The following is a 72,089-nucleotide window of genomic DNA, read 5'->3' on the forward strand; positions in this document are numbered from 1 at the left end:
TACCAGAATAAAAAAAATTAATGGACTGAAAAATCAATTTTACTGATATTAACTTACATTACCTTTGTTAAATCTGAGCATTATTTAAAAAAAATGTATATTGTTGTTATGTTAAATTTATATTAGATCAATACATGTCTTAAATATTTCACAACTTTATTTTTGCAATTAAGCATTTCTCTAATTTTAGTTTGAAACTCTCTTCTTGGATAGTTACTCCAAGCTTACATGACATGACCATGTGAGCTCTATTGTTAAAAAAATCTACTCAAGCCTCCATTCTCTTTGATACCGTTGCTTTTTCACTTCATAGAAAACTAGACTACTCCTTATTAAATCCCTAATAATTCCTTTATTCTCTTACTGTAGCAATTTTTTCACTTTCCTTAGACTCTCAGTCTTCTCATCGTCTTCGAATTGCTTATTATTATTACTGCATCAGATTATGATCTTAAACCAAGAGATCATATTTTTTTTATTAATGTCTTCAGTGACCTTAACATTCTAAACAATTATATACTTCCCCTGATCTGTTTTATACTAAGCATATAATAGCTGATATCTGTATACTACAAACTGTATACTTGCCATATTACATCAAGGAATTGTACATTATGTCTAAGATTTTAGGGAGGTGAAACTTATGAGAAAAAATATGTAAAAAACAAAAAATGAAAGATGATATATATTATGCAGGATGGGCGACCAAGACCCGAGGGGTTAAATGCCTGGGTAGACTCATACCCCATCCATAAAAGGTCCGGGACTTGGTCGGCTCACGTGTCCTGCATAAATCTCTTGGACTTGTTCCCAAACCCCAAGATTTTGGAACATTTTATCTCGGCTTGTGATTAGATGATGTCTGCTCCTTCAAAGATTTCAAATCTAGACCTAGCATACCTATCACCTATATGAAGGATGATAGTAAACTAAGGAGCTGAAAGTGATGACTGTACCTGCTCTGTACATTTACTCCAATCTAAAGTTTATTAAGGAAAGCCATATTATTGAGCTTTGAAACAAAAGTTAGTCATCCTTTTATGTTCTATGAAAAAACCTGTAAATAGCTCAGAAAACAGTGCAATTAGGACATATAGCATGCTCCCCAATAAGAAAAAATCAATACTAATTATTTTGTGACGTTTGTACAACAAACTTGTGAAAACAATAAAAGTATTATATTATATTATATTGTACTATATATATTTAAAATTAAATCAGATAAATGTTCTCAATATCTATCAATTTTTCCCCTCAATCCTTATCCAAAAGCACCATAAACCTCTAGCATTACACTTCGGCATTGCATGGCTAAGACCATGGAATTTGCTTCCTCGGGAAGTTCATTCTGCATCCTTGCTAGCTTGTTTCAGGCCTGTGGGATCTTCCCTTCCTTTTTTCTCTTTCTGCTTTCTCTTGTAATGTGGTTTCATCATTCAATTATAAATAATTAGTATTTTAAAGAATATAATATTGTCATTATTATTTTTTATATTTTATTATTATTGCAGTTATTATTATTTTACTATGTTTACAAAACTAAACTTATTTCTAATGTACATGTAAGGGGGTCTAAGGGGGCCGCGGTAGCCGAGTGGTTAAGGCGTCAGACTCTCGGCTAGTAGATCCCATGGTCGTGGGTTCGATCCCCACCGTCGCCTCTGGACTTTTTCTGACGCCTAAGGGGACCGGTGGCTGCAATTGAAAGAAATTGACACGACACTCATCAATGGAAGGGGCGAGATCGGATCTCAGCGACCCTGAATTTGTTCCCAACCCCCTTCAAAAATGAGTTTCTTCAACGGAAGAACACCGGTACAACGGGGGCTCAAGTTCACATTTGTGTTAACTGTTTCAGCTGCAGTACTAAAAAAAAGAAGCCCTGTTTGTATCTTCAAAATAATTAAATAAGTAGTAAAATGTTATAATTTAATTCCAGTATATGTGTTTCACCTTTTACTTAAGTTTCCCCTGTATGTTTAGTTAATATCCTTATTATTATTATTACCGTTTACTGATTTACATAAGCTCAATTTGGAACACATATGTACATACCAGCATAAACTAGTATGCAGAATCGAACCTACCTGTATGTATGTAGGTTCGATATTACACATCATGATGTAAATCAGTAATAATAATATTTTATGGAATTAATCCAATTTACAAAAAATGTTTAACTATAGAAATATACAATATAAAAGCAAAAATGAGGAAATTTTGCATCGTGATCCTGAAACCACGTGCGTGAAGTATAGACATTGGTGTTTCACAATGGAGGGGGTTAGGATACCCTCCATCGAGAAGGGTTGTACCCTTACCATTTTATGAGGATTTGGAATGAAATGACCACCAGCAATGAGTTGATTTTTCTTCATCTACATCAATTTGCTGTTTGTCTTCCCTTGTTCTTCGAGTGAAAGAACCAGTTTCCCTCAGTGATGAAGTCATTGAAAGATGCAATCTTCTGTAACATCTCAATGGGGAAAACGAGCTTGGTATTCTCCCCTTGCAGCAGTAGCATTACTGTAAATGAGATGCATATCAGCAAGATGTTCTTTAGGAAACAAGGACATAATTTAAATCACCAACCTGTGGAAGTAGTCAACTTATGACATAAAGCAAACTGATTGAATTGAACAATAAAGAACTGACACGAAACTCAAGAGCAACACAGATTTCTTGAAAAAATTAACCGTACCCCCCTTCATCGACACCAGTTTTTTTAACAAAATGCAAAATTTTTGGGCCTTCCAGAAGGGCAATACAAAAAGTGGGTATACCACTGGAAGCTAACTGAATGGAGAACTTTTGAGGCATTTTGCCAAGCTCCAGGAGTTTGTAGTTATTAACAGTTACCAATTCAACATTTTCGAAAAATTCCAGATTTCAACATATTTATTTTTTCTGAATTTTTTGTGCAGAATTTTTTCATCAATTCTGCAATGTAAATACAGCAAATTTTACATTCTTTCAGTTGTCAAAAACCAGATTTTTCTACAGTCAGTGGTAAAAAAAAAAAAAAAAAAAAACCTGAAATTACTTCTTTTCCATTGAGATTTAGACAAGGGTTTATAGGAATTGTTTGTTGCAAATGGTGAGTAGAAACACCTGAAATTTTTGACACTTATCGCCAGTTACCCTGTATATTATTTGTAGATACACAATATATCTTTTCTTCTTTTAGAAAACATTGTTTTATTATTTTTTTCACTAGCTTTGTCTGTACGACATACAGCCAGCGATATACTATTCTAAATTGTCTTAAGCTTAAGACAAGGTAAAAAAATAGGCGAAATCGAATTTATAGAAATGTTGAATGATGGAGTGAGTGCGGTGTTCAATCCTTTTTAAAAAAAAGGAATCGAATTTGGTGCTTGGTACGTAGAGTCAAAGTTCGCCGCTAGAGTTCATGACCGAATCTCATTTTGGCTTAATGATCTTTTGAAACCGATAAGTACAGTTAATTAAACTCTAATTATAATGTGTAAAAATGAAGGTTTTATTGATTGAGACGTTAATTATGAAAAACAGGTAGGATTTTGAAAAAAGCCGGATGTCTAAGGAGGTGGGATCGAAGTGAAAGTGTATCAGTTGATTTATCGTCAGGTGTTCATCTGATCAGCTGCTATGACGTCATAAATCGGAGTTTTATAAAGGTTCCCAGTCGAGTACTTGGAAATGGAAGTTTGTGATACGGGCGTTGTTAAAGGCGATACGGGCCTGTGACTTGGTACGTAGAGGGGGATCCGTTCCGTCGGTCGGTCCGCCAGAAACTCGTCTTCGTGTCTCGCCAGGGGGTTTTGCACAGATCGGAACAGGCACGGGCGCCCTGTTATGTAGGACAGGGCACTCTTTACTTTTTATTTTTTCGTTTCCACCCCCCTTTTTTTCTTTATTCTGTCCGTTTTAAATTTTCTTTTCTTCTTTGAAACGAAAGGGTTTCACGAGAATGCCCGCCCCGGCCCTTTGAGTTGCAGCACGAAGCCCTGGTATTTTTCATATTTTCCACCTCCGGAACTTTTAATTTCGAAAAATGAAGAAGCTTTTCTCGAAAATCGAGACCAAGATCGACAACACTTCAAAAGAGACGAACAGCTTCGTCGGCAAAGTCTTTCTAGTCGGGAGGACGAATGTTACCGTAGAGGAAGTTTTGGCTGAAGGTAAGCCTTATCCACCCTCTCTATATATTTTTTCAATGAAATTTGTGAGATTTCTTTTAAGGTGATCTACCTTCAGTTTGGTCGTTACTGACCTGGTTTGCCTAGCTTATTTTTTCAATAGTACACTTCATCCAATCAGAAACGACCAAACTACAAATAATATCCAGTTTCATCACCCTCTGACACAAAAAACTTCAGTATTGTATTAATAAATTGATAAGTTGTCATTTCAACTATACACATTTCCTTCGTTCTTGGAACTTGGTACTTAGGTAACGACAACAGATCAAGTTTCAACTCGTCTTCACAGGCTAAGACTGTGAAGTGACATGTGGTATATGGTCATTCCTACCGCACTATAGCATTTACGGGACAGAATTGTATACGATTTAGCATGTATTGGAGTTGTTCAAGATGATGGGGACTCTGTCTCCTTAAATGCACCGACTCCTTCGATGAGGTGACTGCTGTCCTGGTTTCATAGTTACTCTGAACTGGAGCGACTTGGAAAAACTTTTGTTCTGGTCTGGAGCGTAACGGAAAGTGGGACAAAGGGCTAAAACCGGGACGTCCCAACTTCTAACCACCACTATCTGACAAAAATTTGATAAAAAAAAGATGGAAGCTGAAAGTGTCGGTCAGCTGGATCGGGAGAGAAGTGCCTACATATCAAGAACAAGATTCATAGGTGGCTATTGGAGGATCTGAATTGTTGTGCTGTTCCTTGGCAACACTAAGACAATCAAGGATGTTTATCTATAAAACATCTTTAAAAGCTTCAAATTAGAAATTTTATATTTATTTAATTTAACAACAATGTTAGCGAAAGACCAAAATGTACACAGGCCAAAACATAAAGGATACTCAGACCAACATGATCAGAAACGCCAAAAGTACAAACATTATCCAGTTTCATCAACTTCTTACATTAAAAACTTTAGTATTTTATAAATCATGATTAAGTTTATTTATTATAAGTTGTCATTTCAACTATAATCATTTCTTTGTTCTTGGAACTTGGTACTTAGGTAACAAGAACAAATCAAGGTTTACCATGTTTCAGTCTAAGACTGTGAGGTGGTATGTGGTCACAGACTCCTTCGTTGGCGTGACTGTTGTCCTGGTTGTACAGATACTCTGAACTGGAACGTCTTGGAAAAACGTTTGTTCTGGTCTGGAGCGTAACAAAAAGTGGGACAAGGGGCTAAAATGGGGAAGTCCCAACTTCTGGACCTAACCTCCACCATCCGACACAAAAAAAAGTATTACAAAAATTGATAAAAAGGAAATAGAAGCGTCAGTGAGCTGTATCGGGAGAGAAGTGCCTATGCATCAAGAACAAGATTTATAGGTAGCTATTGTAGGATCTCAATCGTCTTTATCAAGGGGTGCCATTCCTTGACAACATATAGCAAGTCTAATTTTCATAATGGAACTTAAGGCAGCAAGGGTATGTAGACCAAAATGACTGGAACCACAAACTTATAAATCTTGTTTGAACATTTGCAAAAGATACTAAAGTACAAACTGTAGAAATCAACCTAGCTAAAGCAAGCAAAGGGCAATCAAAAATGTTTATTCATAAAATGTCTTTAAAAACTTCAAATAATCAATTTTGTGTTTATTTTATTTAACAATACTCTGCTGATGTTAGCGAAAGACCAAAATACAGACAAATCAAAGCTGCAAGGAAATTCAGACCAACTTGATCGGAAATGATCAAACTTCAAATAAATTCCAGTTTCATCACTGTTTAATGGGAGAGCAGGGGTGACGGATTGTCAAACCCAAAGTTTTCACCCATGGTTAGTTAAACAAAAAAAGAAAAAAAAGAAGGAAAATAAGAAACAAAATTAATAACAAAACAGAAAACTTCGCATTTCTATTTACAATAAAAACAAAGAAATAACACTTTTGACTCACAATGATACCTTAGACAAAAATTAATGTTCTCAGTTTTACAAAACGAAAATAAAAAATAATTAAATAAAACGTCCTTGTTAGGTAATTTACAATACAAAAGGAAAGCCCTTAGCAAAGTAAACAGAATTTTTGTAAGGCCTTACTTGACAAAAAAGTGAAATTAGATCGTTTGGCTTGATCAGCAGAGGCGGCTGGGCACTGGAGGCTTAAACAGCGTGTCAGAAGCAATGGGCGATGACGACTAACTAAAAAAAAAACAAAGTTGTCCTAGCCGGCGATAGAGATAAGCTCGAATCCTCGTTTGTCAGTCGCTGGCCAAAACAAAGTCAATAGGACCGATCCCCCACGACTCAACTCTCACCGAACAACACCTTCTGACACTAAAAACTGCAGTATTTTATTACTAAATTGATACGTAAGTTGTCATTTCAACTATACTCATGTCCTTTGTTTTTGGAAGTTGGTACTTAGGTAACGAGAACAGATCAAGGTTCACCTCGTCTTCACGAACTAAGACTGTGAGGTGGCATGGGGTATGTGGTCATTCTTGCCGCATTGTAGCATTTACAGGGTGGAATTGTATGCGATTTGGCATGTATTGGAGTGGTTAGAGGTGTTGGGGACTCTGACTACCTTAAATACACCGACTCCTTCATTGAGGTGACTGCTGTCCTGGTTGTATAGATACTCTGAATTGGAACGTCTTGGAAAAACATTTGTTCTTGTCTCAAGGATAACAGACAGTGGGACCAGGGGCTAAAACCGGGACGTCCCAACTTCTAACCATCACTATCTGCAATAAAAAATGTTATCAAAAGGAGATGGAAGCGTCGGTGGGCTGTTTCGGGAGAGAAGTGTCTATGTATCAAGAACAAGATTGATAGGTGTTTATTGTAGGATCTGAATCATCCTTTTTAAGGGGTATCATTCCTTGGCAACATATAGCAATTTTAAGAAGAAGAAGAAGAAGAAGAAGAAAAATAACTTTATTCTGGGACTGGTGTCCCCTTAGAATAATTTACATGAGACAAAATATAATAACCTTCTATGAAGTCACATAATTTAAAAAAAAAAAGGAAAAAAAAGATAGATAGAAATCGTGGCACAATGTATGCCAGTAAGGCGGGCCAGAAGAGAAAATTACGAGGTATATTAAACAAAGACAAAAATAATAAATGTTATCGTGAGGTCTCTGCTTGGAGGGAGAGGAGGTGATTATAAAGATGGGATTTAAATGAGGAGAAGGAGGCAGCGTGACGAATAGATAGGGGAAGGGAGTTCCAGAGTTTAGGGGCTCGGATCAGAAAGGATCTTTCGAAGGTATGGGTTGTATGTTGCGGAAGGATAAGGTCGATTGGGGATGAGCGGGTTTTACGGGTGTGATGTGAGGAGNACATTGGCTTATGTCGTCCACCCAACTCACCATCTTCCTATCCTGTATCCCCTGAAGAATTAAACTCCCACTTTGTCTCGCCCAACTCTTCTTCATCAAGGCCTGTCCCCATAACCGCTCCCTCTGGACCCTCATTCAGTCCGTCTAACTTCTATTTCTCCTATCTAACCCCAGCCGAAGTCCTTGAGGCCATAACCAAATCCCACTCCAAGGCCATTGGAGTTGATGGAATCCCTATCCATTTTCTTAAACTCTGCCTCCCTATATTACTACCTGTTCTACTTCACATCTATAACTACTCACTCCAAAACTCCATTTTTCCGACAGCCTGGCAAAAAGCCCTTGTCCACCCTGTAAATAAAACCCCCAACCCATCCTCCCCTACAGACTACCGTCCCATTTCCATCCTCTCAAACCTGTCCAAGCCCCTAGAAAGATTAGTCCAAGCACAAGCCCATGTTTTCAATTTTACACTTTCATAATGGAACTTAAGGCAGAATGTTTGCAGAACATACAAAGGGGTAAAATGCAGAAATCAATCTGGCTAAAACACAAAGGACAATGAAGGACAATTGTCCATAAAATGTCTTTAAAAGTTTCAAATAAGCAATTTTGGCTTTATCTTACTTAACAACACACTGCTGATGTGAAACAACCTAACTACAAACACTATTCAGTTTCACTAGGTTCCACCACTAAAAACTTAAGTATTTCATGATTAAGTTTATATAAGTTGTATTTTCAACTAAACTTATTTCCTTTGTTCTTGGAACTTAAGCACTTACAAATAACAAATCGAGGTTCACCTATTATTGCCTTGTTTTCACAGACTAAGACTGTGGCATAAGCCGTGTATGTGGTCGTCCTGCCACACTTACATTTACTTAGGGGATTTACGTGATTTGGCATTTATTTGAGGTGATTCAATATGATGGGGACTCCCTCAATAAGGTTAATGCTGACTGAGTCATCTCGTCATGATCATATCGGGGAGAGATACTCTGAACTACGTCTTGGAAAAATGGCGGTTATATGGGTTCCAGGACACAGGTCTTGTTGAGTAGTGGAAAGTAGGACACGGGGCTAAAATTGGAAGTCCCAACCTCTGGACCTAACCACCACTATTCGGCACTTAGACACTAAAAATGAAAATATATCAAAAGAAACTGGAAGCTTTATTGGGCTGGATGAGCAAGAAGCGCCTACATATCAAGAACAAGATTGATATGTGGCTATTGGAGGATCTAAATCATCCTCACTAGATTAAGAATAGGTCATGAGAGGCTGACACACAGACACTACTGACACTACACTATGGCCAAAGCCTATGTTTATGTACGGTCTTTAAATGCTTTGTTCTAATTTTTAGAAGAAACAGGGTTTTATTGTATAGTAATAGATGTACAATTTTGTGCCCCTTTAGTGGAATTTGGGGTGATGGTGTAGTGTGAGAGGGCCATTGGAGGAATATTGAGTGATTAGTATGTGAATCGGAAAAATACAATTTATGGAGAAACATATTCATTTTTGCTTCAGGTTGTTTTCAGCATTTTTTCTAGAGAATATCTGAACAACTCAAGATTTGTATTTTGGTCGTTTTCTATCATTTTGCTATTTTAGAGTTGAACTATCACTGAAGTTGGCAAGAAGCTGAAATGCTAGTGGTAGGCCAAAACCTAGGATTGGCAGACCAGAACTGTTGTTTCAAAACTGTTGAAATGTTCAAAAGAAAACTCACCTATCAGCATAAATGGCTAGTAATAAAAATGTGCGTCAAGTTGGTTATTCAAAGAAAATTATAACTGATTTACACAAGCTCATTTCTGCGCACGTATGTACTTACAGACACATACATACTTCTCTAATTCTACTTTTGTGTATTTTACAAAAATTACTGGCAGGCCCCGAGAATTGGGTTTTGAAAATACAGGGTCACACCTCAGTCCTATCCGTCCAAATTTAGGCTCCAAGGGTTGTCAGCTACTAGCAACTATTAACAACCCACCACTTATATAGCGAAATGAATCTGACAGGCCAAAAGAGCAAGTATGGGCAGACCAAAAAGACAAATCTACAAACCTTGATTTGTTTGGATACTTACAGAAGATATAAAAAAACAAAAACAAGGTTTCCTTAAATTCTCTTTAAAAGCCCCAAACAAACGGATTAATTACTTCAAGTTTTATCTAATTACTTAACACTAAAATGCAATCTGATGGGCCAAAACAACAAGGAAAGGCCAAATTGCTCCGAAACATCCTACCTACACTTATCTAATGACATTTAGGTCAATTGGTAATCATGAAAATATGATACACTTAGTCAAAAAAGGTGCTTGACAAAATTGGCCAGTCAGTTAAAAAATATTTATAGAACAAATATAGATCAAGAAAAATATATATATATATACAAAACAATTCAAAACTTTAGCCTTAAAGCCTGTTAAGCTGCCACAACCTCTATCCCCCCTCAAATCTAAAACATTTATTGTGGATTGACCCTATTTTATGTCCAAATCTTCTTGGTTCTTATCTGTAAACAGTTGGATTGTTTGCAGGTCGTTGAAATTATTTGAACGTTTGCTGAATGTGACCAAATTTTGAATCCCCGAACAAAGCCTAAAAGAGAAAAGTAAAATCTGTCAAGGTTTTTTTTAGACTTCTCAATGTAGCCTTAAGACCTATTATCTATTATGGATTTGACCCTAATTTAAATTTATGTCAATTCCTTTAGTAATTCTAGCGTTTTCCTAGCTGTCAGTGTCAGCATTTATCACAGTTTGTTCTTTTTTTTAGATCGTATATTTTTTTTTTCTGTAACTGTTTGCATTTTCTTCAAATAAATGCTTTATTATTCAAATTGTTTGCTTAATCTGTAATTTTCATTAGTAAATTCAGAAAAACTGACCAAAATATGATAAAAGTGGATCAAAGTATATTTATCCTCCACAAATTGTGTATAAAATGTGCAGTTCAATCATTAATGATTACTATTAAATAACAATTGCCTACGGTTAGTGTATTTACTGTTGTATCTAGTCGGCCAATAATGTAAATTACAAATTACTGTTGCAAATTTTTAAAAGATATCTCCACTGTTGTAGCTTAAATGGATTGAACCTATTTTATTTTTCTAGGTACAAGGGATTGTTTAGGGATGGTTAGGGGATTAAAAAGTGAACAGATATTTTTTCAGACACTTAAGCACTGAAGGCATTCAAATCCTCAGTTTTTAACTCAAACCTGCTAAAATAAAATCAGATAAGCAGGCACGAGAGGGTTGAAGGCAAAAAAGGACAAGCTGACAAAATAGTAAAAGCAAATGTAGTCCTCACAACCTTTGGACCAGAACTGCAAATCAGCACACCTATGCTAAAAACAGAATTGGACAAATGAGGAAAGAAAGAAATGGATGAATTTAGCAGGTGAAAAGCAAAGAAATTCCTTGACATCTCAATCAAGGAAAAAAAAATTCTCTAAGCAGGCAAAAATTAAGGAAAATAATAAGCTTTTGTAACCGGCCTACTTATTTAATTTACTACCCATAAAAGAAAGAAGAAAAAAATAAAAACAAACAGGCAGAGCGGGCATTGGTAGCCGCAACGGTTTAGGTGATGACACTCATCACTTTAAGGTAAATGTCCAGGTTTCGAATCCAACGGTCCAATTTAAACCTGACATACTTACAAATGGACTTGTTTTTAAAAACACCGGCACCCCGAGGGTTCCTCTGCTGGAAGAAAAAAAAAAAAACCCTACTGACTGTGTCATGGAACAGCAAAGACATTGGAACATGTGCAAAGCATGGAAATGGCAACCCTAACACCTAGGAAAATCAGCAAAGAACTGCGGAAAGTGCTCAACTGCCTTTAATCTGCATTTCCTTCAGTATGGAAAAAAAAGGTCAGTTCCACAGTTGATCTTTTAGGTCGCAGTGTAAGAAAGAAAGACTGTTGTCACCTATGACCTTAGGAAAAAAATTCCACACTGAGCTAAGATTTCAAAGTTCAACTTGCTCATGGTAGAATCTAGGATCTCCTGCCTACAAAATAGACTATTCTTTTACCGTTTGGAATGTTAACTTTTTGCCTGTTTGGACCATTATTAGATAATTTTTGGCATAGTGGTCAGTACCAAGCATTGCGCCTTATTTAATATCCCGATTCGGTCCTTAAATCTTAAATGCCTGGTGCAAAAATCCAGCATACTTTACTGAAATTTAAGCCAGTCCTGTAAGGTGATTCTTTGCCATTGGAGGCTTTTGCATAACTAGTCTGTCAAGATTAGGCTAAACTTATTATTTTCTCCAGGCATTGATTTTTTTCCAATTTGTAGAATTTATCGTGGACTCACGTTTCAGGGTTTCGCAAAGTATTTGTTTTTGCATTTATAACTTTAATAAATCTTTGTGCAGCATACATGAAGTACCATGAGTTTATTTTGTGTGTGCATATTTGTAGAAGTGCTTGAGATAATCCTGTACATTTTATCATGTTTGTTACCAAGAAAGACGTTTGTGTAAATTTTTTAAATCAAGTCCTGCACATTTTAACCATTAAACCTAAAACTGCAGAAAATGGGTAATTTTGATTAAAAAAGGTTGCAAACATGGATTGCTTGATGTCCCCCAAAAAAATTATTTAAACCGAAGTCATTGGCTCTCCAAAAAACTTGACAAGAAGGGCAAAAATCTCAGAATCAACTAGAGCCAAAAAGAAAACTGAACGAGACAAAAAAAAAAAAAATGTAAAACAGAAACAAATTAAAATAGATCTTTTCAACATTCTTAGGCATATAACAAAACATTTTTATTAAAAGAAGAAAAGAAAGTTTGAAATAAAAAAAGCTCACCACTGTTTACAAATGGAACCAAAAGAGATTTTTTGAATCAGACAAATTTTCACAAGTTGATGGAAGTTCTAAACTGCAGGTCCGTCTTTCTCCAAGCCTGGTCAATAACACCTCTGATTGTCAGGAGGGGGCCTCAAGTTGATGATGCCCAGGCGGCTGCTAAAATGCGACAAATTCTAAAGCTACAAGTTAAGCTTCTACTCTCTATCTGAATGAGGTAGACTAAATTTCAAAAGGGTTTTTGAGCTGAAAATTAATGATAGATGGACCTTGATGATGTTCATGTTTTTCTTATTTTTCTCAAGGGCTTCTGTCAGATATTTCAAATGCATATAAACCTAAATGTATCCTAACATCTAATACTCTTGAGATCCTGCGTTTCAGATTTTCTAAGGTGCTGTGTGATAAACCAATTTAAATATTAAATATACATATAAATTGCTATTCCTTGGTGGTTCTTATTTAACAAATGAAATCACAATGTGTTAACTTATTAACAATCTGCTCTTATTTAAATAGTTATTCAGATATCGTGAGATGCGGTCGGGTGTGATGTAGTTTTCAGAAAACATTTTCTTTATCGTGCCAACGTTTCGATCTTTTGTTGAGATCATCTTCAGGGCTCAAAGTGTTTGTCTTCTGTGTAATTGTGCCATCCTTGCGTGTCGTGTTATTTAAATAATTGTCAATTTTGGTAATAATGATAAACTGTGAAATTTTTTTTTGAAAGTCTGCAATTCGATGAACCCGAAGTTTAATCCTCTTCGTTAACCATCTTTAGTGATTGGTCTGAATTATATTTCATCATTATTATCCTTTTATAAGGTTATTTTTGTAATTAACAACCCCTTGGATGGCTTTAGATTGTAAATTATGTATCTGTATCATAACTATTTAATTGCTATCATTTGTACCAACTGACATTTTCAGATTTTATTTGATAAATCTAGCTTGAATTCTGGGATAATATAATAATTTTTGTTCAAGTTTTACAAAGGTTTTTCCAATATTTATTATTTTTATGAGTGAAAAAAAGATATCAGCTTCGGTTCAAAATGACATTATACCGTGCCAAATTGATTTTCAACTTGTAACGCGTTTCAAACAGATTCCACGAAGCGTGTTTGCCTATAAAACATCAACTAGCCTCTGTAATTCCAAGTAATGTGGACAGTAGAAATTCCGAAACCAAGTGGCTTTTTTCCCCCTAGCACTAGATAAGATTTGCCCAATTATCCGTTATCTTTCTGCCTGAAACATAAATATCGGTGTGTGTGAAACCGAAAAATATAATCACTTATATTGTACGTCCAACTATTTTAACTGTTTATTTTTACAGGCTATAAATATTTTCAACTTCTCTGTGTACAACGTTGATAAATCATTGATTCATACATTGTCTGGCCATTAAAAATAGAATTTGTTATTGAAATATTTTCATGCTTTGTATTTCTTATCTGGGGAAAAAAATCCAATATAAAAGAACTGTTTTTCTTTTCCAATAATAACTTGGACCTTTCAAATCATCCTAGTCTCTCAAAGCCGGTGAGTCAAAATACAGTAAAAAAGAAAAAAAAATCAAAATGAGCCTGATAAATACCAGCAATACGGATATCGGGTCTCAAGTAGTCTCCATCCCAAATAAGCTCCCAATCCATCATTCGTAAGTACCTCAGGCTCAAACAACTCCGCTTACTAATCCATGGTTGACACTCAAATTTACCTTTCCTTCCCACCCCCTGGCTCACAAGTTATAATTCTACAAATCAGGACTTAAACGCACCTGCTGAAAATAGGCTTGAGTCCCAGGCTATTGTGTTTAGACCCTTAATCCATTTGTTACTTCCTTTCCTTCCATTTAAAATTAATTCTTTTGTCCCACCATCAAGAACCTTGGAATTGTCCTAGATGACCCATATTTCCCAGATTTCCAGCTGCTGCTTTTCAACCCTCCACTTTCTCCTTTTTAGTTTCCTCCCTTATTCTCCTCCCTTTTTTTATGGGCTTGAAGGTGAGCTTAAACATAAAGGAGGTCTCACATGACTGTACACTGACTTGACTATACCATTTCTTCCGCAGACACTACTTCAGCTCCTTCATCTAGGAGATGCATGATTGCCTCACCTTTACATCCTCTGTACATGCTCATCATACTTGCTCTAGCCCTTCTGACCTCTCCACACAGAATTACTGCATTCAGTATTTTTTCTCGTCCATTCTCAAAAATTCCCTTCCTCACTCTATCTCCCAAGTTCCAACCCATTCCAACCTTAAGTCCCATATGACTTATCTTTTCTTGGTACTGATAATTCTTAATTGACCCTTTTGAATTAAATTTCTACTGTAGAGCTGTTTATAGTTTGTATTTTTATAAATAGGATTTTTTTTATAGCTGAAGGCTTGAATCATTGTTTATGTGTTGCTTTCATAATCAAGTGGGGGTACAGCGATGACCGAGTGGTTGGTCCGACTCGTATTTACCACCTAGTGGTTCTGGGTTTGAATCCTGGCAGAAATCTTGGCTTTTGACTTAATAATGCTATGAAATATTGTGAAGTGATTTGATCCCTCATCAGCCCCAACGGGTAGTTGGACGTTAAGCCCCCTTTATTAGAGTAACGATGTTTTCTTATATTTCGACCTCAACAGTTTAACTTATGATTTTGCCTTCTTGAAGGTTGGATAATAGGTCATCTCAAAAAAAAAAATCCTGACTAGTCAGGTTCAAAATATTAAAACGTTTGTTCGGAGTTTGAAAGACACACTGGCTCTTTTTTAAAATAAACTTATAAAATATTAATGATAGACAACCACTGTTTTAACCATTGCGTTAACTCACCTGAGGAAGGATTAAAATAAATCCGAAACGTTGTGGATAAAAACTGGTAGTGGTTTTTTTGAGATGACCTATTATCCTACCTTCAAGAAGGAAAAATCATAAGTTAAGCCCCCTGTTTAACATCTATGACTTACTCCTTGATCCATTATTCAAGGGGCCTTTGAGACCCAGATTAAAGTTTATTGACTTTGTATTTAGCTGGTTGCCAAAATTTATTTTATCAGGTTGTTGTATGTAATTATAATCTCTAGATATTGGTCATTCTAGGTTGATCATTTTTACTGATTTATTTGTCAGACATATTTATTAGTATCGTCATCACACCCATTTTGACTTAATACAGTTTACAGACTTTAAAAAGTTCAAAATTGCCAAAATAACATGCAGATTAACTGGTGAAGATGATGAAATGCCGAATACATCTGACAAACCAAATCAGTAAAGATAAATCAAACCTGGAGTGTTCGGAAATTACCTAATTAACAGTTCATCACCTTACAGTAAAAAAAATCTCACAAAATATTTATTTCCAAGTTCTTTTTTATACTTAAAGCCACATAATTTATTTAATTTTAATAAACTTATTTTATGTTAATTTCCAGGTGGATTTGCTGTCGTATTTTTGGTAAAGAACAATAGTGGTAAAAGGTTTGCTCTCAAACGGATGTATGTTAATAACGATCATGATTTGAATGTGTGTAAACGAGAAATACAAATAGCAGTAAGTTGGTCTTTCTAATTTTAAAAAATATTCCTGCTTCATTTGAGCATATCATTGTTTAATTTACAGAGCAATTTGAATGGTCATAAAAATATAATAGGTTATATAGATTCAAGCATAACACCTACGGGGAATGGTGTCTATGAAGTATTATTGTTAATGCCTTACTGTAAAACACAAGTTTTACAACTTATGAATGCCAGGTATGCATATTTTCTTTATTTTTGTTATCATGACTGATAAATGTTTTTTCAGGCTTCAATCAGGTTTTACCGAACAAGAAGTTTTATCAATATTCTGTGATGTTTGCGAAGCAGTTTCTAGACTGCACCACTGTCAGACGCCCATAATTCATAGGGATTTGAAGGTTTTACATTTTTTCTGGCTTGGTTTAAACAAAAAAAATTAATTTTCGCTTTATTTTAATTTATCAGGTTGAAAATATATTAGTAGGAGAAAATGGTCAGTATGTGTTATGTGATTTTGGCTCTGCGACTGGTAAGGTTCTGTCGGCGAACACTCATGGTGCTTCAAATGTCATAGAAGAAATAGAAAAATACACTACGCTCTCTTATCGTGCCCCTGAAATGGTCGATGTCTATTCAGGCAAACCGATTACTGTAAAATCAGATATTTGGGTATGTTCGTTTGTGTTTTTAAGCATAACTGTTAACGCCCTAGCTGTCTACTATTACTATATTTTATTTTTTATTTTTTTATTTACAGGCTTTAGGATGTCTTTTATACAAATTATGCTTTTTCTCTCTTCCATTTGGCGAAAGCACTTTGGCAATTCAAAGTGCGCAATATACTATACCCGAAAATTCTAAATATTCTAATGGAATGAACTGTCTAATTAGTGAGTTTTTACTTATAATAATTAAATAAAGGACCTTGATTTAATTTGATGTTTCTTTTTTTAGAATATATGTTAGAACCGGATGCAGAAAAAAGGCCTGATATTTTTCAAGTTTCTAGCGTAGCTTTCTCTTTAGCCGGCAGAGAATGCCCAGTTCAAAATTTATACGTTAGCATCATTTGCAAATCCCTACCTATTAAAAAAAAAAGTTAATAAAATTTTCATTATCTAATTTTTTTTTTCAGAATTCACCAGCTGTTACTTTAGAAGAATTGTCAAATATTCAAGAAAACGACAATAAAAAGAAAAAGTCTGTAACCCCGAGCAAAATCCATACAACGCCTATCGTAGAACCGACTAGTATTACACCTAGACAGCGCCCGAAACCATCATCACAAAAACAACCCGTATCTTTATTTCCTCCATCAGGTAATTTTTTTCAAGCTTTCCTTAAGAAAAAAATTATTGATTTTCTTTTTTGTTAGGCTTTCCTGACCCGTTTAGAGAGGATTCAGGGAACGAACAAGACAGTAGGTCATTAAGCAGTGTTTCACCAAAACATAGAAGGAATGTTAGCGATACTTCTGCATTTAACAAGTAGGTATTTAAGGATAAATTCATGACTGATTACTGATGTAAAATTTTTTTGTTTTTATAATTGGCCATTTGGCTACTATAGCTCACATCTTTTCCATCTCATGTTTTGACAGTAGATTGTGCGCTCCTTCAGGAGGGCTGTGTAAACTTTTTCCCAATGAAATTGTGGGACGTTATCTCATAATTAGCCTCGCCACATGTGGTGAAGGCTTAAGCAACACATTTAAAACATATTTACTATATATACATATCTAGGGTGGTCAATATTCCACTGAGGTACCACACTCATTTACGCCAATAAATACACTAATACAAATCAAAACTATTCATACAGTAGCCACCTGATGCAAATCCAATGTCCAATTTTCCATAAGATTGTATTACCACCATCCACATCTGCCTAATGTCACACAACGCTACGCGATGCAACCAAGTTCCCCACTGTCCAGATTTTCGTCGAGTAGCATTCGAGTACAGTCGAAGACAAAAGAAGCAGACACTCATATTTTGATTTCAAACTATTTGTATTATTGCCATTATATTAATTATAATATATTTATTTTAATATAAACCGAATTAAGACTTGGGGACTGTGGGGGCCAAGTAGTTGGTGTAAGGGACTCTCGGCTCGTAGACTTCGCGGTCGTGGGTTCAATTCCTGCCATCACCTCTGGCCCTTTTTATGCATAATATATTTTCTGGCATTGGCTAATATGCATAGTACACATAAAGCCATTTAAAAAAATTGATGATTTTATTTAAAAAAATTTTAATAGTTTGGCAGAAAATTGATCACAACACAAGAATACCATTTATTGATGGAATGAATTTAATTAACAATTTATTACATGGTTTGCTCATAAAATTTAACTAACAATTTCTTTCGTGTTTTTTTTTCTCATAAAATCTTAACGATTTATTTCATGGTTTTGCTCATAATATTTAAGTAACAATTTATTACACAGTTTTGTTCATAAAATTTAACTAACAATTTATTACATCGCTTTGTTCATAGAATTTAACTATCAATTTATTACATTGCTCATAAAATTACACCAATTTCGCTGAGTATTGCCAGAAATGGACACTAATATTTTTTGTACTAATTTTAATCCATGTATATATAATTTTGTTATATTAATGACAAAATGCTTATTTTAATGTAAACCAAATTAAACGGGATCAAAAATTCATGAGTTTTTGTAAAAATTATTTAATTATGATGGTTCGGCAGGAAATTTATCAAAACACTGGAATAAATTTATTTAAAATAATTAAATTTAACTAACGATGTATTATATGGTTTGCTCATAAAATTTAACTAACAATTTATTACATGGTTTTGCTCATAAAATTTAACTAACCATTTATTTCATGGTTTTGTTCATAAAATTTAACTAACAATTTATTACACGGTTTTGCCCATAAAATTTAACTAACAATTTATTTCATGTTTTTTCCATAAAATTTAACTAACAATTTATTACACGGTTTTGCTCATAAAATTTAACTACAATTTTTTATTACATTGTCTTGTTCATAAAATTTAACTAACAATTTATTACACGGTTTTGCTCATAAAATTTAACTAACAATTTATTTCATGGTTTTGCTCATAAAATTTAACTAACAATTTATTACATAGTTTTGCTCATAAAATTTAACTAACAATTTATTTCATGTATTTTTTCCCATAAAATTTAACTAACAATTTATTACACGGTTTGCTCATAAAATTTAACTAACAATTTCTTTCATGGTTTTGCTCATAATATTTAAGTAACAATTTATTACACAGTTTTGCTCATAAAATTTAACTAACAATTTATTATATCGCTTTGTTCATAGAAGTTAACTATCAATTTATTGCATGGTTTTGCTCATAAAATTACACCAATTTCGTCGAGTATCGCCAGGACCGGACCATATTTTTGTATTAATTTTATTCCATGTATATGTCATTTTATTAATTACAACGCTTATTTTAATGTAAACCAAATTAAAAGGGATAAAAAATTCATGGGTTTTTATAAAAATTATTTAATTACGATGGCTCGGCAGGAAATTTATCAAAAAACCGGAATAATTTTATTTAAAACGAATAAATTTAACTACCAATTTATTATATGGTTGTGCTCATAAAATTTAACTAACAATTTATTATATGGGTTTGCTCAAATTAATGCATTAAGAACAAAACAGGCATTGTGATTGTGATACACACCGTGTGACTGTACGTGGCATGGCGTTCACTTGATAAACAGAAGTGCACAACAAAACGAGACAAGGCATCAGGTCATGTTGTGTTGCGTCAGGTGTGTTCCCCACTTTATTCCACCACAAACCCTTATACTCAAAAACTCTGGCTCTAAGGAGGGGTAGGTCAGTGGACGTAATGCTTAAAGTGTTGACATGGCGCTCATCATCGTAAGGTAAAGGTCTTGGGTTTGAATTCAATGGCCCTGCATTCAAGCCTGACATACTTACAAATGGTCTTTTTTTAATTTTTTTATACTTTTTTAACACCGATATCGAACCCCAAGGGTTTATACATTTTCTGCTGGTACAAACCTTGTTAAAAAAAAACAAAAACTTAATGTAAATGATGAAATGAGAAATGTATATATTTTTTAATGCGGTGTTCATTTTTAGGGCGTTTACTACTGAAACAACTCAATTCCTAGCACCATATGAGGCTTCAAAACCTAAGTTTGATGATCAAGATTCTCATTCTGATGGTCAACATTTATCAACTACGACATCACAAGTAAATATAAAAAATCTTATAATACAAAATTCACAGATATGTAATTTTATTTTTATCTATATTTTAGAACGATTTGGGCAATAATAGTGAGGATGTTAGATGCCAGTCAGCAACAGCTCGGACGCCGCACTGGAATCCGTTTTACGAAGCGGATCAGTTTCCAAAAGCTACTGAAGACCAGCTTTTCGGTGCTGAATTTGATAAAATTCAAAGGGGCTCACAATCAAGTAAGCCATCTTTGAATATAGAATCATTTAAATGGCTGTAATTCTGTTTTGTTTTAGGTATCACAAATGTCAAAAGCCGAGAGAGTTTAGTCATGGCCTTTAGCGATTTAACAACTGCTGAAGACGATCCTTTCAGCGCAGCTCCTTTTTCACTTCCAGGTATTAAAAATCTTTTGGTTTCCTTTAAGGTTTTTCTAAAATGAAGTAAATTTTTCTAGCTTCGCGGCAAAGCTTGAAAAACAAATCGTCAAAGGCTGCACCAGTTACGACTACAGGTAATGTTGAATGATTACTAAGGCCTAATAAAGCTTAAAAATACACATTACATTTAGGTAAAAAATTAAATATAATTTGAAATATATGTGCATTATAGCTATTATGATAAAATTAGATGTTAACAAACTTATTCTTGAATCAAATGAACAATATTTTCATATTAGATGTGCTTTCATAAAAAATATAAAACTGAAAATTTTTTTCTGTCTTTTAGTAAAGTCCGCATTAAATTGTTAAAATTGATAACTTTATAGTTTGAAGTCAAAATTGGTAGAAAAGGACCAAGAAAAATTTATTCCTTTTGAAAATTAATTTATCGACTTAATATTTGATATTGATTGAATATTGTGACGTATTTTGGACAGACTAATTTTAAAATATGACTCCTTAAATGTGATTTATTAACACTCACACCGTTGTCAGTAAAAAAATAATGTGGACAGCCAATGCGGGTTTTTTTTATACCTAATAAAATAATTTTTAACTGAAAAACTACAATAATACGGTTTTTTTAAATTTATTTTATAAAGTTTATTTATTTAGCATTAATTTAAAATTTATTTAAATAATTAATTAAATTCACTAGTTTTCGTGTTCCACTTTACCAATCAAATTTGGTCTTGACCAAATTTAAATAAATAATTAATTTTAAAAAAATTAAAAATGATAAAAAATTTCGTCTATGCTAAACTTTTATTTACATGTTATAAAAAAAAGTTTGTACATAGGAAAAATTTTTATTGACATTATTTTATTTTACATTATTATATAACTATTACGTTATTAATCTCCCCTACACAACTTATATGCCACTGCTTTTTTGGTTGCTACTGAATGTTTACCACTCATGAATTGCTTGCATTTATCACATCAGGCACATTAATATTTATTGTCGTCAGAGCGAAGAAAGCATCGGTTGTCAAGAAAAATGATTTATTTTTTCTTCCTGCCCTCAAAACTGTTTGAAAATATCATCCACCCAAGTAAATACAGTTAGGGGTTAAGGGTTAAAAAAAATCATTTTTAGCTGTTATTATAACTTCACTTTATTGTTCTTAATCTAATAAGCCAAAAGTTGAGTTAGCATCCAATTTGCTCACTTTCACACAGAAACTGAATTTAAACTGAGGTAAATGGAAAAAATGGGAGAGTAGACAAGGGCTTAGTAAGTATTAGTAGATTACAAATAGTAGAGCTAATCCTTTTCCCTACTTAAGTAAGGAAAGAACAATTGTACTAAAATAATAATAATAAAAATAAAATAAAATAAAGAACTGGAAAAATATAGGACGTGGACCACTTTTGGTGGGTCTAAATAGACCTAGGCATCTTTTTCACTACAAAATGAGCAATTGCAATTACATCATTGTTCAAAATTTTTAAAGAAAATGACTTTACTGTCCATAAGAAATCATTGGAGGGTAGTTAAAAAAATAATAATAATAAAAAATTAACAGCACTAGGAAAAAAAATACTTACGATGCCGGTGCGAGTGTTAATAAAAACGTTTATTCAACTTTTCAATAAAATTATTTGCAATTTAAACAAATAATAATCTGATTAATAGGAAATTTTGTAAAATGTTAAAAAAATACAGTTCATTTAATTTTTTGAAAAGTAAAATTGGTCGGTATGAATTATTATTGGGTCGTAACATGTACTGTTTTGAGGATCTTCCAGTTATTTTAAAAATTAAGACCTAATTAATTCAACCGTGAAAAAAAAGAAAAAAAAATTGTGTACCACAATTTCTTCTAATTGGTATGTACATTTTTTTTATAGTTTTAATGATGACTTCTGATTTTCTGTCTCTGTTATCTTTGTGATCTTGAAAATGTGCAAAACCTATAATGTGTGCTTCTCATTAGTCGTCATTTAGCCGGCGTTATAGACGAGACAGACTCAATCATTTTTATTTTGTTGATCATGTTTTTAAATGTATGTCAATGTAAGTTTAAAAGGCCATACCTGGATTTGTTGTAAAAAAAAGTTGTTACCATTTGAAAAGTGTGATAAAAGGATTTTGAGCTTAACGCTGTTTAAAAAAAAAAAAAAAAAAGAAAGCTCGTTTATCAAATATGATCGTAGAGTAGAACTGGACGAATGAAATATCCAGGAAAAAACAAATGTGATTTCCTTTTTATTATATTTTGCTTTAATAAGTTAATGTGTCTTCTTGAACCTAACAAATACACAAAAGAAACAAAATAAAGCCCCTTGTAGAAACTATATAATATAATAAAATTGTCTGATAGATTTAAAAATGATATTAGGATCTGTATTGCTCACGCGAATTAATAAGTAATTAGTTTTTTTTTATCTTAAAGGCCAGACAGAAAGCAATCTTTGACTGTGACCGATTTAATCGCTTTTTTGGTAGCAAAAACAAAATACAATGTTGGGTGCATGAATTTTTAATAAAGAGAGAAAATTTAAGGGAAAACATTTAATTATTTTAATTTTTAATTACTTTAATATTTTTGTTTGATCAGTAAATTTAACCACGAATAAAGTTAAACTGTAATGCAAAGAACCAAAGGCAGCAAGCTGATCGAACAGGCAATCTTTTGTACAACCAGATCACTTGTCGTCATGACAAAATCATGCTGGAAGTGGTAGATCTGTCTTATAGAGGCCCACCTTAAAAAAAAGTCAGATACCACTTCCCACTGCAACAGATTGCGTTCTATCTGGCCAGGCTTTAAGAGCAATATTTGATTATTTATTTATTTTTTCAATTTGAAAAAATATTAGGTTCTTAAATAAACTTGGGAGGAAAAAAAAATTAAATTGCTTTATAAAATAGTGTCTCTCTTGAGCTCAATTCTAGTCAGATTTTCTTTTTATAATTCTGCCCGGATGAAAACATGCCATTGTCTATTTTACGCTTTAAAACAGATTAAATCAGATTTATCCTGCCATCGTGGTCATTTGCTTGTATAATAATTAATGTGTAAATTTTCTAACATTTTCCTTACTGGATGATCTCAGTTTGTCAGTAACTATATTATAACAAAACCCTTTTTTCTCTTTTAATCATCTTATGTTATATTATTATTCTTATTTTATATAAGTTGGGCATTATTGAAAATATTAAAGACATTAATTGACTTATCAACAAATGATATACAATTTATAAATAAAATTTAAAGGGACAAGTCATAAATCATAAAAACCCTTCTTTTTTGTTGTCCTTTTTTATTACATTATGGATTTTATTTTTACTAAGTCAATTTTAGAAATTATACGATTGATACGTTGACTATGGAATACTCGTGTGAGATGACTTTCTTCCTCGTAATTCAGGCTCAGAATATGGCACATGACATTCCGTAGTCAATGCTTTAAAGGCGATAATTTCTGTTACGATGTTTCGACATTTACAGAAAAGTACACGATTATGGATGCTGAAACAACTTAACATAAAGTATTTAATCTACTTTTTAAAATTGGCTTAGTCAAAAGTAAAACAACAATAAAAAATACGAGGATTTATTAATCTGGCAGATCATTTTATTTTTTAATGTTGAATTCTAATTATTTACAGTGTTACCAGAGTTTTTGTCAAATTTTATGAATGATGAACAATTTTTGTGATGGGTTTTTGTTTTGTTCCTCTTCTAATCCATATTGTTTTGTTTGGTGTATTATTTTTTCTTGATTTAAAAAAAAAATCTCTGCTTGTTGAAATCCCCTTCGTCAGTTTGTTTATTAATTTTTGTTCAAAAGGAGTTGATAATGGAATTGTTTGTGTTAGTAATAAAACATCATCAATTATTAATATTGTAATGTTTTTTATTTTAATTTTGTGTGTCAATTGGTACTGTTGTGTTGTCTTGCCCGTTTTTCAGAACGTCTTGTCCGTTTTTCAGAACAAATTCATCAAAGTTGAGAAGCAGCATGATAATGACATGTTTTTAACTTTTTTTTAATACAAAACTATTTTAATAAAATCTTAATATCGATTTAATTCAAAACTTGCAGAAATTCCAAAATTTGAAGGATTTCATCACAGTAATCCTTGGCTTTAGATGGTTTTCTACCTAACTGATGATGTTCACGGACTGTTGCGCATTGAAGTACAAATCCGTTTGGAGCTACAATTTACAGGCGTTTTTGCCTTGTTTCAAATTTACACAAAAATTGTTTAGTTTTTGACCCTGAAAAATTTTTTTTCTCGCATAAAATCAGTCACATTTCCAACTGTGATAGAGCATGTTGTCTAGTCATTAACAAATAAAAACAAGTTTAAAAAAATGCATTTTGTTAAATCAAAATATATTTTTAAGAAATGACAACAGAAATAACTGTGATTTGTGTTTAAATTGGGCCCTTGAGAAACACTGAAAAATTACTGAAATTTATTTGTATGCGATTTGTTTGTTTTGAGAAGTTAAGTAAATTTCAAGTATGTATTTTTTTATGAATATATAAAGCAAGTTATTGAGACAATATAAATATAATTTAATTATATTTAAAAAAATCATAGGTTTTGCATTTTGTGTCATGAATAACCAACTATATTGGGAAGTATTGCTCTCTTAAATTGTAGAATTTAACTTTTTTTAAGCAGTCAATGGTTGATTTCTAGATTGTAAACATTCCAATTCAAATATCAGTCCTTATGTAAGCACTCAGCCAATATCTTGATTTATCTTTTTATTTGTCATTTGTTTGTTAATAATTGCTTGCATTGTTAAAATTTTGTTTGATTAAACCTTTTGAGAAGCTCACATAAGTTGTAATATATATTGGCCAGTTTGGTATTCTTATATTGATGTGTTTGTCTTCCCACGAGAAACAGTTGTTAATATGAGATAATTTGGACAAAATTTAAGTGAGCATCATTTTTTATATCAGGATTGTGATATTGTTTATAAAAAATATTTTTAAAAAATTATTCATATATGGCTGTAAACGTTTACTAATAAAGGCTGGTGTTTGAAAATATATTTTGAATTATTCAATATTTCCCATCCTTTGTGAGTTTATGTTTGTTTCAATTATTATTTGTTCAGGTTGATTTTTTGTTTTTGTTAAACGAAACTTTATGTTCGCATATAAATTTTGATTTTATTAATTTCTTTGATTATTTTTTGTTAACGTTTACTACAGGGTTTGATGTCAACAAAAAGGAATGGAAGTATTTTGTTCAAAACGACGAAGGAAACGAAAAGAACCCAATCGAGGATGAAACGTACGTTAATGCTCCTCCTCTTTTTGTCAGAATTCCTGTCCAAGATAGGTCAAAATACGAGAAACTTACTTTTAACCAGGAGGACGCATCTTCAGATGAAGATATCGGTAAATATCCCTTTCCAATTAAAACGAATTAAAATTGAGCACATTTTGCACTACTAAAATATACTGCTTTCTGTAATAATGTGGTAAAGGTGATTTAGAATATTTAAAACAAAAATATTAAATACTCCTGATTAATATTTTAAACAATTAATGCACGGGGGTGGTTAAACATTGGCTGTGGTAACTCTGTAGTAAATGTGTCAGCGTAATACGATCTCTAGCTTGATCTGATTTTGTTCATCAGATGCTCTTTACAATCTGCAGACATTTCTCTGGGAGCAATGGTGTTGTACATTTGTAAATTATGATATAAACAACAAAAAAACGGGCAAATGTAAAAATTGTTAATGTGAAAATGATTAATTTGAAATTAAAAAGGAATAATTTGTTGCAAACATAGTTAATTTGAAATTAAAAAAGGGTTAATTTGTTATAAAAATGCTTAATTGAAATAATTAATTTCAATTTGTTTGTTTGATACGAAAATGGTTAATTGGAAATTGAAGCAAAAAAAAGGTTAATTTGAAATTAAAAAAGGAATAATTTGTTGCAAACATGGTTAATTTGAATTTAAAAAGGAATAATTTGTGGGAAAAATGGTTAATTTGATGTGAAAATGGTTAATTTGTTATGTTATATATTAAAGAGGGTTCATTTGTTGCAAAAATACTTAATTTGAAATTTAAAAGTGTTTGATATGGAAATATGAAAATGCTTAATTGAAATAAATAATTTCAATTTGTTTGTTTGATACGAAAATGGTTAATTGGAAACTGAAGCAAAAAAGGTTAATTTGAAATTAAAAAAGAAATAATTTGCGGCAAAAATAGTTAATTTGAATTTAAAAAGGAATAATTTGTGGGAAAAATGGTTAATTTGATGTGAAAATGGTTAATTTGTTATGTTATATATTAAAGACGGTTCATTTGTTGCAAAAATACTTAATTTGAAATTAAAAAGTGTTTGTTTGATACGAAAATGGTTAATTAGAAACTAAAATGTATTAATTCGAAGTAAAAAAAAACAAAAAAAAAAAAAACGGTTCATTTGAAATTTAAAAAGGAATAATTTGTTGCAAAAAGGTTTAATTTGAAATTAAAAAGTAATAATTTGCGGCAAAAATGGTTAATTTGATTTTAAAAAGGAATAATTTGTGGCAAAAATGGTTAATTTGATGTGAAAATGGTTAATTTGTCATGCTATATATTAAAGACGGTTCATTTGTTGCGCAAACTTAATTTGAAATTAAAAAGTGTTTGTTTGATACGAAAATGGTTAATTGGAAACTAAAATTTATTTGAAGTAAAAAAACTCGGTTAATTTTAAATTTAAAAAGGAATAATTTGTTGCAAAAATGGTTAATTCGAAATTAAAAAGGTTCATTTGTTGCGAAAACGCTTAATTTGAAATTAAAAGTTTGATACAAAATTGGTTCATTTGAAACTAAAATGTGCTAATTTGAAGTAAAAAAAATTAATTTGAAATTAAAAAGGGTTAATTTGATGCAGAAAATGGTTAACTTTGCTGGAAAAAAAGCTATATTTCATGATTTGCAAACTGATACTTGCTGCTGCTGTTTCAAATTCATCTAGGGCGGATTAAATACTCAAGTGCCATATGATGATCCTATATTATAGATTGTTCCACTGGGTTTGTCCAGATTGCTCTATTGTCTTTTTTTTAGGGACAAATTGTAAAGAATGGGTGTTCCTACCTCAACCCAACTGTTACTTGAAACTCCTCCAGGAGGCTACAACCCTTATCTATGACATATCATTTCAGGTCATTTTAACCAGTCTCACTGGCTTTAATGGGACCACTAATGAACTCATGTCCCTTCCCCCTTATTTATGGAATCGCGTCGAAGCTTTTTTAAGCATTAGCCTTAGTGAGAATAACTCCATCGTTGATCTTCGTAAGGCACACTTGTCATCCCCAGTCCCTCTTGCAGCCCAGTTGTTGGCTTCCGATTCATTCATGGAGAATATCTTATGCACCGGCATAAGTTTAATACGGTGATAATTTTTCCATGTGATGGTATCACCTTTTTTATAGAAAGAAGAAGAACAGCTTAGCTCCAATCAAAACAAAATATACAATACTAATACAATAAAAAAATTCTTTCTTTGCAGATCTCATCACAATGTTTCAATGTTTTGTGAGATTTTGTGATGAACCTGTAGTTTGGTCGTATTAACTCATTACTAGTGATTGTGCAAAGATGGAACAGATTTGACAGTTGAAAATATCGATAAAAAGACCAAAATAATTGGATACGACCAACCTACAGATTTACTATTTATTGGCTAAATTTTAGTAGTAATTTTATTATGCAAATTAGAAATACAATAAATCAAAATATATATAAAAAATGGATATGGTAAAACAAAATAGTCACTTTTTTTAAAAATACTGTTTATATTATATATTATTATATTTATATTTATTTAACACATTGACTGTGAAGCTTCATATGCAAAGCATGTCACCTCACATGTTTATATATTCTCAGAGTACTTATACATGTGAATGCTCTACAGTCAAAATGTTAAGAAGTTTTCTAATTTCCTACTGCATGAATTTATAAAGACTTAATAAACAGGTTGTTTCTGTTTAATAATTGTACTAATTGGAATTTTTATTTTATTTAGGGTTTACGAGGAGAAAGAAACCGAGTAAGCACCGTAAGAAACATACTAGCAATTCTGATGATTCAATTGGTTCCGCCACCGATTTGCAAACGAGAGAGATTGAAGAAGCAGTCGATATGCTTGAAGAGACGGAAACGATCAACGAAAGTATTTTAACATGCGGTTCATCGGCGTATCACGCTGAAACTGAAAGCATGGCCAGGGACGATGTCATACAAAAACCCAGACTGAAACCCGTAGAGGAACAAGATTGCTTTGTAGGCCACAGTTATGGTGATAAACCATTGTTGGCTGATGATGAATTAGACACATCTGATTCACCGATTCACGACATCGTTGAAGATGTCTTCGCAATGGCTCCTTTTCAGAAAATTGAAAAAAAGAAAAGCAAAGAAGAGAAGACTGATACGTCAATCCCTCAAGATATTTTTGGCTCAATTCCTTTTAATACGAATCCTTTTGTAACGGATAAAAACGAATTTACTGATTCCGAATTTGAGGGTAAGGATTTTTTAATATTCGAAGAACCATTGCCCAACTACCAGGTCATATCAAGTCCCAGTAAGGACGATCTCGCCGACAATTTTATGACAAAAGAAAAGAGTAAAAAAATCGGCAAACTACCAATTATAGATGAAAACAAGCTCAAAGCTCGGACGAACAAACATACTAGTTTGAAAAAGTCGAAAAATAAAATGAGCAGCGGTCTGTGCAACATGAGCTTCGAAGACTACGTCGATGATCAGGAGATTTCGCAAACTTTCGTCCCTTACGAAGTCGTCAGAGGGACTCCAGACCATTCTGAACATTACGGAAGCCTGAAAAGGAGCAATCCGTTTTCTTGAATTTTTCTCGGTAAACATTGTTATGTTTTACCACGTCAGAGTAGTCATTAATATATTATTATTATTTTTTTTTTAAAGTAGGTTGTTTGCTTGTTATTTTTGTTGTTACGGTTATCAATCTTAAACTGTTAGCTTCATATTTTATTATTTTTTATAAATTGTATTATCAAGTTCCTATGCGTTGCATATTTAAACTACCAATTTTCTAAGAATGGAAATATGTAATCTCATTTTAATATGTTATTTATTGTGCATTTGTGATGTCATATAGTTTTCCATGTTTAATTATTATTTCTTGAACATCTCAGTTGATTAATTTTGAAAACGATTCACCCTCAAGCTGCAGATCTTACGAATTTTCTTTGATCATTTTTTAAAAATATGCAAATAGTGGTAGAACTTGACATAATTGCTTTACAGTAATTTTTTGTTTGTTTTATGTTAATCCAATTACATATCTGACGTTTGAGGGTTAATAACTTTTGTGCTTTTTTGTAGTATGTTCATGTGTTATTATTAAGTACCTTCAAGATGTGATATATTTTTCAGACAAATTTTAAAATAAGTAAATTTAATTTGATACATCACTCGAGTTTGAATATCGTATTATTTTAGTTTTTAATATTTTTTGAACAGTTTGAAATTAGAGCGACATACTGAGAAATGCGAATCGTTAATATTTTCTAAAAAAATAAATTAGATATTTATTTCAACGTTTTGCAAGTTAATGCTTATATTTTTAAATCGTTAAGTTGTATTTATAGTTTGGAATTTTTTAAATATTTACAATGCGCCTTAAAGGAAACTTTCCATGTTATTTTTAACTTACGTGCTTCCAAGAGTAGTTATATTATAGCATGTTGTATTTTTACATTATCAATGAAGCTACTGTGATGTGTAAACGTATGTAAGATAAGTTTTTTCTTTTTAAGTTTAATTAAAGTAGGTTAAAAAAAAAATTAATAGAATAGGCTTAAAGAGAAAATATTTTAAAAAATAATTCGGCTCTGATGCATGTACACTATTTTTCAATATAAGAGGAAATTATAAGAAAACTGCTTTTAAAAAAAAAAAAGTGCTAGGTTAATACAAAGTACTGTTTTTATTATGTAATAAAATTATTTAAGAACCAAATTAGCGCTATTAGAAAGTTGAGAAAGGCCAAATAAAGAAACAAAACATGTGTATATTTTTAGAAGCCACTTTGAGCCTAGGTTTCTTTATCAAAATAATTATATATATATTGTATGATAGGTGCCTTTTATTATTAAACATAAAATAAATTTTATGAAAATGTTAGACCCATGTACTGGCAACATAGCTGTCAATATAACATAAAAAATATATATATTGTATAGTAGATAGCGGATATTTTAAATGAAATTTTATTAATCTTATTCCTTGATTTACTGAGACTGTTACCTTTAAAATAATAATTTATTTTTGTATAATACCAAAGTAATATTCAGTGTTCAAGCACATTCCTTTATTTGTACGTAATTTATTTGATTTTTTGTTTTAAAGATGGAACACTTGTTTTGTATTAATTGATTGTATTTTATAATTTATTATACTTTTCTTGTTTAATAAACAAAAAACAAAAAAAGGTGCAGCTGTTGTAATTTTCTAAATAAATATTTATTAATTTTTTAAAACAATTTATACAAATGATCTTTATTATTGAGAGTTAATTTTAATAATTTATAACCTTTTAATTGCGGTAGCCAAGTGGTTAGCGTGATAGACTTTTGGTCTAGGGTTCGATTCCCACTGTCACGACTGGCCCTTTTTTCACGCACCCATTCCCCCACAAAAAAATATGTGTATGTATATATATTACACATCTTCTTGGCTAATATGCTGAATTAATAAAAAAACGGGGGTATGCTCAAGATAACCTGCCTGGGGTAAAAATATAAGACAGTCAGGAAAGATGCGTGAAATAAATCGCAAAAAAAGTCCTCCAAACAACTTTGTTGTCTTTATGAATTTTATATTAGAAAGGTGGAGAAATAATTAATTCATTAATTACTTAGAAACTTATGATGATTCGGAAAAAATATTAAAATCAACATAAAAATAAAATAAAATAAAAAAGACAAAGATTCCAGAATTTAATCTTTGTAATTTTCCAATGTATGAAATGTTTGGAAAGAAGTCTGAAGGGGCTAGGTCAGGATTGTTAGGTTGATGTGATATAAGCTCAAGTTTATCCATTGAAAAAATTTACTTAAGTTGCATAATTTCAAACATATGAAATGTTTTTACCTTAAAGTAACCCATGCTTGTAAAACGGTAGTCTGAAGGGGCTAGGTCAGGATTGTTAGGTTGATGTGAGAGCTGAGTTTTATCCATTGAAAAAACATCGACTTGCCTTTTATGTTTGCCAGTATATGAAAATTTTTTCCTTAAAGTAATCTATTTTGAAATGAAGTCTGAAGGGGCTAGGTCAGGATTGTTAGGTTGATGTGATATAAGCTCAAGTTTATCCATTGAAAAAATTTACTTAAGTTGCATAATTTCAAACATATGAAATGTCTTCCCTTAAAGTAACCCATGTTTGTAAAACAGTAGTCTGAAGGGGCTAGGTCAGGATTATTAGGTTGATGTGAGAGCTGAGTTTTATCCATTGAAAAAACATCGACTTGGCTTTTATGTTTGCCAGTATATGAAATTTTTTTCCTTAAAGTAATCCGTTTTGAAATGAAGTCTGAAGGGGCTAGGTCAGGATTATTAAGTGGATGTTATAGAATTCACTGAAAAACACTAACTCTTTTTTTTTTCGATTGTAGGAAATGTTTCTTCCATAAATAAGCAAGCTATTCCTTGGCAAGAGGTATTTGTCTGAAGGTGAAAGGTCTGGACTGTTATTGAACTTGAAGGAATGTAATAGAAGCTCAGTTGTTTTATAAAAATCTCCAATTGTTTTAAACCTGTCTTTTAGTTGAGAATTTTGTTCCGTTCTGACAATTTTTGAAAAGAAGGGCTAGAACATATTTAAAAAAAAACAAAAAAAACCTTTGATGTAATAATAATAAAAATTGAATATGATATTTTTACTGCATGGTGAATATTTAATTAACTTCACCAGTATTCCTCAGTACATTAAGTTTTATACTAAATCATGGTAACTTTTACATAGGATTTAATTTTTTTACAAAAATTTTCTACCAAACTTCTGTTTATAAAGTATAGATGGATAAAAAGGTTGATGAGGGGATATATTTATAAAAATTTATAGTGAATATATTAAAAATATAATTAAAAAAGTATAAAATTAAGAATATGTAATATAATGGTGATCAATGTAAGTATATTTTTTTAAGAGAGATGTTTTTTTAAATGTATTACTTGAATACATGTTTTTCCATTGTCTTTACTTTTTATTAAATATATTTAAATATGATTAGAAATCAATCTTTTTCACTAGAAATAATAAAAATTAAAGGCTTGTGTTCAAGATTGGTCTTTTTCTTGGGATTTTTATACATCTGATGTTCAGAACTGTTAAAAAAATTAGTATAACAAAACAAACCCACGATCCATAGATGGACATCGTTAAGACTATATTTGTCTGTATCCGCCAAGCACCTCTTCTGTATTTATCTTCTAAAGTTGGTGGATCGGGTTGTAGATAGTCTAGAAAGTCGTACAGCGCTTCACACGGTATCCTGTCGTGTATGGCCTTAGCAAGGGCCCCGCTCGCCTGGTAAAAGAAAAATTTAAGCTTGCATTTTGATTTCGTCAGACTTGACACTTACAGACAATTCTTTCACAAGCGATTTTTTATACTGGTCGCATGTTTTTAAGTAGCCGTCCGTTACGATTACTCCCTCGGAAAACAAAAGCACGGACGAAAGGACGCATAGGATTATGGCGAATATGAGTATTGGCCTCGACCAAAGTTGAGTGTTCACTGCATCAACTCTAAAAATACAAATTGAATTTTGAAAAACATTTTTTTTTTGAACAGAAAACACACACGCAATTCTACGAGGTGATGGACTTGAATGCTTCTTATGTTGGTATGTCTGTCATATATTTCAACATTTTACCACCCCATCTTTAGTGGTTAGTCTGTGTTATTTTGCCTACTGTACACTTTTTAAGCTCACATTTTAAATCATTGAATTTATTTGATTTTGAAGTACAATTTAACAATGTAATTTCAACAAAACAAAGAATATTTAGTAATAATACATAAATTGACTATAAGAAACATGCATGATAGACCAATGAGGATGGCAAAAAGCTAAAATCCATCTGGCAGACAAACTGCAAAAAAATCTTTCATATTATTATTAAAAATATATCACAATTGAATAGAACAATAAAAAATAAAACTGCCAGATATGCTTTTGTTCCATAAAACTCACCCATTTTTAGTAATAAGTGTCACTTTGACTTTTGTCGTCGTGCAGAATGATCTGTAACCATGGTACAAGGCGTAAAACGCTGTCCAAATGATTATCGGCACCGGTGAAAGAACGGCAAAATAGCAAATCCGCACATCACCCCCTTTAATGAAAGAATCACCCCATTTAGAGTACAGTATGCAACCGCAATTACGAGACAAATCCAGCTCGTTGTACTGGCACGTGTTCAAAGCTTTGTCCCAATACAGCCATGCTGTCATCGATGCCACAAAAACGACAAGAGTCCCGAAACATGCCGATACGTATAACAAGCATAGGTGTTTGTCGGCTTTCATTATTCTATTAAAAACAATTTTGACTTGGTTGCCTCATAGGCAAAATGTATATCACCTGCGATAGCGGGGTTTATCTTAAAACAAATATCTCGAGATAAGGTTCAATTCATTACTAATACACCTACGCAAAGATAATAATTTCAATTGCACATTCTTTTACATTCTATTTTTGTCTTGCGCAGTATCTCTTCACAGCGATTTAGTTTTACTTGGGTAAAATATGTAAAAAAGACAAACAATCAAATTGTAGAATAAAATTCCATTTATTCTCTATTTCATAACAAAATTCGTATATACAGAAAAACTGATCATCTATAACAGGCTTTTATTTTACAAAATTTGTCATCTTAATAAATTATTTCTATATGACTAAACAATGAAATCACACAGCAGGGATAATCAAATTTAATGAGTGCGTTTTCTCAAGTCTGAAACAAAAAATGATTTGTTACAAATTACACATATATTTATTTTTCTTTGGTGTAAAATTTTAAACATATAGTTGATAATTAATCCAGGCAAGTTTTACATTTTACTTCTCATTTTCTCTTAAGAGGTTAAATATATTTATATTCTTTATAATTAAATAATATATTCCAGTCCAGTCAGGAAAAACATTAATTTTGCAAACAATTAGACATAAATGCTCAAATAAATGGGAAAATCCTTCACCAAGTACTTATTGTTTTAATCAAAAGTCCCAGGTTGTTAAAATCGTTATTATTTATTTATGTATTTGTAGATATATATGTATAAAGCCCATTTGTTGAGGGCACGAACTTAGCCCTGCAGTCAATTGCGAAAGCAAAGGCAAAATAATAAAAAAAATGTCCCAAGATTTAGTGGGATTTTTCAAACAAATACAGTACAATTTTGATAATTCACAGCAGCGAGGGAAAGGGTCGATTATGGATTATAGAAATTAAGAATAATCATATCATCATGAAAGAATAAAGGGTAGATAAAGGTGAATTTCAGAATAAACAAATATTTAGGTATTAAAGGCCCTGTCAGACACTGAGGAAAACAACAAAATCACCTTTGTTTAAGAACCAAGGCAAATAGGGCTGAGGGGCGAGGATAAATCGGCCGAGAAAAAAAGTTTTGGGGAAGAACTTCAAGAGGGCAAATTTCTAGGGGTACCTACCAGACGCCATGATCCCAAAAATTCAGATTTCATAAGAAATTTTAAATCAAAAGAACCGATAGAGCAGAATGGGAGAAATGCCGAATATATTTGGAATACAGATGACTCTAAGACTGAGTAAGGTCTGGTATCATCGTCAACTCCATCGGTAGTAAAGGCCAGATTGGGGATTGCATCAAGGCCATGTTAGACTTGGGGAAAATAAACAAATCAACCTTGTTTGGGTGCCAGAGCAATAGGTCAACAAATTGGCCAAGGAAAGTTCAGTTAGTAAGTCAAGCTTAAGCTTCAGGAAAGCAGACGAGGTACTGGGCTTGACTGTTGAAGCCATGATCCCAAAATTAAGATTTGATAATTTTTAATCAAAAGACAAGATAGAGCAGACTGGGATAAATAGATTCCAGTTTATGTTGAATAAATTTGGTATACAAATGACTAAGACCATATATAAGTCAAGAGCTACTATCTAGAGAAATATACCAAGGACTAGAATTTGTATAAGTCTTTGCCAATATACTATCTTTCAGGTGAAGTCTGTGGCTTTTAAACACAGTTCCAGGGAGATCAAAACGCTGGAATTATCAACAAAAGAATAGCCAATGACTAATTTATCTTTGGATAGGTTGCTCATTTCAGTATCAATCAAGACCGAAAATTTCATTGCGGATTGCCGGTCCATGCCACTGTTTTTGAGCAAGCATTTGACACGCTATTTCCATCGATGCTTGTTTTTCACCCTCTTGAATGCCTTCAATTTTGCTTTTCTGCATACCTTGAAGACAAAAATCCTCAGGGGAGTATAAAAGAAAATATGAAATACTAAACAAGAAAATCCAAACACATAAACCTATCCATTATGTCACAAAATTCCATAATAAACTTGACTACATTCGTTGGAACAACACAAATATAGAATTAATTTAGAAGACTAATTTTTTTTCTTCAAAAACTCATTTACTTGTTAAGGCCAGCTGGTTAAAAAACAAATAGGATGCGAATTATCAAGATTGTTCTGGTATTATAAATTAAATATATTAGCATTAAATTATTTCCAAGATGCATTCCAAATAATCAAAAGTCTAGTAATTGTTTATATTGACAATTAAAATCCAATACGAAGCAATAATGTTCTGCGGGAGAAATTGCAATTCAACTTTTAGGTTGAAATATTTTTTCTAAATATCCAATCTATGAGTTGAAACAATTCACCATAATTTAAAAAAAAGATCTAGGATTTATTATTACATTTTATCAGTAGCAAATGTCAAAGATCATAAAAATAAAATAATAAAATTGAACTAATTGTGTATTTTTTTATCATTTATTGGAATATGTGAAATGTTGCATAATTAACTCTTGTAAGAAGCACTTGTTTATATAAAATAGATCTTTTTAGTGTATAGTTTTTTCTCAATAAATTTAATTATTTACTTGTAGTAAGGGTATAAGGTGATAGACGTCAGCTTGATCGTCTCTGACAATCTTGGTCTGCTTAATCTCTCTCATTTTTTTTCTCAGGTGTGTGTATGGTATTTCGATATCTTTAGACCAATAAAATTCATAAATTAACATACAATCAAATGCTGGGTGATGACAAAAATGCCATCAAAAGAAGGAAATAATCTGCCATCATCGATGAAGGAATTTTTAAACAAAAATCCTCAGACGTGTAAAAATGAAAATATGTAATACCAAACGAGAAAACCCAAACACATAAAACACTTATGTCATAAAATTCCATAATAAACTTGACTAATTACATTCTACAAAGATAGAAGAATATAAAGAAATAAAAATAAATAAAATAAAATGAATAACAAAATCTTACACAAACTAATGCAGCAACCTCAGTTAATTCTCCTACCAATAAAACAACAAGAACTTCTAAATCTAATTGCTTGAAAATATAATTTAACAAAATTTAAGTTAACAAACAATGAAAACTTAAAAAAAAAATTAAACATTAAACGTCACTTCGTATGATAGAAGGCAAGGCACAGATAAAAAACAGTGATATTAGGCAGACCAGGATTATCGCAGTTGATCAAGATTTATTTTACATTAAAAATATAAAATTGAGTTAAATCAGATTTATTAAAAATTTGCAAATGTATATTATAAAGTTAGGTTGTGAAATAATATAGAGCTTTATTATTTTATAACTGCCGCTGGGTCACCAACTTGCAGATCAACTATCAACTTTAATATTATTTTTCTACAAAATGTAAATAAGATGTGAAAATTTCATTTGTCCCAAGTTGAAATTTTAATTGACTCATGCATCTCAAATCGTACTGTTGACACATTAAATCCATCATAATTCATATTTAAAAATTAAATAATTTTACATTACCAACATTTCCTTAGATGGATATTGTAAAAAAAATAAATGATAATGGAATTAGGGGCGGAAATGTAAAACTTACAAGACAAACCAAGTTCCTCAAGCAGGAGTGTACGAGCTTACCATCATGCTCTGAAATCTATCCCTTGAAGTCACAAGGCACCAGAGTGTGGCCAGACTGAGACCAATGGCTCCTCCGATCCCACATTTTTTTAATCCACCTTTATAAAAATAAAAAATAAATAGATTTATATATAATAATATTTAAATTTGTGTTATTTACTTGTTGATTTGTATAGAAGACCAGTAGCGGTTCCGGCAGCTAAAGTATTAAGTTCATCATCAGTCCCCCTAGCATAAGATAAAATAACACCAAAGCCGCTGTACATAACGGCCAAAACACCGAGAGTATTTGCCTTTGCTGCTCCACCTTTCATTACGTGATTTAAAACTCTTACAAAAAAAAAATTAATTAATAAAAAAATAAAAATAAGAAGGGACATTTGTATTGAATATTTCTTACTGTGTCCGTCTAAGTTTTCCAGTTTGTCCAGCTAGGGTTGTTTGTTTGAGGCCGTTGACGAAACCGCCAGTGCCGCCGAAGGCAGCTCCGAGCATACAACACGCTCCGATCTGACCGAAGGCCAATTCAAATCTCCCTCTTTGCTTTGAAGCACCTTCTGGTAGGATAAATTCTGGTTTCGTATCGAAGTGTGTGTCTACGTTTAGATATGGTGATCTTGGTAACAAATTTCCCCTGGGCTGAACTGAAAATAAAAATCGAATATTAATTATGGTGTTGTAAAATAGTCTTTATGATAGTTCATTTTTCAACATGTTCCACAAAATGTATTAAGTTTTTAAGCATACATTGTTAAGTATTCACTTTTAAAATATTTAATACAAATAAAATAAAACTGTTTAATGATAACTTTTGAACAATTTAACCAACTTACTAAAGACAAATGGCAAACGCTAGTGAACAATTTAGGAACTGTGGTTAAAAAACAGCAAAAAACACCCCCTAACCAACGAAACATCCATTATCACCACAGATGCTTTTCACGAAATAACATAGTTTGTTCAGTCACACCTGGAGCCAGAGTGAGCAGGATTTAAAGAGTTTATCCCAGACTGACAAAAAACGCATAAGTGGTTCTTACACTTTGCCTTATCTTGATGAACTATTAACATTCCAATTTATGAATTATAAAGGGCTAGCAGAAACCATAAAAATATGACTGCACAAATATCCAATACTCCTGAGTAAATAGAAATGTATTTAAAAAAATGTGATTGAGCATAGGTTAAAATTTTTGAGTTGAGACTGAAACCGAACCAATAGCTCAGGAGCCTAACTTTTTTGAACAAGGTGGACAAGTACAAAGTGTGAATTCAGATTGGCAAAAAAAATAGGTTGATTCTTATAAACTATCAAAATATGACTGAAGGAATATCAAGTACTCCTGAGTAAATAAAAATGTATTTAAGTAAATATGAGTGTGCTTAGGTTAAAAATTACATGTGTTGGAACTGAAATGACACAGATTAGCTCCGGACCCCAACCTTATCGAGCAACACACAGAATATTGAGTCTGACCCCTGATTGGTGAAAAACAGGTGTAGGTGATTCCTACAGCTAGACGTTTTGTCCCAATAAATTATAAAGGTCTGTCTGAGTAAGAAAACATCAAAATATTATAGGAGGGATATCGAGTACTCCTGAATAAATAAGAATAATGACAAGGTTTAAATGCGCTGGTGCTGAAGTGAACTACTCCAATAGTTCAAGAGCGCAAATTGTTTGAGCAAGATGGACAAGATTGAAGTGTGACCTCATGGTGGGGTGTTGCGGGCCTCAGCTTTAATACTCTGTTTAGCAGGTGATTCTTCCATACTGCCATCATCTAATCAACAGTTAATATTTTAATTTATAATTTATGAACTATCAAAATATTATTGGAGGAATATTGAGTACTCCTGAGTAAATAGGGGTGTAATTAAGAGAATGTGAGCGTACTTAGTTAAAACTACATGTTCCGGATCCTATCTTCAACGAGCAAGGCAGGGAATATAGAAGTCTGATGCCTGATTGGCAAAACAGGTGTAGGTGTTTCTTACACTCAGACGTTTGGTCTTAATAAATTATAAAGGTATGTCTGAGTAAGAAACCGTTGAAATATGAATCATATTTATATAATAGAGACAATAAGAATCACCTTCGCCTGATTTTTTATTTTATTTAATTTATTTTTCTTTTGCCAGTCTAAGGTCACACTTCAATCGAGTCCATCTTGCTGAAGCGATTTGCACTCCTGAACTACTGACTAGTTCATTTCAACACTAGTGCATGTACTTCTAACCTTACACTTCCACTATTCTTATTTACTCAGAAGTACTCAATATCCCACCAGTCATTTTTTTTTTTAAATATGATAGGAAGAATATTGAGTAATCCTGATTAAATAAGAATAGTGAAAGTGCGAGGTCCAATTTACGCATGCTGGCACTGAAATGAACTAGTCAATAGCTCAGGAGCACAAATTATTTGAACAAGATGGGCAAGATTGAAACGCTAACCAACAGGCGAAGGTGATTCTTAGATATCAGTAAATCGTTACGTCTTAACCAAATGTTAACATTTAAATTTATAAATATTAAACTATTGAAACATTAGTCGAGGAATATTGAGTATTCCTGGGTAAAGAGGATTAAGAAAATGTGAGGGCCCTTAAGTTAAAACTACATGTGTTGCAATTAATTGTAGGTGATTCTTACACCTAGACATTTTGTCTTAATAAGTTATAAAGGTCTGTCTAAGTAAGAAACCATTGAAATATTATTAATATTTGTGTAATAGAAACAATAAAAAATCACCTTCGCCTGATTTTTTTTTTTTTTTGCCAGCCTAGGGTCACACTTCAATTGAGTCCAACTTGCTGAAGCAATTGGTGTTCCTGAGCTAGTGACTAGTTCATTTCAACACTAGCGCATGTACTTCTAACTCTACACTTCCACTATTCTTATTTACTCAGGAGTACTCAATATTCCACCAGTCATTTTTTTTTTCAATGTAACAGGAGGAATATTGAGTAAATAAGAATAGTGAAAGTGTGAGGGTAAATATACTTGTGCTGGTGCTGAAATGAACTAGTCAATGGCTCAGGAGGACAAATTGTTTGAGCAAGGTGGACAAGATTGAACGTAACCCCAGACATTCGAAGATGATTCTTACATATCAATACATTGTTATGTCTTAATCAAATGTTAACATTTTAATGTATAAATTATAAACTAACTATAATTGGATAAATAGGGATGTATTTAAGAAAAGGTGAATGTGCTTAGGTTAAAACTACATGTGTTACAATTAATTATAGGTGATTCTTACAACTAGACGTTTTGTCTTAATAAGTTATAAAGGTCTGTCTAAGTAAGAAACCATTGAAATATTACTAATATTTGTATAATAGAAACAATAAAAATCACCTTCGCCTGATTTTTTATTTGCTAGCCTAGGGTCACACTTCAATCGAGTCCATCTTGCTGAAGCAATTTGTGTTCCTAAACTATTGACTAGTTCATTTCAACACTAGCACATATACTTCTAACTTTACTCTTCCACTATTCTTATTAACTCAGTACTCAATATTCCACCGTTCATTTTTTTTTTTCAATGTGACAGGAGGAATATTGAATAAATAAGAATAGTGAAAGTGTGAGGTAAATATACTTGTGCTGGTGCTGAAATGAACTAGTCAACAGCTCAAGAGCACAAATTGTTTGAGCAAGATTGAAACGTAACCCCAGACATTTGAAGGTGATTCTTACATATCAATACACTGTTATGTCTTAATCAAATATTAACATTTTAATGTATCAATTATAAAGTAACTATAACTGGATAAATAGGGATGTATTTAAGAGAATGTGAGTGTGCTTAGGTTAAAATCTACATGGTTGGAGTCAATAGCTGAAATGCATCCCAATTGACTAAACTAGTGATACTGATGATCGGAGGCTATCAAGTTAGTTTCATCATCTTTCAGACCTCAGTATATTTTTACAAATGTATGAAAAATCTAGATTCCTTTGTAAATTGTTTGTTTAAAGGTCGAAACAGTTAAAAGAAGGAAGAAAATCGTTAGTTGTGTTCCTTGAGTGTATTGGCAGGTTACTCATGCTGGTTAATTGAAAAATCAGTTCAATTGATTGATTAGTCGAAAAATCACATTCTTAGATCATGTAAATAAATAATTGTGTAATGTATTAAGTTTTGTGTATCTCATGCAAAAGCTATCCATAGGTTAATTTTATGTTAAAACGTTACCGAAGGATCTCAGGGGCGAATCCGAGTCGGCGTATGTAGGTGGGTTGGTGTCCATGGCTTTATTAATTTAATCTGTAAGTTTACTAACTAATTTATGAAATTAGCCAAAAGAAAGGACTTAATCTCGAACTTAACGACTTGCTTTGTTTCAAGGCCGATGTAGAAGGGAGTAAGAGTGTTATAAGCGAAGATCGATACCCCTCGGTTGTCACGTGCTCTTGCGCCTGCTAAGTGCTGCTGTCAACAGCAAACAAATCCAATGAAATTTCCCCAAAATCAAAGATAAAATTATTTACCATTTATTCGAGAAATTTAATTAAACATTTAAAAACAGTTTGAATGAATTGAAATTCAATTTAAACTTGATTTTATCATTAGCGTTTCGATTAATATTTTGACTGGGTGAGTACCGCCTCTTTAAAATTTAAATACCTTTCCTGTCCTTTAATTTATGTATATTTTAATGAACTACATTTCGATCTGACTCCGTACTTTCTAGACATAGTAGATAAGGAAGGGATAAAAGATGTGGCCACAATACCTTCTGCACCTCGACTTGAGTAGATCTATTGTGCTCCTCTGTTTAAAATTTTTTTTAATAGCTCAATGACCAATTTCAGGTTGTTAATCAACCTCCATAGTGGCTTCTTAGTGTAAGATCTTGGTTACGGTTTTTCCTCGGTTGGTACTACCAAAAGGGTAGTCACTGGGCAGTCAGCAGTAATTGAGTAACTGGTCAGTTGGTCACGAGTCAGTTACTGTTTTAGAGTTTGGAGTTAGTCACAGTGCCCATGATGAGTTAGAAGTTGGATTTTGATTGCGACACTTGTCAGTTGCATGAATGGAGACAATTGAACTAGACTTTGTCAGATTTTTATGAAATTAGCGAGCTTTGGAAGGGGGGTGCCTGGCTTAGATCTCTCTTTTATGGATTTTAAGCAGTTAGGGCATAGATATAAAAGAGGTAGTCATAAGCCCTTCTGCACCTCGACCTGAATAGGTCTATTGTGCTCCTCTGTTTTTTATACTCACTACTCAGCGTCAGGTTGCTAATTAATCTCCATAGCCTTGCCAGCTGCTCCTTAGTGTAGGATCTTGCTTGCGTCTTTTTCTATCCTAGTGGCAAGAATCTGCCCTACATATATTCTCTCAAAAACATAGATATGTTGCTACGTGTATCCGGTGCATGTGCCTTCTTAGGCGGCAGTGTCTTGTCAGGAGTCCAACTAGAATGGTTCCGTTCTGGTTACCTTCCTTTGTAAGTCTTGCGGATGACCCTTCTATGATCTCTTCGCGTGCCTCATACCTGGGATGTGGGTCAACCAGGTTTTGGACTCGTTAAGGATCCATTTTCGGATGTGTCCTTTTATTGGCAAGAGGCTAGGCCAATCATATTGGCTCCAACATGTCCACTTCCTCAATGCCTCTATGTCCTGAATGCCTAGGGACCCATTCCAGGGTCAGGTCTTGGCATCAATGACTTCTGCCAGGACTTCCATACAATTCCATATGCTTTTTGCCTTTACCTCGCATGAGGCTAAGGCCTTAAGTGCCGCCTGACTGTTGAATGTTCCTCCATCCACAGCTAATCTGATTGAGATGAGCTCTTAAAGATTCTACTACCAGCCATCCTCACACAGTCATGCTAATAAATTAACTCTATATAACAAATATTATTTATGGAAAAATACATCTATACCATGTCTTCAAGTCTGTTTAGTCTTGTAAATTGATTTTATTTTTTGTGGGATTTTAAGTGTTTTATTAGTTTGATTGTAGGCGTCCTTTTTTTAGGTTAAAGCCTATTCAAATGGTTAAAAGAAATATGGTTAAATGGTGGAATTTCCTCTTGAGGTCTGCTGGGTAATGTAGTTGTAATTTGGTCGTCTCCTATCATTTTTGACTGCCTATGACTGACAGACTTTGCTATGATCAAACGAAAGGTGATATGCAAGACAAATGCACCAAAACAAGAACTCAAGATCTATGAAAGATTTCCTCTTGAGGTCTACTGGGTGACGACCTATAGCTGTCCAAAACCAAATCAATAATAGGCAGACCAAAATGATGGTAAACGACAAAACTGCATAAAACTGGATCTAATCAGCAGGCTTATCTCCTTGAAACAGCAATCAGATGTACAAACATCCAAACATAATGTGTCAACAGTGGAAAATACCACTGAACTTTCGATGTAAGTCTGAAAAGCTCATTAAAATACCGAACAAGCAATAAATCAAAGCTAGAAGATTTGTAAGACTTAAATAAAGGCTGAAGTGCCGAAAGGAATCCTCTAAAATGCACAAATCAAACATTCTGTAAAAAGATTGGCGAGGTTAACAGCTTGAAAACACCACTGGATACACGATGTAAAATGCGGGAAAGTCAATTAAAGGACTAATAAATATAGATACAAAATAATTAAAGAAAAAGGATTTTATCTACTGACATATAACCATATATATATTATTTACTTAATCTAATTTTGTTTCTTCTTTTCGGGCGGTTTTTTCTTTTACTCAGATACATGGGTTTTTACTTGTCTTATTTAAGAGATCCATTTCGGGGGCTGTGTTTCCGGATCAGAAACGAGGAACTCAATGGTGATGAGGGGAGGTGGTTCCCCCGGAAATCGAGCTCTTAAAGAAAACAAGGAAAAATCACCTGGGTCTGGTTAGTTCCAACACATCCTAAATGAAGTCAAAGAAAAAGGATGTTTAGAAACCTATCCAAGGTCCCAAGCAAGTCAGATATAAGAAGTCATCACGTAACTGATCTCGACATAAAGCCATAAAATGGATGTCATCACATCATCAAGAATGGACTTAATTTTCAATTTTTTTCAGGGACTCTATGATCCAGATTACTCCTTCATCATACAGATCATCCGTTGATTTAAATATGTAATAATCGACAACGATAAATACATCAGACAAACTGGAAAAGGCATATCCAGAAAATCACCAAGAACACTCAATAATATCGGTTTGGGTCGATTTGCCCTGCCTTTCTTATTTCTGTTAGAAGAAAGGCCAAAATGTATGTAAAAAATGTCACCAGATATACTGGTATTTTATGTTTTTTGTAGTTTCCGAATGATAATTACCTCTACGATCTTATTTATTGAATATAGTTAAGAGGGAGATTTTCTCTTGGGGTCTGCTGGATGATGAACCTGTAGTTTGATCGTTTCTGATCATTTTAACCTGCCTTTTTTGTTTCTGTCAGAGGAAAGACCAAAATGAATGTAAAAAATGACCAAATCACAGAGTAATCCCATCTTTGTTTCTCTAATGCAAGATATTCTTGTGCTGTTTACATATTAGATTACGCCTATCTGATAGCCTAGTCACATTTATCAGGCTCATTAGTGTCCCAGAGAAGCTGGGGTTGAGTTCAATAGACCGAATTCAGTTTCGAGTTTTAAAAATCGCGAGGTCAGTGTATCTTTTAAAAATAACTTCTTGGGATTCAGAAACGTAATAATAAAACCGGTAAAAATAATAACAAATTGTATTTAAATTGATCGATTGAAGCTTATTCATATATATTTTAGGTTCAGGCATACTAATATGTATTATTATTCCCATTGGAATAATAGTGAATAATTTAAATATATAGTTTTATAGTAATGCATGACTTGCTTCTGTGCTTGACCTTGTTTTATGGTTGCATGGCTTATGGTCCGAAAAACGCGCTTACAGAAGCTCGATAGGCTTTACTTTTAGACAACAAGTCCTTTGGCCATTCTGTGCTGTGAGCTGGGAGTAGTGCCGGCTGAACTTCAGAGGTAGTAGGTTAACTTCAGCTATACGGGGGTTTCTTGCCAAACCGAGACATCCGCTTTTTTCGGTGTGATCCTTAGATGCCAGTACGGCAGAACAGAGAGACTTCCGGACGTGACCCCTGGGAATAAGCTATGACGAAACCTTAGGCAGGGATGAAACTGGGGACGATAATCGAGATGGGCAACTTTGCGTCCTCACGGCTATAGTCGTCAGTGAAGATCACGCCGTGTTATCCAAGTCGTCTACTCCGCCTTTGCCGAGTTAAGTTCTTGGAACTTAGATCAGGATATGCCGATTTTTGCCTTGTGTGTCTAACTTAACGCGAGTTGAGCCTTCTCAGTCCACGAATTCCAGTTTTTACTTTACAATAAATTAACCATCAGGCATCGAGAATCACCTATTCGAGGTGTTGGCAGTCCGGGTCATACACGGTCTTGTTCGTCCAGCCGCCGAGGTTGGGCACCGGGTAATGTCGAAGGTCAATTCAGCACTCAACGCAAACAGTTCTTAAATGCATTCACACTCTCACTCACTCTTAAATACATTCTTACATATTTGCATACCATTTCGTAAAGGCATTAGCACGTCAGAATGTCACATCCTCAAACCTAAGGAACATAACAACCAACTGGGTTTTCAGGACTCAAAGGAATTTTGGGTAATGAAAAAGCATACAAACTGGTCAGAGAAGTATCTGCCCAAAACCCATCTGGATAAAACGATCAAACATAGGATCCACTATCTCATAATTTTAACACAAAAGAAGTAAAAAAAGACACGAACTTCAGAGTTACAAAATACAGACAACACATGGTTAACGAACCGTCATAAGATCAGAAAGCCGAGCGGCCCTAAAAGAATTAGCATGACAAAATGTCACATCCAAAACAATACCTTGACAATATCTTTACTGCAATGGCACAAAGAAATTTTGGGTAATGAACACGCAAACAAACTGACCAAACAAGAATAATAAATCAAACATGTGTGGTGATTAGTGACCGTTAATCGATAATTATTCAGAAATCGTGAGATGCGGTCTGGTGTGATGTAGGTTTCAGAAAAACATTTTCTTTATCGTGCNAGCCCTGAAGATGATCTCAATAAAGATCGAAACGTTGGCACGATAAAGAAAATGTTTTTCTGAAACCTACATCACACCAGACCGCATCTTACGATTTCTGAATAATAAATCAAACATATGATCCTTCATCTCAGAATTGGTCAACACAAAGAAAAAATTATGTTCGAACTTAAAAGGTGCCAGAAACACGGTTAATGAACCCACGCCTAAACCTGTATAGGTACAGCTAAACAAAAAAGAGTGAAAGGTCACTGGTTTATGAAAAAACACCTTCGCAATGACCAACGAGACCCTATGGATTTTATACAATGAGAACGGAACTGCCCATGTTAATCTCAAAAGCCGAGTACTGAATAGGAATAACCTACAGTAGCAAGATGACCCAGGAAATTATGACAGTAAATGACCTTGTACTTCTTAAAAAAACCATTGTGTCAATTGATCTGAACCAAGAACAAGAAAAATGACACTAAATTACAAGGCTGCAGTGCTTAGAGCACCAAGCCCCAAGTTCCTAGTGTCATCATCAGCATTACTAGAATGATAGAAACCAACAAATTGAACAAACATATTAAGTATTGTTTTATTTTTAGCAAGCAAAAGTAACCGTTATTGGAAAAAACACACAAGGCATATTTCATTCCGTACAGAATTAGTTAGAATCGTGTATAAACAAAAATTATATAATATCGATAATGTTTTGCAAGAGATAAAACCTGTCTATTTTTTTCTAAAATATACTTGACGTCATGAACTGGTTTAAAATGGAGGAAGTGAAGGACTTCGCGCTAATTGGCCCAATATGAAATATATTCGATGCGAAATATTTCCTTATATCCGATTTAATTTGTATATCGGTTTATATGCAAGACCCAGGTTAAATATAACCCTCAAAAAATAACTGTGAGCCTTCAATTATCCGGTTGATTCCAAAAGTAACCAGCCTAACTCTCCACAGCCGGAGTTACTTTCACTTGCCCGGGCTTCACACTCATCCTTTTCACAAAAATAATGGTTTTAACACGGCCAATTAACATGTATTACAGTTTAACAGACGGGAAAATGCTATACTAAAAAAAAGATAAACTGATGACATGTATTTGGAACAGTGTGCCTTGCCTAAATTCAGTTGATCAACAAACTTCTTAACATCTAATTATGATAACCTGATCTTTAGTGATTCAGTTCTGTGATGCTAATTTCAAATTAAAATTAACTCAGTATTGATGAAAAAATGTTAAAATGTCATTCGGAAAACATTAAATATCAAACCTGGACCACCTCTTTTCATAAAATGGTCAATTAAATTTTAAGCCTTAAATATTGTCCAGATATTAAATTAATAATGATTAAAAATATAAAAAAATGTAAAATTACTTAATTAATCCCTTTTTCTCAATTAACAAAATATCACTCATCCGTTAGGATTTTTAAAATTTATTTATGTAATTAAAATAATAAATCTATTTCCGATATCTTCCACCTTTTGCACTGTCATAAAATATAATCCAAGAAAAAACTGGACATTCCAATTTTGTTGTTTATTTCAAACTATATGTATTTTTATCTTTATATTAATTACAACACATTATTTTAATGCGAACCAAATTAAATAGGGTCAGAAATTCATGAGCTTTTTTGTAATTAAATAAAAAATAAATCCTGAAAATGGACTGCTAATTTTTTTCATTACTAATTAGTTACGATGATTATTAATTAATAAGCGTAGTAAAACTAGATTAAAAAAGCTAGTTAAATTTTAATGCATTGCTAAATGATTTTTCACTGTTTTGGCGAATTTTCTTTCAAACCATCATTTTATTTTACCAAATTTTACCAAATTAATTATGGTAGGTAAAAAAAAGTTACCTAAATTGATTGTAACACTAAATCATTTTTCGGTGTTTTTGTGGGTTTTCTTTCAAACCATCACAGTTAATTAATCTTTATCAAATTAATTATGGAAGGTAAAAAAATTGTTACCTAAATTGATTGTAACACTAAATCATTTTTCGGTCTTTTTGTGGGTTTTCTTTCAAACTATCACAATTAATTAATCGTTAACAAATTAATTTTGGTAGGTAAAAAAATGGTTATCTAAATTGATTGTAACAATAAAACATTTTTCGGTGTTTTTGTGGGTTTTCTTTTAAACCATCACAGTTAATTAATCTTTATCAAATTAATTATGGAAGGTAAAAAAATTGTTACCTAAATTGATTGTAACACTAAATCATTTTTCGGTCTTTATGTGGGTTTTCTTTCAAACTATCACAATTAATTAATCTTTAACAAATTAATTTTGGTAGGTTAAAAAATGGTTACCTAAATTGATTGTAACACTAAATCATTTTTCGGTGTTTTTGTGGGTTTTCTTTCAAACCATCACAGTTAATTAATCTTTATCAAATTAATTATGGAAGGTAAAAAAATTGTTACCTAAATTGATTGTAACACTAAATCATTTTTCGGTCTTTATGTGGGTTTTCTTTCAAACTATCACAATTAATTAATCTTTAACAAATTAATTTTGGTAGGTTAAAAAATGGTTACCTAAATTGATTGTAACACTAAATCATTTTTCGGTGTTTTTGTGGGTTTTCTTTCAAACCATCACAGTTAATTAATCTTTATCAAATTAATTATGGAAGGTAAAAAATTGTTACCTAAATTGATTGAAGCACTAAATCATTTCTCGGTGTTTTTGTGGGTTTTCTTTCAAACCATCACAATTAATTAATCTTTATCAAATTAATTATGGTAGGTAAAAAAATTGTTACCTAAACTGATTGTAACACTAAATATTTTTTGGTGTTTGTGTGGGTTTTCTTTCAAACCATCACTATTAATTACTTTTCATAAAAAATCATGAATTGCTGATTTCGTTTAATTTGGTTTACATTGAAATAAGTATGTTGTAATTAATATAACGTAAAAATGCATATAGTTTGAAATAAACAACGAAATAGGAGTGTTAGTTTTTTTGTGGTTTTGTTGCGAAAGGTGGAAAATATAGAAATTGGATGTACACGTTTAATTGCATAATTAAATACCAAATAAATCCTGAACGATGGAATAATTATTTTTTATGAACACAAACGTACTTTTGCTGTAAGATAATAGAAATCCTATCCAGATTTTGCTCTTTTTCTAGGTTTTAAATTTGACAAATTTCGTTTTTACATTTTTTAAGCATTATTAACTGTGTAAATAATGATTAAACCATTATTTAGGCCTTGAGAATTGTTTAGTTTTAACATTTGTTTGACCGTTTTTTGAATCGAGTCCAGGTTTGACGTATAATGTTTTCCGAATAACATTTTATCATTTTTTAAAATAAATATTGAGCTCATCTTAATTTGCCATTAACATCACAGAATATTGACATTTTAACATGAAATATTTGTTCGACAATGTGAAAATTAGAACCCAAGAATATTGGAAATGTCCGATACAATCAGGTGAATATTGTAAGCCGGGAGTATCATTTCGAAAGAACACACCAGTTACAAAATGGTAAAATTCAAAAGTTATTTTTAATATTATGACATAATATGGTTCAAAATTTACAAAAATACGTCATGCATTTTGCATTATTTTGTTTTGATTTATTTATTAATTTAACAACATAAAAAAAAATGTAAATTTAATTTAAAAAAACCATATTTCCATCTGCTGTTTCGGCATTAAAAAAAAAATCGAATTGCCTATTGACAATTAAGACGGACCTTTCTATTTTATGGGTCTTTTTAAGATCGGCCTGAACTGCCGCTTGTAAAGTCGATGGGTTATAATTGTGCCATTGAACTTATTTGCTTTCTATTCAGGTATAGAATGTACTTAATGAAAAGAGGGTTGAACAATATCCAACCCCGTCTTGTGATACCTTTCTAATCTGACTGTGTCCAGTAAATCGTCTCACTTTCCCCACAATACTTTATAATATTCGACAAAACCAATTGAATTTGATGTAAAATCATGTATGCACATTTATACATATAATGTATAAAATTATACAGAATTTTGTAAATTAGCAAAAGCATTGTTTAAAACGTCAGAACTATAAAATCTGTAACATTATTAGAAATAAAAAATAACTGCACAAAAGACACATCAAATGAGTATTAGAAAAAAACACGTTTCTAAAAAAATTCCCTGCAAAAAGGATACATGTCTAAGGAAAACGAGAGAAGGGAATAACGATAAAAGAAAAAAGAAAAAAGTGACAAGTGTTAGTGTAAAAGTTACATTAAATTATGCTTAATGAAAAATATAGAAAGGAAAGAAGAACAGAGACACTGTCATTGTAAAAGTTATATTAATTAATGTCGAAATATAATTATAGAAAGAAAAAAGTCACTGTTATAAGAATGATTACATAATTAATGTTGACAAAACATTGAAATGTTGCGAGAATCACTGCTATTGTAAACGCTAAATAATGTCTAATGAAAATCATAGAAAGAAAAACGTCAATGTTATAAGAATGATTGCATAATTAATTGTAAGTAATGTCTAAAGAAAATTGCACACTGTTATTGTAAAAGATGTAAATTAATTATATTAAGTAATGTCTAAAGTTAATTATCGAAAGAAAAAAGTCAATGTTACAAAAATTATCACATAATTGATGTTGAAGAAACATTGAAATGTAGCGAAAATCACTGTTATTGTAAACGCTACATTAAGTAATGTCTAAGGAAAATTAAAGAAAGAAAAAATCACTGTTTTAAGAATTATTACATAATTAACGTTGAAATAACATTGACTTGTAGCAAGAGTCACTGTTATTGTAAACGTTACTTTAAGTAATGTTTAACAAAAATTATAAAAAGAAAAACGTCAGTGTTATAAGAATTATTACATAATTAATTTAATTAATTGTAAGAAATGTGCTGTAAGTAATCTCTGAAGAAAATTATAGAAAGAAAAAGTCACTATTTTTAGAATTATTACATAATTAACGTTGAAAAAATATTGACGTGTAGCAAGAGTCACTGTTATTGTAAACGTTACTTTAAGTAATGTTTAACAAAAATTATAAAAAGAAAAACGTCAGTGTTATAAGAATTATTACTTAATTAATTTAATTAATTGTAAGAAATGTGCTGTAAGTAATCTCTGAAGAAAATTATAGAAAAAAAGTCACTGTTTTTAGAATTATTACATAATTAACGTTGAAAAAACATTGACATGTAGCAAGAGTCACTGTTATCGTAAAAGTTGTATTAAGTAATGTCTAAAATACTTATGAAAAGAAAAAAATTAGCTATAAGAATTATTACACTAAGTAATGTTGAAAAAATATAGTAGAGTGACAAGAGCACTGCTATTTTAAAATTGAATTAAGTAATATAACAACAATAAACAAAAACCAGAAGCAAATCAAGAATCACTGTTATTGTAAAAATTATGTTAAATTATGTTGAAAAAACATAGAACATCAACAAGTGTCCCTGAAACAGAAGAGTAGAAAGGGTAACCACAAGAGCCAACTATCCTTCTCAACTAGTGCAAAAGTCATTATAAAAAATAACAAGCAAAAAACAGAAGAATACATATATAACATATAAATACATAGTAACACAAGTATGAGTCACAGTTATTGTAAAATTTACATTAATTAATGTAAAAAACAACAAACAAAAGCCAGAAGCGTATCAAGAGTCACTGTTTATTTTTACAACCAAATTATTTTCTGCAACCCAATTAACCTAGTTAATCTTAAAAACAACAGACCAAAAAGAGAAGAGTATCAAGAGTCACTATTATTTAAAAAGTTATATGAAGTAATTTTTGAAAAACTTCGAAGAGTAACATAAGTCCCTGTTATTGTAATGATTACATAAAGTAATGTTGAACAAAAAAAGAGGAAAAAGAGTGACTATTTGTGTAAAGGTTAAATTAAGTAATGTTGTAAAAATTGAAGAGTAGAAAGAGTTACCACAAGATTCAACTATCTTTTTCAACTAGTGCAAAAGTCGTTATAAAAAAACATAAAAAAACAAAACAAAAGAGTATATATATATATATATATATATATATATATCAATAAAAGTAAGAGCCACAGCCAATAAAAAAGTGTATCAAGAGTCACTGTTATTGTGTCAAGATTCACAATTTATTTTTACAGTTATAATAATTATGATTACTCTGAAATCGTGAGATGCGGTCTGGTGTGATGTAGGTTTCAGAAAAACATTTTCTTTATCGTGCCAACGTTTCGATCTTTATTGAGATCATCTTCAGGGCCTGGGATTTACAAAGATTGTTTAAATTTAACAAATACACGTAAGATGTGGAAAAAAGTGAATTTATACAATGCAAAAAAACAAAATTAAAAAAAATTATATTCAATCAAAGTATTTCTATTCACATTTTGATTGAATATAATTTAAAAAAATATTTTTTTGCATTGTATAAATTCACTTTTTTCCACATCCTACATGTATTTGTTAAATGTAAACAATGTTTGCAAATCCTAGGACCTGAAGATGATCTCAATAAAGATCGAAACGTTGGCACGATAAAGAAAATGTTTTTCTGAAACCTACGTCACACCAGACCGCATCTCACGATTTCAGAGTAATCATCGTCTAACGGTCACTAATCACCACACATATAATAATTATTATTTTACAAACAAAAAATCTAAAACCTAATTAATCTAGTGAATCTTAAAAACAACAAACCAAAAAGAGAAGAATAACAAGTCACTATTATCTGAAAAGTTACATGAAGCAAATTTTGAAAAACATCGAAGTGTAACATAAGTCCCTGTTATTGTAATAATTACATTAATAATGTTGAAAAAAAAGAGGAAAAAGAGTCACTATTAGAGTAAAGGTTAAATTAAGTAATGTTGTAAAAATTGAAGAGTAGGAAGAATAACCACAAGAGTCAACTATCCTTTTCAACTAGTGCATAAAAAATAACAAACAACAAAACAGAAGAGTAGATATATAATATATAAATATATAGTAACAAAAGTAAGAGAGTAAAAGTTATATTAAATAATGTAAAAAAACCATATACAAAAAATAGAAGAGTAATATTCTTTTAAAAGTTACATGAAGTAATGCTTAAAAAACATAAAAGCATTACAAGAGTCACTATTATTGTAAACATTATAACAACGAGAAACTAAAAACTTTAGGTGATTACAATGAAAAACATATTAGTGTAACAGGAAAGGCTGTTATTGGAAAGGAACAACAAAGAAGGATTGAACAAAGTAAAGTACAATAAAACTTGAAATAATGGTAACTTCATCTACGAAGTATGCCTGACTTTTATTTTCAGAAATGTGTCAAAGTTGAAAAATTTATGAAATTACAAGACTGGAGGTTCCCATCGTGACCGAACTCCAGTCATGATTCACTCTCTAGCTTTTAGTCAGCCCAATATACCAGTTTTTCCCAAAAGGATTCAAAGACGTTAGTCGAAAGAGGAAGGAGACAATTAAACATAGCCGGAGGAAGTAAAATTCCTCTTTTTTTTGTTATTGTCATGACTTGTTTATAGTAGTGGGGTTAATATCCGGAGGATCTTATCCGTATATGACACGTTATTCCCCGCTATTAATAACAAGACCTTGGGCTTGAACATGGCTCAAGCCCTGAGACTTTATTCTTTACGATTCACCACGATCGGGTTGTACGAATGGGAAAAATTATATACATAATTAAACACACATCACAAAAACCCACAATTTCAAAAATGGACTTTTTCCTCTTTTAACCAGAAAGATTATGTGACAAAATGATTTATTCTTTTTATTATTAATTTTTGGAGGGAGAGAATTTTAAGTTTGAAAAAGTAATACAGTTTATTTAATTTTGGTATATTACAAATCGCGATATAAAATAAAAGAGTCATTAAACTTTTTCAATAGAGAAGGTTGGTTTGGTTTGTTAAGCAAAGGAAGTAAACAATAAAAGAAAAAATAAAACTACTCAAAGAAACAATTCAAGATAAAATAAAATGATTGGAAAAAGCATTGTTCTGGGTTGTATTTCAACAATAAAATGCACAAAAATAAAAAATATGAAAAGTATAAAGATCCTATTTAATAATTAAATAGTTATTTTTTGTTTCAAACAAGCATAAACTTGAATTAAAGAATAGGGAACAATCATTAAAAATGACAAACGATTACGGTTTATCAGGCGGTAACAGTATATAATTAGAAACCTCGTTTACATTTGGATCCGCGTGTTCTCGCTCAATCGACCTTAATGTCTGAAATTACGGAAAATTTGAACGGTTCTAATTTTCATGAGCTCTCGACCTTTTCAGATATTAAATTTTCGTAGCATTTTAAGATTTTTATAAGACACTTAATGTAAAAAATTCCATCTCAAGATCAAATAAAAAAATTGTAAAATAAATCCGGGTGATATTTCAATAGTAAAACACAAAAAGTACACAACATAAAGAATAAAGACGCTTATTTAATAATTTTTGTAGGATTTTGGCGGTTTGATACAAGCATAAAATTCAATTAAAAAATAGCTGATAATTAATAAAAGTCAAAAAGAATTACGGTTTATAATGCAATAATAATACAACATTAGATACCTAGTTCATATTAATTTTAGAAATTTCGGAAAATTTAAACGATTCAAATTTTTAGGATATCAGGGACTTTTATGTAGTTTGAAATGAAACTATTAAAAGAATACATATTCAGAAATCGTGAGATGCGGTCTGGTTTGATGTAGGTTTCAGAAAAACATGTTCTTTATCGTGTCAACGTTTCGATCTTTATTGAGATCATCTTCAGGGCCTGGGATTTACATTCGTAGTAATGACGTCTATTAAAAGAAACAATTCAAGCTCAAGATCAAATAAAGAGATTGGAAAAAATGTCCTTCCGGGTTATATTTCAACAGTAAAATGTACAAAAAGTATAAACATAAAGTATAAATGTGTGACCGTTATTTAATGATTATTTGGAGATCATGACCGAATAATCTCCGAATAATCATAAAGTATAGAGATTGTTTAATTAGTTTTTAGAATTTTGGCCATTTCAGACAAAACTTAAAATATAATTAAAGAATAGGTAATAATTGCTAAACATAAAAAAAGATTAAAAATTATCATGCAAAAAACCTAATTAGAAAACATTCATACTTGGATCCGCGTGTTCTCGCTCTGTCGACCTTAATGTCTGAAATTTCAATTTTGTCGGTTGCGATTTTCTTGAGCCCGCGACCATTTTATGCAGTTTGGAAAGAATCTATTGAAAGAAATAATTCAAGCGCAAGATAGAATAAATAAAAAATAAAAAATCCGGTTATATTTCAACTGTAAAATATACACAAAGATGCTTGTTTAATAATTTTTTAAAAAGATTTCGACCGTTTCAGACAAACCATAAAATGTAATTAAATTACGTAATTATAATTCTAATAATTACTACAAATGAAAAACAATTACGGTTTATCAGGCAATAAAAGTACATAATTAAAAACCTCGTTCAATATTTGGGTCCGCCTATTATCGCTCTGTCGACTTTAATGCCTGAAATTTCAGAAAATTTTAATGGTTTTCATGCAATTTGAAATGAAATTATTAAAAGAAACAATTCAAGCTCAAGATCATATAAAATAATTGAAACAAGCAAGAAAAAAAATACGGTTATATTTCAATTGTAAAATATGCAAAAAAAATGCTTGTTTGATAATTGTTTTAAAGATACCGACCGTTTCAGATGAACCATAAAATGTAATTAGAGACTATCTAATAATTACTACAAATGAAAAACGATTACGGTTTGCCAGGCATTAAAAAATACATAATTAGAAACCTTATTCAATATTTGGATCCGCGTGTTCTCGCTCTATCGACCTTAATACCTGAAATTTCAATTTTGACGGTTGCGATTTTCATGAAATCTGGAACTTTTCATGCAATCTAAAATGAAATTATTAAAAGAAACAATTCGAGCTCAAGATCATATAAAATAATTGAAAAAATGTATCATCTGGTCATATTTCAACTGTAAAATATACAAAAAGGTGCTTGTTTAATAATTTTTTTTTAAATTTCGACCTTTTCAGACAAACCATAAAATGTAATTAAAGAATATCTAATAATTAGTACAAATGAAAAACGATGACAGTTTGCCAGGCAATAAAAATGAATAATTAGAAACCTTATTTAATATTTGGATCCGCGTGTTCTCGCTCTGTCGACCTTAATACCTGAAATTTCTATTTTGACGGTTGCGATTTTCATAAAATCTGGAACTTTTCATGCAATCTAAAATGAAATTATTAAAAAAAACAATTCAAGCTCAAGATCTTATAAAATGATTGAAAAAAATATCATCTGGTTATATTTCGACTGTAAAATATACAAAAAGGTGCTTGTTTAATAATTTTTATTTTAAATTTCGACCGTTTCAGACAAACCAGCACTCTCAACACGACACGCAAGAATGGCACAATTATACAGAAGACAAACACTTTGAGCCCTGAAGATGATCTCAATAAAGATCGAAACGTTGGCACGATAAAGAAAATGTTTTTCTGAAACCTACATCACACCAGACCGCATCTCACGATTTCTAAATAATTATCGATTAATAGTCACTAATCACACATTTTTTAAAAAATTTCGACCGTTTCAGACAAACCATAAAATGTAATTAAAGAATATTTAATAATTAATACAAATGAAAAACGATGACGGTTTGCCAGGCAATAAAAATACATAATTAGAAACCTCTTTCATATTTGGATACGCATGTTCTCGCTCCGTCGACCTTAATGCCTGAAACTTCAGCAAATTTTTAACGGTTCCAATTTTCATGAAATCTGTTACTTTTCATGCAATTTGAAATGAAATTATTAAAAGAAACAATCCAATCTGCTTTGTAATCAAATTAAGTGATTGAGAAAAGTATAATACCTGGTTGTATTTCATCAGTAAAATGTACAAAAAAAGGATACTTATTTAATTATTTTTTGAAAATTTTGTCCATTTAAGACAAGCATAAAATATTTATTTATTATAGTTATACGGTGAATCAATTTAAAAACCTTCTATCTTTTTAACTTTTTAAACTTTTGAGGTAAAAATGCAATTAAATAATAGCAAATAATTTCTAAAAATTAAAAACAATTCCGTTTGATTATCAGGCAATAAAAGTACATAATTAGAAACCGAACAAAAATTATGTAAGAGCCAGAAAGGTCACGTAGAAATATTCAACTATGCTGATTTTAAACTAGATAATAATATCTGATTTTTACTTTTAAATGAACCGGATCATTTTAACATCTGACATCTGCGGAGTAATAGTTTTGTTTTGGTTATTTAAAAAGGATATTTTAAGTAATAGGTCCTGGATGTAAGAAATACTTCTTCACTCTTATTATTCTCTTGCCAGGACTTTGTATGTCAATGAATTTCTATTATTTAAGAGAAACAAATAGGAAAATTATTTATTTGAAGTAATGAGCCTTTTTTAAATTAATTTTTACTTTTAATACATTTCGAGCCACTGCGGCTTCTCGGTGCAATAAAAGTTTTCTCAAGTTTTGTAGTCAAATTATAAAAAAATCCTTTGAGATTCGAAAGGATAAAAATATATTAACAGATAAATCGTTAAAAAAATCACTCCTGATTTTTTTTCTTGTTAAACACTTATATATTTTGTATATTCAATACACATACTTAAAGTCGGTAGAGGGGGAGAAAGGTTTATAAGCGTAGTGGGGAACGAAGAATAGAAACAGTCCAAGGGGGTCGCTTGTCCGGTTAGTTCCACAGCCGTATCCGGTAGTTCTACTTGTAAGTTCTTGTGCTTTACACACTGTCAAAAGCAGTTTTCGTCTTTGAAAAAACCATGGCTTTGTCACAGTTGATATCGTCTTTAACAATCTCGCTTCTTTTGGTAAGTAGAAATTTTTGTCAAGTAAAACGACATTCGTTGTAAAATTCTGTTTATTTAGAATATTAAAAAAAAATCCTTTAAATTTTACATTATATTAGCAACAAAAACCAAACCGAACAGGGTTTTTATCTTTGTATAAATTTTATTTGATAAGCACCTCGTAAAAAATATTCTGTAAAATATTTACTCATTCGAAAACATATTAAAACAATTTTTTTATATAAAATATAACTAGTGCACAATCGGATAAAGTCTGATAATGAAAATTTCTCAATTAATCTCAAACAAATTGCATTCGTTTTCATCCTGATAGCCCGGTTTTCTAATAATATCTGTATCTCAACGTAAAACATGGGGGTAAAGATCGTATAAAGATAAAAATCACAATATTTTCATATTTAAAGGAAGTAAAATATTCAAAACTCACCTTTTAAAAAAAATAAAATATTAATTTCCGATTTGAGATATAAAAAACAAAACAAAATGTTGATTATCTTGTCTTAACAAGAAAAGAAGGTAAATAATTTAAACACAAAGCTGTTTTTATATATAAACAAAAATTTTGCCTTTAAAAGAAAATTGATATTTTAGCCTTACAATATATTTTTTAAAACATAAAAGTAAGTTTAAAAATTAACAAAAAACATGTTTAATATAGCAATGTTTTGGGGGCTCACTGCTGCCTGGAAGCAGGTTTTCTTCTCTTCAGTATTTTTTCCCATTTTTTTGTGGACGTTTCGACCTTTATTCGGGTCATCTTCAGGGTATAAAGTGTGGTGCTATTCTTGTGGTGTCATATTAATTTTGTGTGAAAGTGTGTGAATAAGACACCGCAAGAATAGCACCACAATTAATGCCCTGAAGATGACCCGAATAATGGTCGAAACGTCGGCAAAAAATGAAAAAGGTGTTTTTGTACACTACCTCATTCTTGACCGCTCCTCACGACTTCAACAAATTATGAAACAACAGGCCACTAAGAAACACACTTTTCAGTATATTTACCAAAGAAAAAGAAAAGGTTTCGACCTTGAGAAATACATCAAATTTGCATTGCGATGACTTAAAAAAATAAATAGAACGGCGTTGTTACTCGTAATCGGTAAATTTACCAAAGAAAGACTATGAAGGCTTTAAAAAAAATATTTCCTTATATTTTAATACCTACTTCGAACTTTGTTATGATGAGGAAATATTATAGTACACCAACCTTAACTGATTGTGCTGAACCAAAATAATAAAAACAAACATATAATGTTGGTCCTGTGTTCTGCAAGGTGATAAACTTATATTTTGATAGTTACATCTTCGTCTATCATCGCTGATGTTTGTCAGTCATAAAAAATGACAAAAGTCAGGGTAGATAGACCAGATAGATAACTATCAAATTATAGATATAATTTTGATTGATACAAAAATTATCGTTACTGTAAAGTTTCTGTTCGATTGGTTTAAATTCAATAAATTAAGCTAGATTTAAATAGATAAATCAAATTTCAGATAAATTGTTTAGAATAAATTCAAAATTCTGTGTCAAAGTTTGCCCTGAAAGTTCTCAAAGTATGCGCATGCTAATTTTTCTTCACGATTTTTCTGTCTCAGGGGAGCTTTGTTTCCGTTTATAAAAAACAAAAAGCGCTGAATTCAAGTTCAAAGATAAATCAAATTGATTTGATTAAATTCAAAATTTGTCAAGTCCTCAAGCATGCGAATGCCGAGTTTTCTTTACAGTTTTTCTTTCTCAGGAGAGCTTTATTTACGTTTCTTTAAAAAAAAAAATCCATTATTTTACGCTTTGTCTTAAGCCCGAAAACCTTTGAATTTAAACGGTCTGAACCACTTTTTGACTTGCAAGTTCTCACATTCCATTGGTAAACTCTTAAATAAATAAAAATTCTCTTAATACTTTATATGCAAGTTTGCAAGATACGATTTTTTTGCCATGTTAAATTTTCAAAAGCAAAAATACAATTTAAAAAAATTATACAATCGATAATTTTGAATATTCTAATTTAGTAAAGCTTAATATAACTAATAGAAGAATATAAGAAAAAGTTTTATAAAAATAAAATAAATATATTTCTAGCATTTAAAATGTTACAAATTTCAAGTTAGAAAATTATATTCCTATTAGAGATAACTGGTCTCCTGGCAGATTTTTGTTTGCTGTTAGACGCTGAGCAAATTAATTTTAAATCGTAGGCCATTTATTATCTGAAATTGTTTATTTTATTTATTAAATAATGTATAAAAGGATTTAAATCGCTTTAGATGTGATGTGTGTTTAAGAGAAAGCTTGTTCGATTGAATTTGCGTTATATTTAGTGGTCTATTGACCAAATTACTTCTTTCAATTAATCAGTCTTTAGGCAAGGTTTTGGTTGAAATTAAAAAGTTAGTGTCACGAGCGGGATTCGAACCCACGACCTTCGGCTCAATACGCCGCTGCTCTAAACCACTTGAGCTATCGTTCGAAGTTAGACTTGAGGTCACGATAGCTCTAGTGGTTAGAGCAGCGGCGTATTGAGCCGAAGGTCGAGGGTTCGAATCCCGCTCGTGACACTAACTTTTTCATTTCAACCGAAACCTTACATAAAAAGATGAATTAATTGAAAATTATATATAATTATTTAGTTGATATTTGGGTAAAAGTAAATAAAATCACACAGAAGCTTAGAAGTTTTTTTTAAAGATTATCTTGAAGTTGTAATTGGACAACTTTGAATGTCTAAATTTTTCCATATAATTTTATGATAAAATAATAAATCGTTTATTGTTTGTTTACCTTCAAAAGTATTAAACTCTGTTTGGCATGGTACTCGCTGTTGTATTATTTATTTATTTTTGTAAAATATAAGATCTTTTGCTGAATGTTGGCATATTCTTTTATTTAGATTAAAACTAAAAAATTTATAGAGTATTTGGTTTTAATTCTTCTCGGTAATAAAGGATAATGGATGAAGTACGGTTTGAATTAATAAAGACATTTCTGAGATAATCGAGTCCGGTTTGAATCTACAAGGTTGTACGTCTCTGAGTCTGAAATGTATCTCTGATTATAATTTAATAGGCCAGATCCTGATTGTAGTTGAAATCTGTCTAAATTTATCACTGGAAAACAAAAAAAAAGTTACAATTCAATTAAGTCAAAAAATAAATTAAACTCGACAGCCGGGCATCTTGTTTAGCCGGTTTCACTCCAGCGATTCCAAGTTCTTTGCTGCCCTTGAAACACAACTCGTACAACAGTTCCAGAATTGTCTTTTTTTTATATATATATGTACACATGATAAAAATTGAAAAATTTTCCAATGGCGTTTTCTATTAGGAAAATTGTATTTTCAAAAATTTTTGATGAAAGTTAAAAAAAAAAAACCCGATAGAGAAAAGGACTCGCGGAGTTATTTTTTCTTTAGTTAATTTTTTTTCTCTAAAATCCTCAGGATTTGAAAGTGTATTCTTAATAAGGAACTCTGCTCTTAGACGGCTTTCCCTCAAAAAAACTTTTCCTTTTCTCTTTACTATGTCATTTTTTTTATAACAGAAAAACCAATAAAAATATTGTATAATTTGTATATTTTTCTCGTATAGTTCGCGAGAATTTTAAGTTAAGACAAATTAAAAGAAAATTACCAGGAATCGCGCTGAGATTTTTTTCTCGTAATAATTTAATCTATAGAATGGCATTGGCAACGAATGTATAATACACGGAGAAAATTAATATGTAGCAAATTGATAAATAATAAACAACAACTCGAATCCTAATTACTTCGAGATTGTAATTTTGGTTCTTGGAAACAGGAAAATCGTTGTACAACGCCAAGGACGCCGCAGGATGTCAAAAATAGCATCTGATTTGTGATCACTCTGTTTTATATTGCATTATTCAAGTATTTGATTAAAAAAAAATGCATCTACTAAAATCTGGCACAGTTTCTTGTTAGACTTTTTCCTGCTTATAGAAATTGTTTGTTTTGAATTTGTAATCAGACTCAGAAGTAAATACCTTTTAGATTGTTGTAAGATTTCCAAAATAAAAATATAGAATTAAACCTCCAAAACATGCCCTAGCGTTTTACTGTTGCTGTTTATTTCAGAAAATTTAAATTTGAAACCAAATTCAGTATCTCAGAATTTTCCTTATAATTTTATGATGAAATAATATTTAGTGTGCGAGTGGATCGAAGTCACGATAGCTCAAGTGGTGGAGCAGCGGCTTATCAAGCCGAAGATCGTGGGTTCAAATCCCGCTCGTGCCATTGACTTTTTTATCTCAACTAAAAACCTTAATTAATTGTAATAATATTTAGTGTTTGTCTTAAAAATGTATTATTTTAACATATGTGTGCTAGCAAGAAGTAACCTTTTTTCCAACTAGGTGTGCTGACTGTTTGTAAATTTTAGATTAAAAAATCTATTTTTCAAACTTTACAAATATTCGTAAATATTTCTGATTCTGAGCCCATATCGCTTTGAAAATGCATTAAATTGAAATTCATATGAGGCTTTTTTTTTAACTAAAACTGATACAAAGCAAATTAGCTTTTTGCTTATTTTTAACCCAACTTTGACAAATGTAAAAGTATTTAAAACTTTATTAATATATGTGTGGTGTTTAGTAGATTTATTATATTATTTATTCATCTATATATATATATATCTATAAATCATTATCATTACCAATTTTGGTGATCCTATTGGTTAGTCTATCTGTGCGACAGGCACATTTCAACTTTTAACCATCAGTGTAGAGCCTGTGCAGAAATGATCAGAAACAAACAAACTACAAATTTATTACCTATAAATCCAATAGAAAACATTTACAATTTGATAAATGTATTATTGATCATCTTGATAATACTGATCTTCCTGTCTGTTTTATATTTTGTCTGACTGTTCAACATTCAAGACTGTCATGGTTATTATTATTATAAAAATGACAGTAACTGTTAGATATTCTATAATTTAGTCATCATCGATCATTTTGGTGTGCTGGAATTTCAGTTTCTTGTCATCTTCAGTGCAGAGTCTATTCTAAAAAATGATTAGAAATGACTAAACTACAAATTTATTATATTGTAACATTGCAGAATCCAAGATGGGTTTTTATGAATATGATTTTACAATGCAATAATAAATGAATAATTGATAATCTTGATTATTATGATCTGTCTATCTCTTATTTTGTGTAACTTCATCACTTTGAGACCTCATCATCATCATCATTGCAAAAATGATGAAGCAAAATAAAGTTTTTCTTTTACAAGGTAATACACAAGATTAGTAGAAGATATTTACTTAGGAGGTCATGATTATTTATCGTTCTATTTTTAAATTTAGCGTTTAACCCAAGATTTTTTTTTTTAAATTGATATTTTCATTTCAGGTTTGTTTGGTGGATTCGTACCCAAGCAGTGGGAACAGGAGGTCCAGAAATTTAACACAATCAAGAACGAATGTGGAACCAAGGTCTCCGGTCAAGTTTCCTAATCATAAAAATGCTCAAAGTAGCAATACGATTAGGTTAGGCTCTTCTCAACTGGAAAGACTGCTTCAGTTGTTGGGAGGGGTTTAACAGTTATGTCATATGTATAGTTTTGCTCTGCTTATTAACATAATTTTTTGTCGAAACTGCAAAAATTAGCATGATTTTTTGTGACTGTAAAGAGAGTAGTTTGTTGTAAAGGCATTGTATTATATTGAGTATGCTTTATTATTTTTACTGTACATAATTGCAATCTATACATATTGTCTACTCATGTATATACGTATTTGTGTATTTGAATATAAAAGTAATTGATGATTTGATTGTAGGACTCCACAAGGCAGTTGGTCGAGGGGTGGAAGTTCAAGTGGTGAGTTTTTATCATTAAAATTATTTATGTGCTCATTAACCAATGTAAAATGTTTTATATATGTACAGGAGAGGTGTTTGTTTTTCCCGGAGATGATACAAAACTTGAAACCCGTAGTTACCTACCCAAGCCGAAATGCACCGAAGGTAGTACATTCTGCGAAAAAGTAGATAACTACCCACAGTAAGTCAATTTTATTTTTTCATTTTAACCTTAGTTTTATTGTATAATTTGTATGTGTTTTTCAGAGACCATGTTGCAAGCATTTTGAGAACTGCTGCTAAAGACTTCAGCGCAATGTTTGGGCAAGACACTCCCCTAGAAATCCAACAAAGGATTGATTATCAAGATGATATGCCTCTATGTACATCAATAGTAAGTCAATAATAAAGGTTTTTAAAAATTTATAAAATTTACTATGTTTATGATAAAATTTTGTGTTTGTGATAAGCTTACCACTTTTTTTATAATGATTTACCTTACTTTTTATTCCTTTTCAGGAACAGATAGTTTACCCGAAAAGTGCCAAAAACAAGAACAATGAATGGCTTTTCATCATAAACCAGGGAAACTACACGCAAGGAGTACGGATTGAAAAGTGCCAGTGAGTGTTGACAATTAGCATCTCTTTTTATTTTTCAACATCCCTCTAAGAAACACTTAAGACCCCCTTCTTGGTTGCAGGCATACCACTGATGACTACTCTGATAGGTTGGTTTCTTACTATCCAGGAAACAAGTATAGTTTCAAAGTTTTTACATTTGAATGTTTACAATCTGTCTTTCTTTTAATCAGCCTGTGGTCATGCATGGTTCCTTCATACCATGTTTTCTTTTAAATTTCATTTTTTTAATACATATTAAAAAAAAATGAATATTTTCATTGCATTTTGGAAACTGCAAGTTTTTACTTAGTAGGCTTTTTTTCCCCAATTACTATTGACCATTAATTATAATTTATTTGGTGAAAGAAACTCTGTTCTGTCCAAATACTTAAATGCTTTATTGCATGTATTCCTGTATTTACAAAAAAGTCACATTTCATCTTCATCATTTCGACTGGCATCATAGTCGTCTTTTTAATCTTTTAACCCATTTTTGAATTCTTTATCATTTTTTAGAGCATGATTATAAAATTATAAGGATTTGGTTCATTACTAACTGTTTATCTATAAATGTTGACTTTATAATTTCATTTTTCTGCCATTGGCCACCCTAACTATAAAAAAATGTTATTCAATTTTCATTATAATATTTGTAAACAATTAAAAAAAAATATGATGGTGTATGTTGGTGCACCGACACAGGGTCCATCTACACTGCGCACCATCTTCAGTGAAGAATAGTTCTTTTTTATGTTGACTACTATAGATCCACAAGGTTTTTCTTTTTTTGATAATCTTAAAATTGTCAACTCCAGTCCTCAGCACAATTTTTTTTTTTTTTTTTTTTTTTTTTTTTTTTTTTTTTTTTTTTTTTTTTTTTTTTTTTTTTTTTTTTTTTTTGGAGGGCTGACATAATAATTTATTTTAAATATTAATTATATAATATTTTAATCAATATTAAGAGATATTAATTGAATATTACTTTCAGGGAGAATATAACAAAACCATGCGCGTTTACTCAAGGGTTCCCGTTGGGATATGAAACGTACTGCAAACAGAAGTACATCTACAGGAAGCTCATCGCTCTTGACAGCCAAGGAGAAGCTACAACGGACATATTCCAACTTCCTTCATGCTGCTCATGCGCGGTCAGGACGGCTCACTTAAGTTCCAGGTCTGGAGCTCAGCATCTTATGGCGAAGATGAGAAATTCGACGAAAACTTCCAGTTAAATACTGTTTTATTCAAATGTCCCTGGTTTTTGTGAATTTGAGACTTTTAAACAAGAACAGAAGTGGACAGCTGTTTTTGTTGAAATTTAGAAACAAAATTGTACATATGCCTACAGTTTTACCAACCATTCAAACTACTCTAAGCAATTTAATAAATTTACTATATAAATGTTTACCAACATATTTTTTCAACATATTTTTTCTAGTATTAATATATTTTACAATGTCAATTTAAACCAAAATACTTTGGTATTTAACTTTGATTGTATAGATTACTTTTGTGATGTATATCAATATTTTATTGCTAGTCTTAGTTTTTAAAACTGTGTTTCTAAATAAATATTATGTATAAATTATGTAAATTAATTACCATGTAAATTATAGATTTAACATTGAAAATTTAGTGATTTTAATATCTCCCTATATTAATTTTGAAGTTTATTTATTTATAACAACATTTTTACATACTATGTTGGACACACACACACACACACACACACACACACACACACACACACACACACACACACTTCTTTGGTACCCTTGGAGTTTTACATCTTTAGGTATTTCATAAGAGCATAATTTACCCAAGAACCTGATGCTTAAGTTTTATTATGGGATATAGAAATAAATGATATTTATTGTAAATTATTGTCATTTGAAGAACGTCATTGTAAATATGTTCATGTAAATATTTTAATTTCTTGAATAAAAGTTTTTGCTTTATATTTAAATTGATATTTTCTTTTTAATTATACAATTGAAAAACTGAAAAATTAATTGTCAAGAAAAACAATTTTTTCAAAATAAAAATTTTCACACACAATGATCTTGTTATGGAAAAATATTCTTTTCTGTCATTATTTGTGGTCAGACGTAGTAAATTTCTGCAAGTCTCTTTCCTGAACTTCTCACCATCTTCAGTGTAGGATCTGAGTAGGCAAAAATGATGGGAAATGGTCAGACTACAAATTATATTGTAATGTTGCAGAATCCAAGAGGAAATTTTACAATATAATAAATAATAATAAATTTACACCCCGAGGATTGATATGATCTCTGCTGTTGCAAACCCTTAGTCATTCTATTCGCAACGGTTTTGGTCTGCTGTACAATTTCAGCTTCTCGACATCTTCAATGCACGGTCTATGGAGACACTCGATCATCTTGATGATCCTGGTCTGTCTTTTTCATATTTTGTCTGACTATTCATCACCTTAAGACATCATTATCATTATAATTACAAACGTGGTAAAATTTATACAAAGCATTTAATTTAAAAACTAATTAATAAAATAAGTGGCAGTTATCCTGATTTGGTCATTACTGATTATTTGGTCTGCATATACTCAAAAGTTTTGATCTACTTGACACATTTCAATTTCCCATTTTCTTCAGTGTAGTGTCTGTGAGACAAAAATAATTTGAAACGACCAAATTACAAATTTATTGTATTGTATCCTTGCAGAACTTATAATTGAACAATATAATAAATAATAAATGTAGCTTGTCATCTTAATCCTTGGTCTGCCTATTTATCTGACGCTTTATCATCTTAGGACCTCATAATCATTATTGCAAAAGCAAGTTCTCTAAGCACTTAGATATTCATTTCATTTGTAATTATAACTGCCTTATGTAAGTCAAGGTAATTTTTATAAAAGTCAATAATGACAATTTTGATGTCCTTTTGTTACATTAAGAATGCACTTCTCTATTGACATTTGCTGCTGCCATACACACTCCATTGTTACAAGTCTCTTTCCTGAACTTTCTCATTCAAGTAGCAATATCATCAATGTTCAAGATTTTTGTCAAGGTTGAAGTATTTTTGCTGTAAAACTCCATCATAGGTAAATTAGAGAAAAAATATCTTTAATTCCAAGAATGGTACGCCATTTATTTTATTATAACTATTTCATTTAGACGGTTGCCTAAATTGAGTAAATATTTAATTTTTGCTTTGGTAAAGAAACAACTTCTAGAAGGCTGGAAGGTAAAAAATAATCATTATGAAAGCATAAAAGAAAAAAAATTCAATTAATTAAGGTTTTAAGTTGAGATAAAAAGTCAGTGTCACAAGCGGGATTCGAACCCACGACCTTCAGCTTGATACGCCGCTACTCTACCACTTGAAGTTACGATAGCTCAAGTGGTAGAGCAGCGGTGCATCAAGCCGAAGGTCATGGGTTCGAATCCCGCTTGTGACACTGACTTTTTTTATCTCAACTTAAAATCTTAATTAATTGAATGATATTAATTGGTCAAGCGGACCACGAAAAATAGTGAATTTAATCAAATAAATTTTTTTTCTAAGATCTGATAAGTACCAACATATTAATAAAAACACCAAATATAATAAATGATTAAATTAGATTTATTGAATGTATATAAAACAAATATAGACCAATAAACACAATAGACTTTCACACTTTCTCATGCTTAATTCGGCAGGAGATGCAATGTTAGGATTGTTTCATTTTAAGTAAAGGTCTTAGAATTAAATATCTAGAATTGGGTATGCCAGGAGTTGGTTAAGCAGTTGAAGTTCCAATTTTAATGCCTGTCTGCTTTTCTCACTTTTTCAGGTCATTAAACCAACAAAAGCTTTCTAATCTAAACATTTATTTTATGCGTTGTAGGACACCTATAGTTTAGTTTATATTTATATAATTGTAATTTGTCTTTTTTCTACTTTTTTGGCAATGTCCACCGGCAGACAGATTTTAATCCATCCTTTTGATATATACATTTGTAAATCATATAATTTTTTAAAATAATTTATCTATCTAATTACAAACTAGGAAAATATAGAAAATAGCAGTAGGCAATAGACCATTTATAGAAAAAATGATAAAGGGAAAACCAAAATGATATTTTTGCTGTGTGTTAAAATAAGGTGATGTCTAACAATGAAGAATCATTAATGATTTTTTGTTGTTTACTGCTCAATAGAAAAACTTTCACTCTTTTCTTATTTAATTTTTTCCATAAAAACTCTTTAATCTTCATCAATGTGGGATCATCGCACTCTCCCTCAAGTGGAAAGATTGCTCAAGTGCTTTCTTAGTCATTAGATAAGCCTTTAATCGAATGTGGAATTTACTGTCAAATTGGGTGTTCTGCGAGGCAACATTCTTAGTCCTAGTCTTTTTCAGTATACACTAACAATATTCCTATCAATCCTGATACAGTACTCTTTGCATATATAGGCAATACAAAACCAATAGAAGTCGATAGAGTCCATAAAATTCTAGTTCCTCATCCCAACACCTTCTCACATAATCTCACGATACCACCATACTCAGGCCAAGTGAAGTTCAAAAATGTCCAGGACCATTTTTCCTTTTTGGACGAGTGACTCCAGAAATAGAGAATTAGGTTCAATGAAACCAAATCACTGTTCCTCCAATCTATATCTCTTTTTCTCTCCAAGTCCATAATTTGGGATTTCACATTGACAAAAGACTTACTATAATTGAATTGTTTCAACCAAGTTTCCAACATTCAAAGAATCCAGTAACTGCTGTGCAAATTCTTTCGATCCATCGCTCAAGCTCCCTACTTTTTAAGCTTCTATACATAAAGACCTTCAAATCTTATTTACCTTTGAAATGCAAAAAGCCAATGCCCAGAACTCTCTTCCTAAGCCCTTTGTCCAACATCTTCCATCCTGAACCCTTCCTGACTATTCTCTAAGACAACCAAAGCATCAATGACCTTGAGATTTCTTACCTAATTAGGAAAGTAATTAGTGTTGTGATAGGAGTATAATAAATTACTTTTCCACTCATATTATGTTGTAATACAACATCTATAAATACAACAAACTTCCTTTTAGCACTCTAGACATAATCTTTAAACAAAATTATTTATACCCTTTTATTCAATTTTAAAAAGTTCAGTAAAGGTAAATAGATTTTTAAATTTTTTAACATATTACCTATGCTTTTTACAATACAACTTATTAACTACTGTCTTTATTAAATTATTTTTGTTAATTTGTTTTATGAAACTGATGATATTTTTCAAGAATTCATTTTTAAACCATCATTTTTATTCACAAGTCTGTTAAAATAATTAAATTTAAACATTAAAAATAAGTAGATCATAAAAATTAATTATACACATTGAAAATATGAAAATATTATTAACAAGCTCTTTAAAAAAAAAAGTAATTTTTAACTTATGATTAATGAGAGGTTTTCTTAAGATTATTCATTATTTCAATTTTAATTTATTTCAATTATACTTTTAATTTCAATCAAGACTTTAGATAAAAAGTATAATTAATTGCAACAATTAAATAGGTCAATTAGACTGCTAAACATGTATGGATTATTTGTTATATTAATTATAGGGCTTCTGTTCCATTGTTGGTTTTCTTAAAATAATTTCACACTGATGATTGCTGTTTAAGAGATTTTTTTCGTCTTGATTTGATTTAATTTAAAGGGTTTTCTATTGAGACTTATTAAGAGTAAAATTGCTTTATTAGAAATTCATCTTTTTAAACTATCCCAGACCATTAATTATATTTAAAGAAAAATGGGGAACCGAGGATTGAAATGAGAGAGAATTATTATTGTTAGGCTATGAGAATTAAACTGAATTAAATAGAAAGTCTGTTTAATTCATTTACAGGTTAAAATATAAGTTTTTTTTAATAAAAAAAAGAATTGTTCTAAATTTTGATGTTAAAAACATATCTAAATAGTCATATTAAATTATTCTAATTGCTGTTTTTGGCAACATGTTATTTCATGTAAATTTATTTTGACTTGGTTGTCCAATCACCCAAAAGCACTCATTTTTCAAGCCGATCGTTAAATATCTCAGCAAATATTACACAAAATGTACATTTTATGCATTCAAGAAATATATGATTGGGGAGCAAATAGAAAAGACAGGATTTTTTAAAAAAAGAGAGGGAAAATATATATGAGATTTGAAGTTTTGTTATTAGTGGCTCTAGGCAAGACAAAGATGGCAACTTGCTGTAAAACCTTATACCAAAAAATCTGTACATTTTTATAATAATTTATTTGAGAAACTAGATGTTTGAAGTATTTTTTTATATATTTAAATATAATTTACAAAAAAAGATGATTATTTGAATATTGGTTGGGAGGGAGGGGTGATTAACTATTCGTAAAACAAATTTTGTCAGGTGCTTCTACACTTCAAATGCAACATATTCGAATGAAGTGATTCTCAACCCTTTCGCAGATATTCAACATTTTTTTTTTTTTTGTATTTATTTTTTTTTTTAAAAATCTATCTACGGTTTTTGTCACAAATTCACTTGTTGCTCTTGAACTATTAAATTTCCTTTAAGAAGACACCGTAATATAACTTTCAATTTAATTTTTGGTAAAAAAATAAACACTAAATCTTTCAAAAATTGCTAAATTTAAAATTTGTAAAAAAACAAAAACAAAATTGCAATCTCATTGGAAAAATTCACAGTAGAGCATGGCAAATTTCATAACTTCTTCGTTTAATAAGCTTGGGGGAGAAAAAATATGAAAAAAAAATCAATATTTTATACTGTTTATTTTTGTAATAATTTATTTTTATGCATTTTCACATTTGCAAAAGAGATGATTATTTGAATATTTGTTGGGGGAGGGGTGATTAACTATTCAAACGACAAATTTCGTCAGGTGCT

General features: G+C 31.3%; 4 protein-coding genes across 9 annotated transcripts; 2 read left to right on the forward strand and 2 right to left on the reverse strand.

Annotated features, from left to right (window-relative positions):
• Window positions 1-3,539: 3,539 nt before the first annotated feature.
• LOC106668495 (AP2-associated protein kinase 1) lies at window positions 3,540-29,486 on the forward strand. Of its 2 annotated transcripts, none has more exons than XM_014397328.2 (15): window positions 3,540-4,163; window positions 15,771-15,889; window positions 15,959-16,092; window positions 16,145-16,256; window positions 16,324-16,527; window positions 16,616-16,748; window positions 16,813-16,916; window positions 16,994-17,177; window positions 17,234-17,345; window positions 19,998-20,112; window positions 20,180-20,339; window positions 20,397-20,498; window positions 20,558-20,614; window positions 25,731-25,919; window positions 28,571-29,486. In XM_014397328.2, exons 1-15 carry the CDS (start codon window positions 4,037-4,039, stop codon window positions 29,413-29,415), a joined length of 2,697 nt encoding a protein of 898 aa, XP_014252814.1. In that variant the 5' UTR covers window positions 3,540-4,036; the 3' UTR covers window positions 29,416-29,486. The 2 variants fall into 2 exon arrangements, with proteins under 2 accessions (XP_014252814.1, XP_014252823.1); XM_014397337.2 differs by lacking the exon at window positions 3,540-4,163 and adding an exon at window positions 13,791-13,874.
• Window positions 29,487-32,708: 3,222 nt separating this feature from the next.
• Window positions 32,709-34,223, reverse strand: LOC106666757. The gene is made up of 3 exons (XM_014394175.2): window positions 33,792-34,223; window positions 33,177-33,342; window positions 32,709-33,121 (listed from the first exon to the last, which is right to left on the reverse strand). The coding sequence occupies exons 1-3, from the start codon at window positions 34,124-34,126 to the stop codon at window positions 32,858-32,860; spliced, it is 765 nt and encodes a 254-aa protein (XP_014249661.1). The 5' UTR covers window positions 34,127-34,223; the 3' UTR covers window positions 32,709-32,857.
• A 147-nt stretch (window positions 34,224-34,370) lies between these two features.
• LOC106670296 (mitochondrial import inner membrane translocase subunit Tim23-like) lies at window positions 34,371-42,136 on the reverse strand. Of its 2 annotated transcripts, none has more exons than XM_014400491.2 (5): window positions 41,948-42,136; window positions 38,141-38,384; window positions 37,901-38,070; window positions 37,700-37,838; window positions 34,371-34,554 (listed from the first exon to the last, which is right to left on the reverse strand). In XM_014400491.2, the coding sequence occupies exons 1-4, from the start codon at window positions 42,000-42,002 to the stop codon at window positions 37,717-37,719; spliced, it is 591 nt and encodes a 196-aa protein (XP_014255977.1). In that variant the 5' UTR covers window positions 42,003-42,136; the 3' UTR covers window positions 34,371-34,554; window positions 37,700-37,716. The 2 variants fall into 2 exon arrangements, with proteins under 2 accessions (XP_014255977.1, XP_014255982.1); XM_014400496.1 differs by having other exon boundaries at window positions 34,373-34,554; window positions 37,741-37,838.
• Window positions 42,137-58,129: 15,993 nt separating this feature from the next.
• LOC106670141 (protein spaetzle) lies at window positions 58,130-67,152 on the forward strand. Of its 4 annotated transcripts, none has more exons than XM_024226732.1 (8): window positions 58,130-58,727; window positions 64,114-64,250; window positions 64,542-64,582; window positions 64,651-64,765; window positions 64,831-64,957; window positions 65,083-65,186; window positions 65,267-65,320; window positions 66,175-67,152. In XM_024226732.1, the coding sequence occupies exons 1-8, from the start codon at window positions 58,680-58,682 to the stop codon at window positions 66,416-66,418; spliced, it is 870 nt and encodes a 289-aa protein (XP_024082500.1). In that variant the 5' UTR covers window positions 58,130-58,679; the 3' UTR covers window positions 66,419-67,152. The 4 variants fall into 4 exon arrangements, with proteins under 4 accessions (XP_024082500.1, XP_024082501.1, XP_014255707.1 ...); XM_024226733.1 differs by having other exon boundaries at window positions 58,134-58,727; window positions 65,267-65,293; XM_014400221.2 differs by having other exon boundaries at window positions 58,135-58,727; window positions 64,114-64,196.
• The last annotated feature ends 4,937 nt before the right edge of the window (window positions 67,153-72,089 follow it).

This window comes from Cimex lectularius, unplaced genomic scaffold (assembly GCF_000648675.2).
Source record: "Cimex lectularius strain Harlan isolate CLEC.00 unplaced genomic scaffold, Clec_2.1 scaffold187, whole genome shotgun sequence".
In the NCBI taxonomy this organism is placed as follows: Eukaryota; Metazoa; Arthropoda; class Insecta; order Hemiptera; family Cimicidae; genus Cimex; species Cimex lectularius.

What these genes read in the sequence shown, in the direction of transcription:
- LOC106668495 (XM_014397328.2), top strand. Translation starts at nt 4,037, where the DNA reads ATGAAGAAGCTTTTCTCGAAAATCGAGACCAAGATCGACAACACTTCA. An exon ending in AGAGGAAGTTTTGGCTGAAG is followed by an intron (nt 4,164 to 15,770) that starts GTAAGCCTTATC and finishes GTTAATTTCCAG; the next exon opens with GTGGATTTGCTGTCGTATTT. An exon ending in ATCTTCAGATGAAGATATCG is followed by an intron (nt 25,920 to 28,570) that starts GTAAATATCCCT and finishes TATTTTATTTAG; the next exon opens with GGTTTACGAGGAGAAAGAAA.
- LOC106670296 (XM_014400491.2), bottom strand. Translation starts at nt 42,002, where the DNA reads ATGGACACCAACCCACCTACATACGCCGACTCGGATTCGCCCCTGAGA. An exon ending in GGAAAACTTAGACGGACACA is followed by an intron (nt 38,071 to 38,140) that starts GTAAGAAATATT and finishes TTTTTTTGTAAG; the next exon opens with AGTTTTAAATCACGTAATGA. An exon ending in TCTTCTATACAAATCAACAA is followed by an intron (nt 37,839 to 37,900) that starts GTAAATAACACA and finishes ATTTTTATAAAG; the next exon opens with GTGGATTAAAAAAATGTGGG.
- LOC106666757 (XM_014394175.2), bottom strand. Translation starts at nt 34,126, where the DNA reads ATGAAAGCCGACAAACACCTATGCTTGTTATACGTATCGGCATGTTTC. An exon ending in ACACTTATTACTAAAAATGG is followed by an intron (nt 33,343 to 33,791) that starts GTGAGTTTTATG and finishes TTGTATTTTTAG; the next exon opens with AGTTGATGCAGTGAACACTC. An exon ending in CGCTTGTGAAAGAATTGTCT is followed by an intron (nt 33,122 to 33,176) that starts GTAAGTGTCAAG and finishes TTCTTTTACCAG; the next exon opens with GCGAGCGGGGCCCTTGCTAA.
- LOC106670141 (XM_024226732.1), top strand. Translation starts at nt 58,680, where the DNA reads ATGGCTTTGTCACAGTTGATATCGTCTTTAACAATCTCGCTTCTTTTG. An exon ending in TAACAATCTCGCTTCTTTTG is followed by an intron (nt 58,728 to 64,113) that starts GTAAGTAGAAAT and finishes TTTTCATTTCAG; the next exon opens with GTTTGTTTGGTGGATTCGTA. An exon ending in GTACGGATTGAAAAGTGCCA is followed by an intron (nt 65,187 to 65,266) that starts GTGAGTGTTGAC and finishes TCTTGGTTGCAG; the next exon opens with GCATACCACTGATGACTACT.